This window comes from Bos taurus, chromosome 4, assembly GCF_002263795.3.
Source record: "Bos taurus isolate L1 Dominette 01449 registration number 42190680 breed Hereford chromosome 4, ARS-UCD2.0, whole genome shotgun sequence".
Taxonomy (NCBI): Eukaryota; Metazoa; Chordata; class Mammalia; order Artiodactyla; family Bovidae; genus Bos; species Bos taurus.
Window position 1 is genome coordinate 117,145,500 of NC_037331.1, and position 70,553 is coordinate 117,216,052.

Here is a 70,553-nt window from a genome sequence, read left to right on the forward strand (position 1 = left end):
GATCTACTGGGGCCTGGATATGTGCCGGCCACTGTTAGCACTTGGTCTGCATCATCTCGTTTAACCCTCACAATAACCTGATGCTTTTGAACTGTGGCATTGGAGAAGACTCTAGAGAGAAACTTGGACTGCAAGGAGATCCAACCAGTCCATCCTAAAGGAAATCAGTCCTGTATATACATTGGAAGGACTGATGCTGAGGCTGAAACTCCAATCCTTCGGCCACCGGATGCAAAGAGCCGACTCATTAGAAAAAACCCTGATGCTGGGAAAGATTGAGGGCAGGAGGAGAAGGGGACCACAGAGGATGAGATGGTGGGATGGCATCACCAACTCACTGGATATGAGTTTGAGCAAGCTCTGGGAGATGGTGAAGGACAGGGAAGCCTGGCGTGCTGCAGTCCACGGGGTCACAAAGAATCGGACATGCCTGAGTGACTGAACAGCACACCTGATAAAGTGGAGCCTGGTCACATTTCAAGATTAGGAAACAGGGCACAGGGCAGACAGGTAACTTGCCTAAGGAAGCACAGCGAAGGGCAGAGCCAGGGTTAGAATCCCGGCAGTCTAAGTGGTGACCACAGGTCCAAAGGAGAGCAGTTCAGAATCAACAGATTCTGAGCGTCGATGAAAACCTGGGAGCCAACAGCGGACAGAACGAACAACACAGCGAGCGCCTGGACTACAAGCTTGAAAGGATTGACGCGTGGCCCGGTGTCATGGAAACGCCTCTACAGATCGCATCTGCTCAGTCATATTAACTTTAAAACAGTCTTCAGAGCCCAGGCCAACCTACGTCAAGGAGTCCTTAAGCCCCAGAGCTCAGGGACCAGTAATCAAGATGAACGCCTGGCCAACTTAAGCACTTACATTAAGGGAGAAAAAGTGTGAGACTCAGGAACACGCGCTGTCAGTGGTGCCCTCTGGCCGTCCAGGGCGGGGGCTGGTATTTCCAGCCACTTGGCTACAGTCAGTGACTAAAGTCAACCCCGTAATCCTTGGTTCATTCAGAATTATACCCAGGCGTGGTTTGGGATTTTTTGCTTTGTTTGTTTTTAAGGTACTGGGGTTGGCCAAACGCTCATTTGGGTTCTTCCGTAAGGCGACTCCAGCAGCCCTTGGTTGTCTTTAACTTCGTCCGAAACAATTTTGTTAGATTGTATTGTGACAGCTGTCATATCAGCATTTAAAAAACCTATCAGAAGTGGTGAATTTTTGTGTGGCCATTTTAATTTAAAGACAGAAGGAAAAAAGCAACATTTTCAGCATATTATGCTTTATTATTTCACTAAAGGTAAAAACGCAACTGAAATGCAGAAAAAGCAGCTCTGTGCAGTGTATGGAGAAGGCACTGTGACTGGTGGAACACGTCAAAAGCGGTTTGCAAAGCTTCGTGCTGGAGACGTCTCGCTGGACAATGCTCCAGGAGCGGGTAAACCAGCTGAAGTTGATAGCAACCAAATCAAGATATTGATTGAGAACAATCAACGTTATGCCATGCGGGAGATAGCCGACATACTCAGGAATATCCAGATCAAGCGCTGAAAATCACTCGTGCCAGCCTGGTCATTAATCGCTCTGATGTTTGGCCTCCGCATAAGTTAAATGAAAAAAGTCACCTTGATCGTATTTCTGCATGCAATTTTCATTACGGTTTTCCAACAAACTGTGACAGAGGCAGACCAGGAAGCCAGTTCTGTGTCCTTCCGAGTGGACCGTGCTTTATGGGGTACCCTCTGGAGAGAGCCCCAGCCTCCCCAGTGCAGGGGAGGAGGGGCCAAGCATGTTGGGAGGGCAGAGGACCGCTCTCTCCTGTAGCAGCGGAGATGTGTCGGTTCCAACGGGCTTCAGGCCGAGAAAGGGGGGCTTCTTCCAAAGGGGGAGCAAGACCCTTCCTCTGCCCGCTGACCCAGGGGGCCGTCTCCAGCCCCCACTGCCGCTGGCCGGGCTCCATCCCACAGAGCAGGGCCAACAGTGGGGCTGGCCAGCCTGGGTGATCAGCACTCAGACCTCTGGGGACAGGCTGCCCCAGCTCAAGAGAGCCCCACCCACTGTTCAGGACCTATAGCTGAGAACCCACACAACCAGGCTCCCAACACTGCCCTACAGCTCACGCGCAGACCCCTCAGTCCTGGTCACTGCACCAGCAGTTCAGTTCAGTTCAGTCGCTCAGTCGTGTCTGAACTCTGCAACCCCATGGACTGCAGCACACCAGGCCTCCCTGTCCATCACTGGCTCCTGGAGCTTGCTCAAACTCATGTCCATGAAGTCGGTGATGCCATCCAGCCATCTCATCCTCTGTCGTCCCCTTCTCCTCCTGCCCTCAATCTTTCCCAGCATTCAGGGTCTTTTCAAATGAGTCAGTTCTTTGCATCAGGTGGCCAAAGGATTGGAATTTCAGCTTCAGTATCAGTCCTTCCAATGAATATTCAGGACTGATTTCTTTTAGGATGGACTGGTTGGATCTCCTTGCAGTCCAAGGGACTCTCAAGAGTCTTTTCCAACACCACAGTTCAAAAGCATCAATTTTTCTGTGCTCAGCTTTCTTTATAGTCCAACTCTCACATCCACACATGACTACTGGAAAAACTATAGCTTTGACTAGACAGACCTTTGTTGGTAAAGTAACGTCTCTGCTTTTTAACATGCTGTTTAGATTGGTCATAGCTTTTCTTCCAAGGAGCAAGTGTCTTTTAATTTCATGGCTGCAGTCCCATCTGCAGTGATTTTGGAGCCCAAAATAATAGTCTGTCACTGTTTCCACTGTTTTCCCATCTGCTTGCCATGAAGTCTCACTGGATGCCATGATCTTAGTTTTCTGAATTTTTAGTTTCAAGCCAACTTTTTCACTCTCCTCTTTCACTTTCATCAAGAGGCTCTTTAGTTCTTCTTCGCTTTAGGCCCAATGACTTCAACCAGTTCAGGGGCCACATGGTGGGCCGGAGGGGGGCTGTCCCAAAGATGTGGAGTCTGCTGGGAGTGCTCGTCCCCAGACAGGGAATAGCCTGTAGCCCTTTCCGCTGCAGGGGAGGGCAAGACAGGGCTTACTGAGAGGGTGTGCAGTGGAGTGACAGAGCAAGGCGAGGGGAGAGACAGGCACAGTGACCACGAGGTTCTGACCCCTGTTTCCAGGCCGTGGGGACAGAGGCTCAGCCAGACCCTGTCTCAAACCCACTTCTTAGGCTCCAACTTGGAACCCTGCTCACTTCCCAGAGAGTGCTGAGGCAGAGACACCCGTCCAGGGTGCCCCGGGCCAGCTCCCCCAGCCGGGTGGCCACACAGAGGGGCCTGCGGCTGATCCATTTGACCAGCTTTGTCCCAGGTCCTGCATGAGGGCCCGGGATCACAGACCCAGAGGGTCTCCGAGATGGAGGGACCTTCCCTCCGGAGGTCTGCATCCAACAGCCCAATTGTGTAGAATGCCTCATTTCCTGACAAGGACCCAGTAGGCACTCCTCTCGCCCAGCCTGGCACAGAGCAGGTGCCCATAGGTACCTGAGGGGCGAAGGCAGGGAGGGGTCCAGGTTGTGCTGCTGCTGCTGCTGCTAAGTCACTTCAGTTGTGTCCGACTCTGTGCCATCCCATAGACGGCAGCCCACCAGGCTCCCCTATCCCTGGGATTCTCCAGGCAAGAACCCTGGAGTGGGTTGCCATTTCCTTCCCCAGTGCATGAAGGTGAAAAGTGAAAGTGAAGTCGCTCAGTCGTGTCCGACTCTTAGCGACCCCATGGACTGCAGCCTACCAGGCTCCTCTGTCCATGGGATTTTTCCAGGCAAGAGTACTGGAGTGGGGTGCTGTTGCCTTAAAGGGGCAAATCCAGTGCCCAGAGCCCAAGAGTGAGGGCGCTGTGCCCCCTGCCCAGACGAGGGGTGTCTGGAACGCAGCCCCAGTGCCCGCCCAGCCCTGGGGACCCAACGTCAGGACATCCCCCCTGGATCGGGGCTCCCCAGCCTCAGCACTGGACACGGGGCCCAGGGACCCGTTAGCCGTGGGCCGCCCTGGGCCCTGCAGGGTACTGGCAAGCATCTCAGGCCTCTGCCTAGCTCCTCCTTTCCAATGAAGAATGTCCCCAGATGTGCCCAGTGTCCCCAGGGGTACAGCCTCAGGGACGGAAGCACAGATCCGCCACCTGTGTGCCCAGCAGCGCCGACCCCACACCGTGCCCGAACCCTAGGACTCCCCTGCCTGCCCCCCAGCACACACCTGGGGAAGAGAAGGGGACCCTGCTTCCTCAGACCCCATGTTCCAGAAAGATCCGCCCTTCCTCCCTGTCTCCTACCAAGCCAATGTAGATTTCTGATGTCCCAAGACCCACCTCCCAGGAAATTACTTCCCACTGCTATAGACCCGTCTGGGCAGGGCCCGCCTCTGCTTCTCAGACCTGCCCGTGGCTGACCCCAGCAGTGACCCTGTTTTGTCCGTGGTCAGCGAGCTCCGTGGAGCGTGGGCTTTCCCGGACCCCTGGGGGGCTGCATTTGAGGAGAAAGGGGTTCCTGTCCAAGACCGCCTCCATCACTTCACACCCCTGCACCCCGCCTGGAACCTGATCACCTCCACAGACACATCCCCCAGGATCCCTGCTGACCCCCGGTCGCTGGCTGCAAGGCCCCGGGTGGACGCGCAGGGCTCATTCCGGATAACGTGGAGATTCCCGCTGAGCGGCGCCAGGGCCCCCTAGTGGCCAGTGCGGCACCTGCGTCCTCCTCCGCATCCCCCGCACCCCCGACCCAGCCCACTCCTCATCAAAGACCAACTGGAGGCTTAGGTACTTTTTTAAAGGCAAATCTCAACGGGAATTTGATGCTGAAAAAAAAAAAAAAGTATGTATCCCATTCTGTGTCTTAATCTGCACACAAACTGGATGGAGCTCTTGGCAATTTATTCACTGAGGTTACAGGGGCTGGGGCTGGGGCTTGGCTTGCCAGATTGTTGAAAATGAGAGTTTGAGAAAGGGATGACACTTCAGTGGCCAAAACATAAACCAGCAGAAAGTCAAGTTCTCTATGCAGTGGAAAGAAACACCAGATCCACCCAGACTGCAATCGGGCCACCTCACAGCCTGCCTGGTTTCAACCAGCTGCCGCACCAGGCTGCAAACTGACTCCCTTCAGTGGGTTACCAGGGTCTGCAGGAGCGCCCGGGCACCCACGAGTCCCAGAAGGAAAGTGGGTTCTCCCCTAAGCCCGCATTGAGGACTCAGTCGGGAGGAATCAGTGCAGTGGACATCGTCAGGATTCAGTAACGAAGGGAAGGGGTACCAGGGCCCCCGCCAGGCGTGCACACCTGCCTTCAGGTGTCTTGGGCTGCCAAATCCGGCTGTTTGACCTGGCGGGGGAAGGGGGCCTCCGTTAATTCCCAGCAGCTCCTGCCTGCTGTCGACACCCGGGGAGGAGAGAGTAGACGCTTGTGCACGACCCTCTGAAGCCGGCAAGGTAAGAACCTTTGCCCGTGGGGCCCAGGTAAAAACGGTAACAGATGCTGCAGCCTCTGCCAGAATGAATCCTAAAGGAGTCGCTCTGGAAGCAGGCACATTAATGAAGGAAAATGAACTTGTTTTTCCTTCATGGAGGCAAACAGCTGGAGATCATATTAGTAAGGGGAAAACACAGAGCAAAGGCTGGGAATTCTTCCCGCACACCAACGGCTGGGGAGGGGCTCCTGCAGTGCCGGAGGGGAGGGGCTCATGATGCCTGCCCGGTCCCCCCACACTCCAGCTTGGCTTTCTGCTCACGTCACTGCCGTGTCACTGCACAGCTTTGCCCTTTGCAGCCAAGCACAGACCCGGAGCAGGGGGATGACGGAACCTGGCCAAGCCTGACGGGTAACGGTGGCTCTCAGCCACGAGGGTCCATGGAAGCCCCTGAGAACACAGAGAGAGCTCTCTGGGAAAGGCACAGGGTCCGCAAATGCTGTCTACAGGCCCCAGGAACCTGTCCTGGGTGCCTCTCCTCCTGCCGGCAAAGGGTCAGTTGCCCATGGGCAGGGACAAGCTCCCTTCAGCCCTTTCCGATGGGACCCTGGTCCGAGGGAAGCTCAGCGAAGCCTGGTGTTGGGGTGTGACTGAGCAGGGGGGGACGTCCCCTCAGGAGTGGCTGTTGGACAGTAGCGGCTCCTCAGGGGCTGTGGCAGAGATCACGCCCTGCCCCCAGAGGCCTTTCCTCCTCTTAGAATCTTCTAGAACATGGGCTGCACCTGGGGCACACTGCAGACAGCCTCACTCTCCAGATCGCCTGCCATGGAGTGGACGCTGAGAGCTCTCCAGGGCTCGCAGGTGGACACCAAGCTTCTGGGCCAGTATTTCCAGGAGGCGGCTCCTCTGCTGTTCTCTGCAGGGACTCAGATGCCCCACCAGACCCAAGGAGCGCCCTGACCCTGGGGATGGGGGAACCGTCTACACCGGGCCCACATCGCAAAGGCTGGGGAAGGAGAGGGGTTTTCTCTCTAACCTGAACAACTGTGATGAGCGCTTCCAACACAGCAGAAAGGCGAAGCCATTCATTGTTTTCTCATTAAGAGTCTAAATTGCAGATCGGAGCAGGTGCGATATTATCATTTAATTTGTCTCTATTCCATTTTTCAGGCTGCAAGGGCTCTCCTGGGCCCTGGGAGGTACCAGTCAGTTCAAATGCTTTTCACAATTTCAAAGCAGCAAAATAGCAGAGTCTCCCACCACCAAGACATCAGCGAGGTGCAGCCGCTGGACAAGACACTACAGGATGTTAGTTAAAAGAGCGCTTCATGTAAACGCAGGTCCCGTCTCAAAGGAAGCGACAAAAACGATTTTCCCCGGCGCACGGGCAGTCTTGCCTACACACGCTAGGTGTCCAGGTGCGGGTCTGAGTGCTGACCTTCGGGAAGGGCCCTGGGCGTCCAAGGCGCCTGTGCATTGGGTCCAGGCAGTAGACCGCAGGTGGGCCCCAGAGACCACCACCCAAACCGCCTGGTGGCCTGATGCGCCAGCCACTCACAGAGCAGAGGGGACCGGGCAAACGGGACCCCGTCCTGGGGCCCAGTACAGACCTCCCAAGTGAAGGGGCGCGCCAGGAGTCCTGACTCAAGGGATGGACCTGGGGGGTGGGCCGCATCGAGGAGAGGAGCACAGGGAGGCCCACGTGGGAGCCCCACTCCCGCCTCGGGTGACGCAGTGCCTGTCGTATGTGGAAGGGGACCCCCACCTTTTGTTGGATTTTAATCAAGAATGATCCTCTTAAATATTTCAGATTGCCTGCTGAGGATATATTTAAAGGACTACGTGATGAAGAGAAGAACACGGGAAGCATAAATTTTTAAAATTCATTCCCTCCATATAATAATCCACAGGGCGTTCGCGGCCGCTCCGCACAGGGAGAGCCAATGACTAGCGTCTTTCATGTGACCAATTACTCCCATCCCTGCGGCCCGGTCCACCCGCCCACCCAGCTCTGCCAACATCCGCAAACCAACCCAGACTTTGTAAGAGAGCCTCTTTGCAGCCCCGCCGAATCCACGGCTTCTCTTGGGGGAACTAAAGCTTCTCTCTGCTGATGCAGGAAGGCCCAGCCAGAACACATGCACGTGTACACACACACACGTGTGCCCACATGAACACACACGGGCCTGTACACACAGCCTCCCTCATAAGCTTCGTCCTGCAGCTTCTTCACCAGCAGAGCCCATTATCAACGCCTGAGAGATAAATATAGAATCTGGGTAATAAAAAGAAATCTGTTTTTTTACATATATGTGTGTTTATATATAAACACAATTTTCTTCCTGGTGTTTCCTGTGATTCCACTTGCTCACAGCGGGCCGCATGCAGAGACCTCGCCCCCCACCCCACCCTTCAGATCAGAGTCTCTGCTAAGAAAAGGCTGCGTCGGGCACCTCACTCAGGGCCGTGTGCACGATTCAAGATGGCGGCGGCAGAGGGCCGTGTGCAGAGGCGCTGGGTGCGGCAATACCATCTGGAGCAGGAGCCCCGCCCCCGAGAGCCCCGCCCCCTGCCCCTGAAAGTGAAAGTGTTAGTCGCTCAGCTTTGCGACCCCACGGACTGTAGCCCACCAGGGTCCTCTGTCCACGGGATTCTCCAGGCAAGAATGCTGGAGTGGGTTGCCACTCCCTTTTCCATGGCATCTTCCCGACCCAGGGATTGAACCCAGGTCTGCTGCATTACAAGCAGATACTTTACCGTCTGAGCCCCCAGGGGAGCCCTGAGCAGACCCGATAAGGCCGCTTGTCCGCTCCCTGGTGGGAGAGCGAGTGCCCTGGAGCCGGACTGGCACCTCCGGCCCTTCCATCAGAGGACGGAGCTCTCTTCCACTGCTGATTGAGCTCCCTCTCGTTCTACTGGCTCTAATGACACCGGGCAGGAGACCCTGGGCTGGGGACCAGCTCAGGAGGGTCGGTAATGAGAGCAGAACAGAAGGGCAGGAACCACAGAGGGTCACTTGCTCCTGTCTGGGTGCCCAGGCTGGAACCCAGGGCCCCCCCACCCCAACCCTCCAGCTTCCTCTCCTACTGAGAAGGCAGGCCTCCGACACCCCCTTTATCCACCATCCTCGGCCACAGAGGCACAGACGCAAAGACACGCCACCCGAATTTAGGGACACCTGCGGTAGGCACCGCTCCTGCCCCCATCTTTCGTGCACCATCACCCTCCCCCTGCAAACACCACTGTTTACACTTCATTTTGCCCCCAGCTGGCAACCCTAAGCCCCCCACCAAGGTGTGACAGACACCCAGGACAGATAACCAGGATGTCAGCCATGCTGATTCAGGGGAGCATTCCCTGGATGCTCTCCTGAGGGTTTAGCTGGAGACTGTTTGTCTCCCAAGTGTGGTGGTGGGAGGCGGGGTGAGGGGCTGGTGGTTCTGCCCCTCGAGGTGCCCACAGCAGGTACCGCCCTGCTACATCCTAGGGTCACCGCCACCCCCAGTGCACAAGGCACACACCAGCCACAGGAGGGTGGGAAGAGGGTAGGGCGCACCTACTGCCCACCTGCCACACGGCCTCCTGCCCTCGCCCACCTGAGGGGGGACCAGAGCCGGGCCCCTGTGAGCGGCTGAGCCCCCGACAAACAGGAGAGTGAGTCCACCGTCCAAGGCAGAGAGCCTGTGTCCAGGGAGACAGTCCCTGTCTCCGCTACACCGAGTAAGAACGTGCACGGGCTGCTGGGTGATTGCCACACCGCGGGAAACAGCTGAGGAAAGAAAGACGAAGGCCCACCTGCACTTGAACTTGTGACTCAGGAAGGAAAGGCCTTCCTGCTCCCAAACTCCAGACGGTGGGCTCGGGAAGCTGCCTTGGAGACCCCAAGGGCAGCTGGGGAGAGGGAGGGAAGCTTGTAGGTGGACACACTAGAGCCCCACCCCCTCACCCCTCCTCCAGCGGCTGTGGCCTGTGGCTGAGACCCAGGTTGTACTGCTGGGTTGGGTCGGACAATCTTTGGTGGCCCCAAGGCACAGGGGGGCAGGGAAGGGGAAAACAGGAGATGGTCCTCTGTTTCGAGGCAAACAGCCCGGGGCCTGTGGGTGGTGTGCACAAAGCCGCCTGACCACACCAAAGTTAAGCACTCTCAGTGGGCTAGTCATTTACACGTTAGTATAAACAAGCTTTCCATTCTGGTCATGAAAGGGGATTTTAGAGAGCGGAAAGATGGGCAGAATCACAACACAGGGGATATGAGCAGGTCGGGGAGTGCGGACACTGACAGGGAAGAAGTGGACAAAGAGTGAAGCCCACAGGCAGTGGAGACAAACCAACTCTGCTCCATCATTTCCCCTGGGATCGGCCCAGACGACAGCCCTCCAAACCTCCCGGTGGGCACAGCTGCTCAGTTACAAGGTCACGAAACAGAGATGATATGCCCGTCTGATTTGCTCAGACCATTTCCCATCCACGTTGCGAAACAGGATTCTCCCAGACAGTTGCAGACGCAGAGGTTTCAGTATTGCTCCCTGGGGAAGGATACTGGGGAAGATGCCTGTCTGTTTACATAAAACCACACGGGCATGTTCACCTCCAGCCTTCTCAGAGCCTTTACTCTGCGTACAGGAGGAGACCCTGACTGCTTCTTCCTCAGAAACCTCCCCCTTCCCTTCTTCAGGACAAACAGCATCAACACCTGGAGAAACTGGTGTTCCGAGGGACGCTGTTTGGGAAACACTGACACAGATGTCCGTTCTCTGCAGGAAGTTCCCAGGGACCCGAGGAGGCACCTCACTGCGAGGGTAATTGGGCACAGGGAAGCCTAAGTGAACATCGGCTCCGAGTGACAGTTTCAATCATTTTGATGGAGACGCTGCAGGCCTGGAGCCACACGGCAGACAAAGACGTACATGCTTCGGGGGGAAAAAGGAAGCAGACAGCCAGTCGTGACACGGGGGAGGAAGGAAGGAAGGAGGCTGAGGGGCGTGGCCGGAGCGGTGGGCCATCCTGAACATATCCTGGGCTTGTACACAGGCCCACCCTTCCCCTGGCCCTCATGTCCTGACCCCCGCAGCGCAGCAGTGGGGTACCGGGCCCTCTTTTCTGCCTAGACATTACGTGGTCTCGTCCACACGTTTCCTAACAGACATGCGGCCAGATCCCACCTGCCCCCCCGAAGGGCGCCTGGCATGTCACAAAGTTGTGTCCCCCTTTCAAGGTCACATGGCCCCAGCTCCTGCCTGCTCTAAGCAAAAGCCCATGGAACGCTGTGGGGCTGGTGGGCAGTGGGCAGCAATGTCACGTCTCCTGCGGGCTCTGCCACACCACAACATAGCCAGGGACACCAAGGCAGGCCGGGCGGGAGCTTCAGGTGGGGCCTGGGGGCGGCCGGAAGGAAAAGGCAGAGGGCTTTCAGGGTGCTCAGATCACACCCTGGAGCCCCGAGGGCCTGGCTCACCCGTCACGGGCGCACAGGGCATCAATGGGTACCAGACCACAGTGCCGTCACAGCCAGTGAGAGGGACCCTGAGCCCCTGGCCTCACGGCCGCCCGCCAGCCACCTGCCTCGTCCTCTTCTGCAGGGCGTTTCAGCCTCACACGGGGTTTCCTGTAGCAAAGCCCCACAGGCCGGGCGCCTGAAACAGCAATAACGTGCTCTCCACGGCTGCAGGCTAGAAGTGCAGGGTCAAGGTGTGGGAGGGCCATGTGCCCTGAAACCTGCAGGCCTTCTCCAGCTCCTGGGGGTGCCATGTCGTCGGCTTCCTCAGCTTGGATGAGCCGCCCCAGTCTCTGCCCGCACGGTGTCCTCTGGGGGTCTCCCTGCATCCTCTCTTCTTCTTGTAAGGGCACCAGTTGGTGTATTTAGGGCGCACCTACCTAGTGGCATCTACAAAGGCTCTCCTTCCAAGTGAGGTCACCTCTGAGGTTCGGGGCAGGACGTGACTGGGGGGGACATACCACTCACCCCAGGAAGAGCATGTTCAGGTCAAGCCCCCCACCCCACCAGGAGTCCTCGCCGGCTCCTGCCTGGGAGGCATGGTGAGAAGCCACAGAGTGGGGCAGAGCAGGACCGCTCTCCCCTTGGGCTTCCGGAAAAGGGAAAGCTGCAGAGAGAGAGAACCTCTCCACTCCCCCAGGCCCCAGGTTCCCACGGCACCACCGAGGGGAGGCAGGCGGCCGGGTCTCGGAAACTGCCAGCCTGCCCCGGCTCACAAGGTTGGCTGTGCCAGGGCATAGGCAAAACCCACGCCTGGCCCTGGGCCAGTGCAGGCTCATGGTGTGGGCCACCTTCCCTCCTGGCACCCCAAGCCTATCCCAGCACCCCAAGCCTGTCCCAGCACCCAGGGCCCATCCCAACACCCCCGAGCCTGTCCCCAGCACCCTGAGCCCGTCTCAGCACCCTGAGCCCGTCCCAGCACCCCCGAGCCTGTCCCCAGCACCCCGAGCCTGTCCCAGCACCCAGGCCCCATCCCCAGCAGCCCGAGCCCGTGACCAGCACCCCGAGCCCGTCCCCAGCACCCCGAGCTTGTCCCAGCACCCCGAGCCTGTCACCAGCACCCCAGAGCCCGTGCCCAGCACCCCCAAGCCCATCTCCAGCACCCCGAGCCCGTCCCAAGCACCCCCAAGCCTGTCCCAGCACCCCCGAGCCTGTCCCAGAACCCCTGAGCCCGCCCCAGCACCCCGAGCCCATCCCCAGCACCCCGAGCCCGTCCCAAGCACCCCCAAGCCTGTCCCAGCACCCCGAGCCCGTCCCAGCACCCCAAGCTGGTCCCCTCCCAGTGCTCATCCCTCCTCTGTGATCCTCCACCTCGGATGCATTTCTAGTTTCTGGGTGTGGCCAGCAGTTCAGCTCCAGCCGGTGGGTGTTTGCAGAATGAAGACACAGCAGGAGGGGAGTGAGCCAGCCACTGCAGGGAGGCTGGTGGGCCTCCCCCGGCACCTCCCAACCTCCAGGGGCCAGGGCCCCACTGGATCACAACTGTCCTCGGACACTGTGGCAAAGCTGCCTGGCGTCCACTCACTGGACTCCCGACAGGACGGAATTACCCCACAGCCAGCAGCGCCCATAGCAGCATTGCAGGAGAAAGAGGCCACCAGCTTCTGGAACCAGGGAGGCCAGCAGATGACCCGTTTCTCCCCCGCCTGTCTCTCTTCTGGTCTTTTCGGTTCACCCTCATGGTCTGTTTTCTCCGAGCGCCTTGGAACGGATTCAGCACCTACGTCAGCAAGACGTGGATATTCACCGTCAAGGTCTCCAGTAGGCGAGAAGAGTCCTGCAGATGCACCCCCACAGCCCTTCAGAAGCTCCAGATGCTGAAACAAGAGAAGGCGTGAGAGTTTCCAGCTAAGACTGCATCTACCGGAGCTGTCGCCACCGGTTACAAACAAGCACTCCATGTGCGGACGGCACAGGGGCTGACAGGTCACCTGTGCTTCTCCAGGGACGTGGGAGCTTCATGCCTTGTCGGCCCATGGTTGGACAAGACTGAGGGGGGCCCGGCCCTCAGGAAGCACAATTTCCCAGGCGTTGTGGGAAGTGTGGCGGCTGCGTGTGGGAACCTCCCAGGGGCACCTCTGAGACCTCAAGAGACACTCTGCGTGAATAGACTGTGTTTGGGTTTCAACAGCCTCGTGGGATGCTGAAGCAGTGCGGGGCTCCTGCTGCGGGGACTTCCCTGGGGGAGAGGGCAGAGGGGCGGGGCACTTCGGGGCTCAGGCTGTGTTCGTGGGGCAGGGGCAACACTGCCCCTGGGAAGCAGTCCTCCTGCCCCTGATGGCCAGACGTCAGTGTCTGCCCAGCTTCTCACGCTGGGCACCCTCTCGAGGGATTTGATTTTGTCTGAATGACAATCCATTTGTCCACTGCAAGGTGCACAAGTGCTCAGCCCCCAACTTCAAAGGCTCCGCCTCTACCCCGTCCCAACCCCCAGCCCCGCACAGCCTCCTCTGCACAGCGAGAGCCGGGCCCCTTTTAATTTAACTGTAATTTCCCATCTGGGTGCAGTTGCTGTCGTCAGGTTGTTTTTTTTTTTTTTCCAGCAAAGGTCGTGGGAGGCTTGGTGAGCGTGACCGAGGGTTTTCATTTCTTTTACACGAAAGAGAAGACAGAGGCTCCAGAGGCCGGAGCAGAGCCGTGGGAGCTGTTCCTTGGGCCCGCCCCCGCGCCCGGCCCGGGCTGCGCCCCACATGCTGTGCTGCTCACCAGCGCCTCCTCCTGGGCTTCCAGAAAAAGGCCACGAAGGGGAAATCTGAGCCGGCCAGATTCCCCTCCAATCAGAGGTCCGGATTCTGGCCGGGCGGTTTCAGACACAGGAGGGCTCTTCCACCTTCGTGGACCGGGCTGAAGGAGAACTCAATAGCAATAGGTCCTCTTCCCGAGACTCACCAAGGTTCTTTCCATCTCCGGCAGCCTCTGACTTTGAAACCTGGAATCTGAATAGAAGTGCGGTTTTGTTTTCCAGGCAAATGGGATGCAGCTGTCCCGCCAGCAGGTAAAGGGGCCCATTGTGCGTCCTCCGCCCGCCCCCGCTCCGCCCAGGCCCACCTCTCCCTCCAGCCTCTCCTCCCCTGCCTGCACCAGGCCCTGGCATCCGGGCCTGCTGGATCACAAGGACTGGCAGAGGGCTTCCCTGATGGTCCAGTAGCCGAGGCGCGGGGGCGGGCCCAAGGAACAGCTCCCACGGCTCTCCTTGTCCCGGATTCGATCCCCCGTCAGGGAACTAGAGCCCACATGCCTCCACTAAGACCTTATATTCGGTGCAGCCGAATATAAGTAAAAACAATTTTTTTTTAAAGAGTGGCCAAGAGGAAAGCGGTGATGACAGGCATCAAGCCCCAAGCCTTTCACAGCAACCCCTGATCATTGCTTCTGCCCCACTTAACTGCCGAGATGAGACTCAAGAGGGTGAGAGACTCAGGCAAGGCCACACAGCTAGTAAGTAGCAGGGCAGGTCTCTAAACCACATCTGCCGGGCCCCAGAGCTATGCAGGGAGCCACTGTCCTGGAAGCCTCCTAAGTCTTCACTGGTATTTTCAACTTTGGGGTTGAAAGCCTTGAAATGAACTAGAACAAAACGCTTTGTTTTCTCGGGGACCTAAGTTTTCTAGAGTGAGTGAGTGAGTGAAGTTGCTCAGTAGCCTGCCAGGTCCCTCCGTCCACGGGATTTGCCAGGCAAGGATACTGGAGTGGGTTGCCATTTCCTTCTCCAAGAGTCTCATAAAAAAGCACCTAACTTTTAATATTATTTTACTCACTTCAGAGGAAATCATCCAATCTGTTATTAAACACACTGCCTGGCTCCTCTCTGCTGTGTATTAAATATGCTTGACTTTTTCTTGACAGTTTAAGGGACATTTACTTGGGGAGGCGGGATCTGGGCCACCCTGTGGGAAGGGTGGGAAGGTGGGAGGTTTGGGGAACGAGAGTTGCCAGTGGGAACAGGTGTTCGGGCCAGAGAATCCCAAAGAGGCCAGCGCTGCTGCCTGGAGAGTGGACGGAAACAGATGGACAGAGGCCAGGTCAGCAGCGGGGATTAAGACTCATCAGATCAAAGCCGAGGAAGAGAGGGAGCGGGAGCCGGGTCAGCGTATGGAACCCCTCCCGGCAGGGGTGACCGGGCTTTGCGGCCAGCTGTGTCCCTTTGTCTGGGAAGACTCGAGGCATCCGCCCTCCTGGACAGCGTTGGGAGGCTCTGAGGGTGACAGGCTGGCTCCAGGTGGCCAAGGGCGCGTGCCCCTAACTTCTCCTGCCCCCTTCTGCTGCCCCTGCTCACCGATGGAGGTGGGGCTCCTCCAGGGGACAGGGGTCACTTGACAAGAGGTGACACTGCACAGGGCCAAGCTGGGCACAAACCTAGGCTCCACCACTTACCAGGCGGGGGGGCTCTGGGGCAAGTCAACAGACCTGGTGGTGCCTCAGTTTCCTTGCCTGTAAAATGGAAAGAATGAGCACAGGCCCTCTCTCCCGGGCTCGCTGAGGGGCTGCACCCATAAGTGCAAGGAGGATGAGGTGCATAAGGGAGCCATCCGGCCACCAGTCAGCATTACAGTGGGGCTCTGCTCCTCCAGGTCCTCACTGGCCTCCTAAGAGTCGCTCGCTTCCTCTTTCCAGGACCCCGTCTCTCCATTTGTAAGATGGAGATGGGTGGACCCTTGCTTCTGCCCAAGGCAAAGCCCTGGCAGCGCTGGGCCTCCACCTCCGCTCCACTGCCCGATTTTCCACAGCTACCTCCGGTGTTCTCCATCCGCAGAGGGCGCACCTGTGTACCTGGAGCGGTGGGAGTGGGGACACGCTTGTCTCCCAGGCCCGACACAGGCTCTGCAGGTCCAGGGATGCAGTCCCCAAGGGTCAGGACTTCTCTGCGGAGTGGGTGGGGGAGGGGAGGTAAATCTGCCCTGGGGCCCTCTCCCTAGAGAGGCAGGACTCACTCCCTGGAGAGACTGCTCCTGGTGGCGCTAAGCTCAGACCCCTTGGGGATGGACCGGGTCTGTGTTCCCCGGGAAGGCGGCAGAGTGATTGCTCTGTGCACACGGCTTGCTCATCTCCCAGAAACACCGGCCCCTCACTAGTCCCTCACTCACAGGTACTCGCAGGAAACACTGCAGCCCGACAGCTGCCGCTTCCCCGGACCAGACACGAAGGTGAGAAGAAGCCGCAGATGCGAGACGCAGGCAGGCCTGTTAGGCGGTTCTGGACGGACGGTGGGGGCCGTTCACGTCCAGTTGTGACTAGGAGGCTCGTGGGGTGGGGGGAACACAGAGGCTGGAACAAGCACAGGGGCTTCCCCCATCACCCTGCACCCGCCTCCGCAGTGTGCCAAGTGTAATACTGGACCCGTGGCCGGAACTTCATAAAACCTATTGATCGTGGACACCAGAAACCCGGGGGTCCAGATGGCTTCGCCCACAAGACCCCTGCTCACCCTCCCTCTAACCACCCCAGCTCTGAGACTCCCCAACGGAGATTCTCTGACGATGTCAATAATTGAAAGCTATCAAGGTGCAAAGTGCTGTCTTGGGGAGGGCCCCCCACTGCTCCGAGGGGGAAGGTCAGGACCACTGCACTCACCCACATCCTGTCTGACCCACCCCTGGCGAACCTCATAGGCTAGGACGGTTCTGCTTCTGCAGAGTCTGGGCTTCACTCCACGATGAAGTCAGCAGGGTGGACAGGTCATGTCCCAGGCCGGCATGTGAGGGGTCCCTGAGGGCGTCAGCAGAGGAGCAATTCTGGAGGCCAAGTCTTGCTCAAGTTCAGCCCCTAGCTGCATGGCCTGAGTTCCTTAGAGGTGCAGGAGAGACAGTCAAGTACCAGTCAGTGAGTGTCTGGAAAACTTTAATAAAATAAATCGGCTCCCCTTTCCCCACAGTCCCGGAAGAATGCGCACACGCCCAAGCACCGAGGATGGCCCTGTTTTGGGCGGGCTAGGTACTTTTTGCCAGGGTTCTGCAAGGGCTCTGGCAGGCTCAAGGGAACAGTTTGGGGCCCCAAACGAACTAGGTCGGGATCCGCGGAGGTGTCCCTAACCCAGCAGCCCCTAAACCTGCAGAGGGGTGCGGGGAGTCCACTCGTCCTGGACGCTCTTGGCAGGCGGGCGTCCAGGTCTTTGTCAGACGAACAAAGGCTTCTCCGCTCCTGTGCACCCGGGAACGCAGAGTTGCGAGGAGTAAATGAGTCGTAACCCGAACGGCGGTTGTTGGCGGAGAGTTGAACAAACTCCCCTTGGCGTCTTCTGGCTGCGTGATCGTGGATGATAGAGCGAGACGGCAGAACAGGAAAACCACCCCCCTCCTCCCCTCGCCGCTTATTCGCGGAAGGCGCTGCACGAGTGCGGGCTGCGCGCGGGGTCCGCGCCCCTGACCCACCGAGGCCTGCGGCGGGGGTGGCGGGTGTCTCAGCGGGGGACCTGGGGTGCGACACTCCCCACGTGCGGGGAGCGCCACCTGGGCACCCAGCCTGCCCTTTGCGGGGAGCCATCAAAGGCGCCAAGGCCTCGTCAAAGGCTCCGTGGTTCCCCCCTCTAGATTCTGGAAAATCTGCGCCCCTGCGTTCAGGCCTCCGCAAGCTGGAGGCGCCCTCTCTGGGGGGCCTGCCCAACTTTTGAGCAGGTTCAGGACAGGAAAGGTCAGGCTGGGTGGGACAGCGGCGCCAGGCCACGCAGGAGCCCATGGGTGCCCAGAGTGCCCTGCCTCCCATCCTCCTCCAACCTGCCTTCTTCCGGCTTTACCGTGGAGGCCCAGGCTCGGGGGAATCCGGCTAGCTGTTCGGTTCGGATTTATTCCTAAACATTCTATAGAGGCCGCAGATCCTCCTCTAGATTTGGCCTGAGAGTTTATGTAAGGAGTGGCGGTAGGGATGTGTGAGTGCCACAGAATGTGTGTCTAGAAAGATCCACGGTGCGTGTCTTGGTGGGGCCCTAGACCTAGCACATTTTCTTGCCATCCTGGGACAGCAGGGCAAGGGAGCCGGGCTGCCCTGCGTGCAGCACCAGCTCGGTGTCAACTCCCAGGTCCTGCCCACTACTCCAGCCAGCCCACCTTCCCCACTGGGGTGAGCACTCCCTCTCCCAAATCTACGGGATGTGGCCCACCGGACAGGTGCCCACGCGGCTGGCAGAAGCACCCCCACCCCCAGACCAGGCCAACCTGTGGGAGAGAAGCTGGAGGCTCCCTACCCCAAGGGTGGCCAGTGGGGCTGGAGGCTGATCGAACACAGTGGGGGCATCGCCACCTGCCCTGGGGAGGCCTGATTCCAGCTGCAGAGAGGAGGAAAGTGCATCTGTTACCAAAGACTATTTAGTTTTGGAACAAAATCTCCTGAACTAAGAAAAACAAAAAACCAACCAGGTGGGAGTGAAGCACAGTCAGCGTTTCCCGTTACGTTCCCGTTACGTGTTGATGGGCCACGGGGGAAACGTTTGGCCAGGGGGGAACAGAACTCCTGCCCAGCCCGCCTCCCCCAGCAAAGCTGGAATCCTCTTGTGCTGGCCCACCCCACCCATCGCATCCCCCATAAATCAGGCCTCCCACTCAGTCTACCGCTCAGACAAGACTTTAGGACTCAGGGCATCTGTGAAGTGTGAAACTTCAATAAATTGGAAAGCAGAAGCTGGGTTTCAAAGGCCACCTCGCCTCCAAACATCGGCCACACCAAAGGCCTGCTCCCTAAAAAGGGCTGGGCTGCTCAAGCAAACCGACTGGAATGCGTAACTTGGCTAGGACCCGTCCACAGCCCAAGGCAGCAAAGATTTCACCATGGTGTCACTCCTTACACTCTAGGCAGCAAAGGAGAATCGCTGCCACCACTCGGAGTTTTGCAAATCATGTTTGCTGCATTCCCTGGTGTTTCTTCTGGAGAGCCTGTCCCCTAGACCTCTCCTCTGTGCCCACGTCCCCCGCCCCCCAGGCCCTTTCCAGGGAATACTCTGCTTGGAATGCTTGCACTCAGGGGCCTCCTTCCGGGTCCTAAGTCCCCTGGAAGACTCCTGGGGCGCACATGGCCTCTCTCTGGTCTTGGAGGACGCTGAAAATCTCTCCGCCGCCGGCCTCCCGGCGCGGAGAACTGACTCGAGGCCCGAGTCCAGATGCTCAGGCTTCCTTGCAGCCCTTTCAACCCTCCGAACACAGATTCATTTATTTATGTTTTTCTAATGTAGTAAATGGACAGCTAAATGAATTGCAATTTGTAATTTTTATGGTTAATTTGAAATCTCGCTCATGTTGGCTAATCCTGTTAGTTGGTGGCAAAACAAGGGGAAAGTCGTGTAGCAGCAGCAGTAATTCTGATAGGCATTTTATGTTAAATTACGGCCACCGGCCAGAACAAAAGGCGCGGCCGGACTTTCGGGCGGAGCAACCTCGGCGGGTCCGCGCGGCCTGCGGCAGACAGAGCGGAGCGCTCTGAGCGCGGAGCTCGAGCGCTCCCAGCCACATCGGTCCTCCCCGACTTCGAAACGAAGAAGCCAAATTCGGCACCCGATTGTGTTTGTGAATAGCCTACGCGTCCCAGATCCGCAACCCCGCGATCTCAGAGCCTCCCCAGCCCCCCGAAGCGCGGGGCATTTGGGGCGCGGAGGCCCAAGGGCGGGACGCACCCCAAGGCCCTTCTCCCCTCCCTCGTCGCCACTCTCTCTCTCCTTTCTCTCTGCGTCTTGGTCTGTTCTTCCCGCGGGTTCCCACAGGAAGCGAACTGGGAGCGCGGCTATTGGGGGGCGACGTCTCCCCCCCCCCCCCGCCTCCCCGGCACCCCAGCCCGGGACTCGCCAAGCGCAAGCGCCCGCCGGGTTCGCTACGGAGACTGAAGCGAAGGGCGCGGGAGCGGGGGCCGGGACGCAGGGGGCGACCCCGCGGACCCCAGCTCCTTCGGCGATCGGCGCGGGCCGGGTGGGGTCGCGGCGAGCGGAGCGCGCGTGGTCGAGGGCGCCGGAGCGCGCGGCTCGGCATGTTCGCGCATTGTAGCCCCGCGCCGTGTTTCTTGTCCCTGGCGCCTGCTCGGTGCCATCCCAGTGAGTTTGATTGAAACGCGGCTGCGGGAAGGTTCGTCGAGCGGGGAACGCGGATTGACGGGCGGGAGGGGCGGGCGAGGGGGCCCGGAGCGGCTCCGGAGGGCGGCGGCCGGTCACCGCCGCGCGGCGCTGCTCGGGGACTGCTATTTTGAAACCGGGCTGCTGTCCCCTCCAGGGCGCAGGATGCAAGGGTCAAGTGTCACTTCCTCTGGCAGTCAATCTCCAATATTCCTTGTAATGTTTCTAAATGGACGAATTCATTACGCGAGGACGGGTGAATGGGGGAGAGGCCGCCAGCGCGCTCGGTCAATAGCGTCCGCTAATGGTTCATTTTGCACAGCGGAGCGCGGCCCCGTGGAACCCAAGGAAGAACCTGATCAATATTGTTTACTTCCTCGCCGCCACGGGCGTAAAGGTCACTTAGAGAAGGCGGGAGGGTGCAGGCACCCCGACAGGTCCTAATTGTCTCTCTTCTTTCCCCTGGACCCGCTGCCCCTTCGACCTCTTGCACCCTCGTACGCCGTTCAAACGCAGCCCGCGGCTGCTGCGCCTGGAGGAGCCGGTCTGAACCGCGGACGCCTCGCACGGTGCCCGTGCACACGCCTCCCCGTGCACACGCGTCCCCGTGCACGCACAACGCGCCCACGCCCGGACCCACGTGCTGGCAGCCAATGCAGCTTGATTCAGCCAAATCTCACAGCCGCGTTTCAAGCAGTGTAGGGAACAGGGTCGCTTTTTACAGTACAGGGGCAGCTCTTAGCTGAGGCGAAGGCAGCGGGGATGGAGCGCTAATAGGGGAGCTCTCTGTCTACCCCCGCCCTGCTGTGTTTAACAGGCAGCATCCAGCAGAAGTGAGATAGCCCCTTGTCCCTTCCTTTGCCACCCCTTTCCATCACCAGCCCCACCAGGACAGGAGCGAGCCAGGAGTGGGCGCGCACAGGACTTGATGAGTCTCCCGTAAGATCCCGGGAAGGGGAAGTCTGCCTTCTTCGCTGTGTGCCAGCAAGGGCTCCCCCAAGGCGGTCCTAGATCTCAGGGAGAGGGAAGCTTCTCTTGGTACATTTAAAATGGTGTTGGCTACAGAGTACGTTCTTGAACGAATTACCTGATGACCTGCTAAATCCCTGAGTTTAGTGAAAAGAAACGACCCCTAGAAGCCCTGCCATCCCTGTACACCTCGGAAACCTGAAAACCGTGTCTCCCTTTCCTTTCCGCTCTGGGGTGGAGGGGGCTTCGTGGACTCAAGCTGCCAGGAGACCACAGACCGGCTAGAACCTACATAGCTCTGGTTATACACGGCCACCTTCTTCACCTGTGTGTCATGCAGGGGACACGTGGATGCCGTAAAGGGCAGACTCCGTGTGAACCCTGCTTGGCCGAAAAGCAAGGTAGGCAGTTCAGGTCACTCTAGGAGGTGCAGGGGGCATTAATCAGGAAAGTTAACACCTGGTCTAGGGCAAGAGAGGGCCCTTAGTGTGTGTTCCACAAGAAAGGAAAACGAGCTTCCCCTCACAGAGGTGGGCAGGCGGCATCTTTGTTTCCTTAAGAATTGGAGGATAAAGCAGAGACCAAGTAAATAGCTCGCCGATCAAGGCTGTTACTACGTGACTGGTGTGTGCCTAACACTCATCTCCCTAAGCATTAGATGCATGTTTCCCAAAAGGGCCCTTTAAAAAAAGTCAGATATGAAGATGTGGGAACACTGATTCTTTATGATGGGTCCTGCCTTGGTTTACGGTCAGACGGCACCTCTTCCATCAGACACGGATGTTAGTTTGAGCAGGATTTTTAAACTGTTTGCAATTTGATTAGCCTGGAAACACCCCTCCGCAGAGAAGACAGTTCTCTGTGGTTCCATTCCCAACGATGTCCAGGTCAGGTGTGAGGTTATTTCCAAACCTATTCATATTCTCTATCAGTTAGTTACACTCAGTGAAGAGCGATTTGCTAATTCAAGAAAGTGACATGTATAAATAGGTAAATTAAAAAAATGCAACACAGCTAAAATATTTGGCAAATTAAACCCTGAAATTCTTTACAAAATTCCAAATTTACTTATCCAATCTTCTATTATAATATTGAAAAGGACAACTGTTAACAGGACTTGGGTGCCAATATTTTCTGGGAAGTAAGCCCTTTTACAATTTCCCACAAAATACATTCTTTTACTAAAATTGCTCTATAATCAAGCTACTCAAATAATAACAGGAATGCTCTGTCCTCTGCGTCCTGCTTCCTGGACCAAAGTACTCTGAGGTCAAGCACTTGCTCTTTATTTGTACATATTAAAATTTCTTCTAAGAATGGAGTTTTCAAGCACAATGCGTCAGGGCAGGAAGCAAATGCTGTTTTAAGGGAGGGTTCTAATAACAAGTCCATTTATGCATGCATATTAGAGCAGAAAGAATCATTTCTGTTAGTTAACATGTTTGAGCCAAAAAATTAAAAACAAATATTTAACTTCTCGATTTGGAATTTGGGCTGGCATTTGACTTCGAAACTTTTACAGTGCATACCCGATGAGTTAAAGTCTTTACAAGCCGAATAAAACTGCCTTCAAAAATAAGTTTGAATAAACTGTAGGGTAAATAAGATGCATGGAGATGCCCAGGGAGAGAGCTGATGTGTGTGAACTTGGCCAAGAGACAGCTTTTGGACTCTGCTCAATTCAGGGGGTGAAGACACCCAATGAAGCTATATTTAGACAAGACTAATATGAAGTAAGTATATATACTTACACACATTAATAGTTTTTGCTTTGTTCTCTTCAAACCTACTGTACAGCAGTCCAGTAGAAATGAATTTGCCTTCCCCATCTCTCATCACTGGAGTGGCAGGTTTCCAAAGCTCCCCATCTCTCCCTTTCAGATTGGGGTTCCCCACCTGATACAGGGGTCTGTGGTTATGCAAGGACTTGTTTCCTCTAAGCGGGCCTGCAGCGAGAAGCCCATCCTCCAGGCTTGCAAAGGAAGGGGCTTCCTAATGTGGGGGTCCACCCCAAAGTGTCAACCCTGCAGACCCAACGTGGCCTCCCTCTAGCACCCACAAACCTGACCAGGGCTTCCTAAAACCTGGCTTCGCTGACCTCCTTGGCGCTGGGGCTGGATTCTTGCCAGCATTCTCTTCGTATTTCCCCTAGGCTTTGCAAGCATGTCACGTCTCCAAAACCCCTCTCCGAACAAAAACAAAACCCCTCGGAGCTCAGGCTCAGGCTTGAACCGTGGCTTGGGCAGCCATGCTCCTCGAGGGCCTTTGCCAAGGAGAGCCGCTACAGCACTGAAAACCCGCAGCCCTGCAGTCAGCAAGCCCCCAGAGCCCGGAAGCAGAGTGAGCTGGAGGTTGCCAGTCCCAAGGCCAACAAGGGCACAAAGGCCAAGGGCCTGCCCACCTCTCCGGCGGTGGTGCTGGTGGGGTTATTATCTGCAGTATCTGTGGGCTGCAGATGGAGGGGCAGGGGGTGCAGCCGAGGTCCTGAAGGGAGTCTGGACTGTCCTCTTTCTCCCTGGAGGATGCTGCATCTTTACTTTTAATTTCCAGGTAAAGCAACAATGCTGCTAGTAGAAGGAGGACAATATCCCCCTAATAAATACATCCGCTGGTTACAAACCAGCTCGGAGACACCGAGAAACAGCAGAGGGATCTGAATCCCAAGCTCAAAGACGGGTGTGCGAGCGAGTGTGCATGCTGATGCTTCCTGTGTATCCGTCAGCACACAACAGCTCTAGAACTCTCCTTCTGTCCTTCTCTTCTACGGAGACATTTGTGCAACATGTTCCAGTCTGGGAACCACAAGCTCAAGGCTCCAGCACCACGAGGCAGAAGAGGAGGGGCGGGGGAGGGGGGTGGACCACACCTCCTCCCGCAGCATCTGGGCTGGGTACTGGAGCTGACAGCTGGGAAAACGGAAACCTCCCTTACAGGTATGGGCTCTGGGAAAGGAAAGCCCTTGAAAGATGCTACAGCATAAAGATAACGAGAGAGAGGAGGAGGCAAAAAGGTCCAGACTCTCCAGGCCTTTAGAACCGTCTGGTGTCGAATGGAAATAAATAACTTTAAAAGTGTAGGTACTGGGTAACCAGAGCAGAGTTTGGACTCCAAAGGTGGTGAGTCTTATTCCCACCTAAGAGAGAATTATAGGTCCTGGACCTCGGCGGCCTCCGCAATGAGCTAGATTATCGATCAGTTGTAAAAGAGCCATTCGTCCGTGAATCTGCAGACCGCGCCATTAAAACAAGGAATCAGCAAGATCTGGCTTTGCAAAAGTTCATTCCTTCTCATACACACACATATCTGCATTCAAACCCCAAAAGAGGCAGAAATTTTTTAAAACAAACCCAGACTCACTTTTCACTAATCAAAACGGAATTATAGACTTCTTGGGTTTACTAAATGCATCACCTAGAGAACACTATAGAAACACACCATCAGGAATTCTCTCTGCGGGAAGCCCGCAGGTAACAAGGCAGGTCAGAGCCAGCGCTCAGACAGAACAAACTTCTCTATCGCTTCTGCAGAGCTGATGGGAGCCCAGAGTTCCAGCCCTGCCTAGTTCTCTTGGGGACCCTGCTCTGTCTCTGGAGATTCACGTTTCCAAACCATGCCCTACCGCCTACAACGTCTGAAATGGAGACAGAAATCCTGTGACTGTCCCGGCCTCCTCCAAAGGGGGAAACGCTCACCAAGCAGAACTTTCTTTTCCTTTGGCCTTGAGCTTTCTCAAACACGTTTCCCTCTCAGCCAGAACTCTGAAAGCCTTTGGGGTGTACTCTTTCCCCTCTTGCTCTCTGTCTGCAGTTCGTCTTGGAAAGGACCTTCAGAAATGCCCCAGACAGTGGCAGAGGCAGCAACTTCCTTGGGGGGACTTCCCAGGGAACCACAGCCCCCTGCCAAGTTTATTGCTAAACGATCTGCAAACTGAAACAATGATTAATGCCCCCTTGCCTTGCCCCAAAGAATTGCATTAATTTAGGACAGACGGAGGAGCCTGATTAACAAATGAAGACTAAATCTGCACGTGACAAAGTGCAGGGCCATCTCCGTCTTTCCAGTAGTACAGACAACCGGTCTTTGCCATCAAACTCTCTGCTCCCCTGGCTTTGCGATCGCCAGTGCCTGTTTATAAGTGTTTAAACACCAACCTGGGGTATTCAAAAAGCGGCAGGGCCAGCAGGCATCTCCCCGGTTGCCTGCAGGGATGGAGCCGGCAGGCAGACGCTCTGCTGCGGCACGAGGGGGGTGTCCTTCCATCAAAGCGACGCCAGGGGGCAAAAGGCGTTAACAAAGAGCCGGCATCGGCACTCTGCCTTTATCTGCTGAGCGGGTCACACTCTACAGGGCGAAATGTCATTTTGCAAGGTTATATGTTTCCAATTCCACACAGAGCCTTATCGCTCGTCTACCTCTTGGGCACAAACAAACAGCCTCTTTAAATAAAACCAGGGAAGGGAAACGTATACCTTTGTAGAATTAAAAACTGTACAGGAACGCCAAAATGTATTGAACCTTGCTGTTAATCCGACTTACCTTGCTGATACTTTTGCCTAATCCTATTTTCTCCTCGCGTTAGCATCATTCTGGAAGGCCTGTTTTGTTCTTCCAGAGGACAGCTTCCCCGGACAGAGGGCGGAGGGCCGCGCGGAGGCCCAGCTGGCTGGACGTAGGAAAGCGGAGCCTGCTCAGCGAGACAGAAAGCAAACGAAATCACTCAAGGGAAACTTGGCTGGAGACAAAACACATTCAATTTCCTGACTCCTCCGCTTTCTCTCCCGAATTATTTGCTTTCGCAGAGGCACATTAAACAAATTAAACACTAAAAATGGAAGCTCCTTTGCTCCCTGGCTCAGAAAAGTGTGTGTGTTTTTAAAAGGATATAGTAATAATAATAATAAAAATGAGAGGAAAACAATAGCACTCTAGCTCTTTAAAATAAACTCATTTTGTCACCTAAAGTAACAAATGTCACGTAGACCTTGACAAAAATCTCTTCTTGCCGGGCGGTGCAGACAATGGGAGCTTGTGCTAATGGCTTCGGGCTTTGCTAATAGTCCTGGAAGCTTCCACAGTGCTTATTAGAGCATCTTTTCACACCTTCACCTTGCAGCCCCTGGCGACGCTGACTCCATCAGCCCGGCTCCCAGTGCAGATGTGTCTTGAGAAAGGGACTTGGTCTGAAGGGCTCTGAAGGGGGCCTCCGAGGAAGACCGGGGGCCAAGGAGTCAAATTTTGTTATCTCCTTTTAGGATTTTGTCTCTCCTGCCCACCCGGCCCTCCCCCTTCCTACCCCCGACTCCCAGTATCGTTTCTCTTTGAAATGTCATGAACTTGGCGCTTTCAGACCAAACCGCTGGGCTCAGGCCCCAAACAATGGGATTGTCAGAGGGCCAGCGCTGAGCTTTTTCTGCGTGTTCACCGAGCGTTAAGCCTTTATCCCACAAAACGGCTGTCTGACCAGGTCAGACAAAAGCCAGCTTCCATCTTCCGCCTCCAGGGGATCTGGGCAAAGCCGGGCGGACAGGACTGCGCTGCCCGCGGCAAGGCAGGGAGGGGGCGTCGGCGCGCGGGCTCCAGCGCCCCCACCCCCGCCCCGCGCTCGCGGGCGGAGGCCAGCCTCGGTCAGTCCTAAGACCCCTCGTCTCCGCGGGCACCGGCTTTTCTCGTCCCCTGCCGAGGCTCCGGGGTCCCAACTCAGGTCCCTGGCTTCTGCCCGCTCGCGGGATTGGAGGTGGACCGGCAGAGCTCTCTGCCGCCGCGGCCCCTCCCTTCCCGGGGCCCTGCCCGGGGAGGCCTCTGGATCCTTCCTCCGCACCCCAAGGGCCGGTGCCTGCGGTCCCCGCCCCGGACCCGGCCTCTGAGAGCCAGTGCGATGTGCGGGGCGCGTGTGCAAGTGGGCCTGTGTGTCTGCGCGCGTGTGTGTGCACGTGTGCGTGTGTGCAAGGGGCGGGAGGCGAGCCCGGGGAAGGCTGACTCGGACACCGGCTCTCAGAGGGGAAGGAAGCCCCCCGGTTCCAGAAGGAGCGCGTGCGGTGAGTGTGGGGCGACCCTCCTTTTCCGGCCCTGGCCCGCGGCCGCGCCTGCTAGCGGATCCCGGCGGACGGTGGGTGGGGGCCGACACCCTGCTCCAGCCCAGAGCGCGCCCGGGGACCACCCGCCGGACACTGCTTGGTCCCGGCTCGCGGTCGGATGTCCAAGGCCGCCGAGGCGAGTGTATGGGACCGACCCGGGCCGGGGTCACGACAGGGATGCGCCCCGGAGCCCGCAGCCCACCACGCCTCGGAGCGCGGGTGAGCGGGCAGGAACCGGGAACCGCAGGCGGGAGGTTCAGGGCAGCAAGGAGGCAGGGCCTGGCCGTCTTCCCCCTTCCTTCACCAGGGCCTTGAGTTTTTTGTGATGAGCCGGGGTCTGGATGCAGCGAGCTAGAGGCGGGAGCTAAGACCACCCGCCCCCACTTGCAACCCTACTTGGATTCAGGCTCTCATCCCAAAGCCTCTTCAGTAGGTCTGGCAAAGAGAAGCCTGCTGGCTTCCTGGAGGTGGCAGCGGAGGCACAGCTGCGCTGGGGGGTGGAGGGCCCCAGGCCGGAGGTGGGGGTGGGTGGGAGGATGGGCTGGGGACCTGGTGGGAGGGGGCAGGGGTGGCCATGAAGGAGCTGGAGAAAGAAAGGGGCAGATGAGCAGGCAGGAGGGACCCGTTCCTGGGGGCGCCCGGCTGTCACCAACCACCTGAGAGTGACCCTGAGTGTGACCCTGTGACTCTTGGTGTGACCTTGAGCAGGTCTCATCTGGGAAAACCCTGAGTGCTGGCCACTTCGCAAGTTGCTTCTGGCGGGAGTATTTTGTTTTCTGTGCAAAGTCAACCCGCCAGGAAAGACTAGTGCAAACATTTTGCTTAAACCCCATTGCCGGGTTGGTGGAGCCCCGGAAAGTCCCCAGAGGCCTTAGATATCCGCATGGGGGATGGACCACCCAGCATGACCTGGGGTGGAGGAGGCACTCGTATGTATAAGAGATGACGGGAGTGTAGCTAAATCAAAACAGAAGTATTTCTCCAAGTGAAACAAATCAGGGGAGTGGGCGCAGGCTGGAGGGGAGGCGAGAGGGCCAGTGTGGGGCCCTGGGGCCATCCCCTCGGTGGAGTGGTCCTGGCTGGGCCGGACTGGGCAGGCGAGTTGTAGAGCCGCATGAAAATAAAGATATACTTTGTCCCAAACTCCTCCCGTCCCCACCCCGGAGGCTGAGGCCCTCTCACTGTCTGGCTGAGCAGCTGATTTCATTTCGGGAGGGAGTACCCCGGCACTGTTCTCAAACCTCTCATGCTTCAGTGTTTCCAGGCTGGGATGTGAAGGGGGCTGGGGGTCACATGGGTGGCGGCCAGTCCAGGGGCAACAAACGGCCATCGGCTTGTTCTGAGCCTCTTCTGTGTCCTAGACACCCACTGGAGGCTAGGGAGGCCAAGAGGGCAAGGGTCATCTTCTGGGGGCTCACACCCACCCTGCTTCCCAGGAAGGACCCACAGGTGGGGGCTCTGGCCTCAGCCCTATCTACCCTGGTGCCCTTGCTGGGCTGTGCCTGGCTGTCACATGGGGTTATGGACTTGGGCACCTCTGAAAGGTCCCCCGTCGCCACCCATCTCCCTGCACAGCCTCCTTGCAGGTGTTGGTTGCTGGAGCTGGCCTGCACAGTCTTCCCTGGCCTCCCCACAGTTCTGTCCAGCAGCACTTTACCCATCTCTGATAGCTTCCTGGGGCGACCATGACAAAGCCTCGTGAACCGGATGACTTGAGACCACAGACAAGAAGTTCTGGAGCTGGGTGTCTGAGAGCCTCTTCCAGGGCCTGGTGGTGGCCGCTGGCCCCAGTGCTGCTTGGCCTGCGGGTACAGCACCCCCAAACTGGCTGCCTTCTCCCACAGAGCCTCCGAGAATCATTTCTCCTCTGTGCTCTGCTCCTCTCGAGCCTGAGGGTGGCCCCGGGGGCCCCGAGAGAGGACCGTGAGTCCGAGAAGGCCATGAGGCCCTGGCAGCACAGAGTGGGGGTCCTGGCAGGCCCCCTCGCAGCTCCCGGGGAGCAGGCCGGCCTCCTCCTCGGCCAACTGTCCTCCAGGAGACCCAGGATGCTCCAGCCACCTTTGTCCCTGGAGCCATCGCCCCAGCCCCTCGTCCCTTGAGAGCTGGCATCCAGGGGGCGCCGGCACTACGCATGGCAGCCCAGGCTTGCAGCCCCCACGAGGCATCTGTGATGAAACAGCTCATCCTGGGGAGACGTGGAGCCCTGTGGCCCCCTTGAAAGCAAGGGGTCCTTGGGAACTCACAGCTGTGCCCTCAACAGCGGCCCCACTGAGTCCGGAGACTCACAGCCAGGACCTCCGGCCAACGGGGGGCAGGCACTGGGCTCGTGGACTCTACTCCACGCCTCTCGTCACATCTGTGATGTTTGACAGCCCCCTTGGCCCCCGCGGATCGGCCTCCTCCCAGAAACGGAAAAGCCATCCTCTGTCCCACGCACCCAGCAGGCTACGCACACCAAACAAGACGCCGGAGTGAGCAGCAAGGCCTTCCTGTGGAGCACAGGGAACTTTATTCAATATCCTGTGATAACCACGGTGGGAAAGAATGTAAAGCGAATGAATATGTATATTCCGTAACTGAATCCTGGCTGTACGGCAGAAATTAACACAACATAGTAAATCAACTAGACTTCAATTTTAAAAAAATGTTAAAACCTAAAATAAACCTGGACACAGGATATCCGGTTTTGTGCACTGAGCTCAGGCCTCTGGATTCCAGCACCTTCTGGCTGCGTGTGGAGCCTCCAGGGAGCATGTTAAAGCCCTTCCGGTGATTCTAAGCAGTGCCAAGGTGGAGACCCTCTGACTTACCTTTGGAGTCTCTTCCCCCTAAGCCTGCCCCTGCTAGCTAGTCCCTGGCAGGAGGACCCGGGTAGCCACCGTCGCTCAAAGCCCTGGGAGCGGGAGTGCGCCTGGTGGGGCCAGGCTGGGGGGCCCAGGCCGGGCGAGCCGCCTGTGAGCCACAGCTCTCACTTCCAGAGAGACTGTCTTTGTTTTCTTTAACTGTCAAAACGTCCTGAGCACAGAGGTCTCTTTCAGTTCAGATTCTCGGAATCTGTATCATAAACTATCAAAGCTAGTCGCCTCCCCGAGAAGGCCTCCTCCGGGTACTGTTCCCCAACCGGCTCCCCATCCAGGCTGGGAAGGGCCCTGCCCCGGGCCTCCATAGCACCAGGACCACGGTCTGTCGTGGCATGCACCCCAGGGTGCCGTGGCACTGTTTCCCTGCGGGTCCTGACACCGAACCTCGCTCCTCCTGTATCCCCAGGTTGACAGAGCCTTTCACAGGCATGCATGCGTAGCTGTCTAATTAATGCAAGTACAAGCATCTCTGGGCTTCCCAGGTGGCTCAGCTGGTAAAGAATCTGCCTGCAATGTGGGAGACCTGGGTACGATCCCTGGGTTGGGAAGATCCCCTGGAGAAGGGAAAGGCTACCAGTATTCTGGCCTGGAGAATTCCACAGACTGTATAGTCAGTCCATGGGTCGCAAAGAGTCGGACACAAATGAGCGACTTTCACTTTCAGAAGCATCTCTACCACCTCTTTCTCCATGGGAATAGAAGGGACATTTTACTAATTTAAGCCCCTTTGCCTGGAAATTGTGTCCCAAGAAGACAGGACTTATGGTAGCATAAATTCAAACATTTCTTTTTCTACCCTAAGCTCTGGTATATAGGGGAATAAAAGTCTTGTTGCCATACGGAAGGAGATGAAGTGGATTAAAACCTGGACAAGCGGTCCCCAACCCAGAAAATTCAGGGTTCCAGCCTGCGTGTGCTGGAGTTCATATCCTGCCTAAGCAGGGTGGTGTCACAGAGGGCAATCAGGTAGACCAGATGGCTGTGGTGGCTCTGTAGCCAGGACTTTTGCACCCTTGGTAAATGACACATGAGGTCAGTGGCTGGGGTGAACGTGAGACTTGGCCCCCAACTATGGGTTGATACCTCAGGCCAAGGAAGTGTTCTGATCTCAGACGGAGCACCTTCACCTCCCAAAGAGCCTGCTGCTTCCTCCAGCCTGCGGAGGAAGCAGATGCTCTTCCCTGCCAGCCCATCGTTTCCCTGACCTTGCGCACAGGTGGAATTGTAGGGACAGTGAGGGTTGTCCCCACACAGCAGAATTCTGAGTGAGTGCTTGTCCGGAGCTGAGACGCTGCCACCATCACTCAGATGCTCAGGCAGCAGGTACCGGGGACCAGCGCTGTCCCACACACACTCCGTGGATCCGCTCACATGGTCCTCGTGGCAAGTCTGTGACAGTGGCATTTTCATCACTCCCCACTTTGTAGAGCGGGAGGCAGGTGTGTGTGGGTTAAACGGCACCAGGCCCATGCCTACAGGAGCATGAGCTCTGCTGTTGGGAGTGGAGGGTTATCACAAGCCACTGCCCAGGCTTTGATATCTGGACGGACCTCTCAGCTTGACTCAGTGGCCACCCCGGCCCCCTCCTCCCGTCTCTGAGACCAGACACTGGAGTTCCTCTGGTGGAGTGTCTGCACAGAGTGTGTGGGTCAAGGCGGATCCACCTGGTCAGCACAGGGCGTTTTGCAGAGCTCGGGGAGTGTGCCAGAAGGGGCCAGGGCTGGGCTGCTTTGCCTGAGTCCAGGTTTTGAAGGGGTATTTCCTCTCTTCATGCGGTCTCTCAGGCAGGCTGTTCTGTCATCGCAAAACGAGGCTACAAAAGCCAGCTCCGTGGGTTGTGAGGTGCCTCAACGGGAAAATGGAAGGGACTTTGAAGAGTGTTAAGCGGTGTCCAAAGGCAGCCGTTTGCCATCGTCACGGCGTGTCATCTTGGAGGCGTCCTCAGCAAAGAGCGGACGACCTGGGGCAGGGGTTCTGGTTTCTTGGATCAGAGCGCTCAGCCTTCCATCCCGGCGCGGGGAAGACAGAGCTGGTCTGTGGGTCACACCGCTGGGTTTCAGCCTGTCGAAGCCATTTGAGTTTTCTGGCCTGTCCAAGGGCGTTTTGAGTTAGCTTACTTTAAGGGCTCTTTTGGGCTTCCCAGGGGCGCCAGTGGTAAAGAACCCACCTGGCAATGCAAGAGACATAAGAGACTTGGGTTTGCTCCCTGGATTGGGAAGATCCCCTGGAGGAGGGCATGGCAATCCACTCCACTATTCTTGCCTGGAGAATCCCCATGGACAGAGGAGCCTGGCAGGCTATAGTCCATGGGATCACAAAGAGTTGGACGCAACTGAAGCAATTTAGCCCACAGCACAAGGTCTCTTGTAGGAAAAACTGTTTGCCATTTTTAATCTGGAGATGGGGTTGTGGATATACCCTCATGAGAGCATGAGTGCCATGGGGCTGTTGTGCTAAAGGTGGTCAGTTAAACTCCATTTCATCTGCTCTCTTTCCTTCAGTTCCCCTGTGTCTAAAAAGCAATGCATTTTTTTCTTTTCTTTTTTTGCGGCAAGGCATGGGGGAATCTGAGTTCCCTGACTGGGAATCGAACCCTTGCCCTCGCATTGGAAGCGTGGGGTCTTAACCACTGGCCACCAGGGAAGTCCCAGTGGTGCATTCTTACTGGGGATGCAGTCGTGGTCATGGAAAAGCCTTTGGCCTAAGATTCCTGGGGCCACGGGACCATTGGATAAAGAAGTGTTGGGAGGAGGCAATCTGAACTGTGAGTCAGAACAAGATAAAAAGGACGATTAGCTCCAGGAGGGTAAATTCAGACTGGAGGGGAACATGAGGTCCAGCCCCAGGGGCTGCCCCTTCTGATGAAAGGTCAGACACTCCTCCAAAGCCACAGTTTCTCAAAGAAGAAACCGAGGTTCTGAGTGGTCCCATGATACCTCAGACTGCCCAGGTCGTGGGGCCGGTGCAGGGGCCTCAAACCAGGCCGCCTCTTCCCTGGGTCAGGTGAGAGCGGGGTGGTGGTCGTCCTTACAACCCTCCAAGGCAATGCGAGGAATCCCAGGCCTGAAGGTCAGGTCCTGGTCGAGGTGCCCAGCCAGCAAGGCGTGGAGGCAGAATTTCAGCCCAATGTCTTGAGGCCAAAGCCTGTCAATGCTCCGTGATTCTGCCAAGTCGACCTTCAGTCCACATGCAGCCCCTGGCAAAGGAGGCTCCTGGTGACGCCCTTCTCCTGAGTAGAAGGAGCCAGCCCCCATACGCAGGAGGGTCCAGAAGCCAGTCAGCGCTGTCCCCCCGCCCAGCAGGGGGACCTTGAGCTGTCTGTGCTGGGGGGCTGGGAAGGAGGCTGCTTCCAGGAATGTGAACGTGACGCTTGCCTTAGTGCTTGGTCTGAGATCAGGGGAGGATTCTGGCAGGAAAGGACAAGAGAACCAGGTGTCAGGTCATTAAAGGTGCTACCAGGGTGACCAGGCAGATACGGGCCAGTTTGGGCCAAGGAGCAGCCTCAGGGAGGCCGAGAGGAAGTGGCATGGCCTGCGGGTGCTCCTGGGGGAGGTGCACCCTGGCTGAACTCAGCGTGGACCAGTGGCTTGGGAGGCGCCCATGGAGAGCCATGGAGGGCCTGTGAAAGGGGGTGGGTGCCAAGTCGCTGAGTCGTGCCTGACTCTTTGCGATCCCATGGACTGTAGCCCGCCAAGCTCCTCTGTCCATGGGATTCTCCAGGCAAGAAGAGTGGAATGGGTTGCCACGCCCTCCTCCGGGGGATCTTCCCGACCCAGGGATCGAACTCGCATCTCTTATATGTCCTGCATTGGCAGGCAGGTTCTTGACCATTAGCGCCACCTGGGAAGCTGTGAAAGGGTGGGCTTCACCCCAAAGATAACACGTCTGTGAAAGACTTTGAGTTAATCATCAGATGACAGGAAGTGCCAGCCCCTTCCTAAGCGGGAAACAGAGAAGAGTGTTGAGTCGTGGGTTCAGTGTGGGGAGCCCAGGTGACAGTATAGACGGTGTGCCGGGGGCCGTCACCACCAGCAGCCCGAACCTCGAGGGCGGGGCGGGGAACAGGCGGTGGCCCTCGGGGACCCTGCAGACACCTCTCACTCTCCTCCACCTCTGGCTTCCGGCCCTCTCTCTGCCCAAGCCCACCTGGACCCCAGGGCGAGGAGCTCACTGGCTGTCCAGAATGTCCGTCCCGGGCTGAGAGCAGGTGGAGGAGGGCGAGGGTGCAGGGCAGGGTGAGCCTCGGTGCTCAGCCCCCCGACCCCTGCCCCCGTGATGGGGAAGACTTTGCACACCTCAGCCCCCATCGTGGAAAGGGAGGAAGGTCCTGGGTCACTTTCTGGCTGTGGGAGTGACCGCTCTGAAAACCCAGCCCTTCAGTGACTCATGCGAAGATAACAGTCTGGAGCCGGGCCCCCTGTGGCGGGGGGCCTCGTCCCCCGCGTTCCCCCTCCCTTTCCCTGTGCGTGGTACTGTCCTCTTCCCCCCGGTCACCCCCAGTGCTGATGGAGAGGCAGGCTGGCAGGCCCCTGCCCGGCACCTGCCACCAGCGCTGGGGAAGCTCCGAGGTGGGCTCTGTGTGTTGCTCTGCGCTCGGGGTGGGGGGAGCACGCGTGTCTGAGGGTCGTCACGCTGAAGTCACCACTCCCCACCCCCCGCCATCAGCCTCCAAGGGGACCCGATGCTCTGAGCAGAGCCAGGGAGAGCCGGATTCCAATCCCGCCTGGGAAGCTCCTTCCGAGTGTTTCTCCTGCGGAACGAGAAGGGGACTCTTACGGACATGCTTGGCTTACGCTTGGGAATCTGGTCCTGGAGCCCATGGTGCTCGGTGGTCACCGTCTCTGTGATGTGGACAGAGAGGCCGAGGACGGGTGGATGGACGGATGGATGGACACCAGGCTGCCTCACTCGGGTTGGGAGTCCACTCTGGGACCCGGCACCGAGGCGGTGGGGCCGGGGGTCCCTCTCCACAGGAGTGAACTCCAAAGCAAAACACACCCAACGTTATTTCTTGCGAACAGGGAGAGTCTCTTCCCGAATTGTGCCTGTGTGAGTGGGGAAACGCATTACCCATACAGACTCACAGGATGGTGGTTCTCGGAAAATATGGCAGAATTGAAAAGAGGAAAGCAGGTATTTTGCAGTTTTATTTTAAAAAAGAAATGGCTGTAACAGCCCCTGTGTGCGAGGGCAGAGGGCCGACCTTCAGGCTGGCAGGGCGTGCGAGCTCCCCGTCCCCACCAGGGAGGACCTTCGGATGCCAGAGCCTTTAGGATGTCAGAGAACCACTCTCAGTATGCAGGGCCTGAGACGGATGCTGCGGGATTAATACTGCACGCTCCTCACAGGCACAGGTCCCAAAGCTGCCCGCAGTGTCCAGAGAAAAGCAGCTGGCGAGGCCCGAGGAAGCGGCCTGCCTGCACCCTGGGGTCGGCGTTTACAGGCCAGACGGGACGGGCATCTGTGAGCCACCCAGGCACCCAGGTGTCTGCGTGCCTGCGCCTCCATCTCCGCATCTTCGGGGCAGATGGCTGTGGGACTGAAACGTCTGGGACGTCTGGGAGCCCACAGGGCCCATCTCCAAACCCTTCCCCGGATCATGGCTGAGTTGGTCCCACTGGGACCCCATCCCTGGGGAAGGGGGTGCTTTCTCCACGTGGTCGTTGGCGTGCCCCCGGATGGTGAGGATGAAGACACGGGACAGAGGCCAGGGGACCTCCAGGGGATGGAGGGGACAGGGGTCCTGAGGGTGAAGAGACCCTCAGAGCAGGATGCTGCTGCATCGCGGGCTGCGGAAACACGAAATGGGAGCGCTGCGGAATTCGTTGAGGTTTTGGGCATTTTCATCCTAAATGATGGAAAGAAGTTGTAAAAATATGCAAAAAAAAATCAACAAATGTTTAAAAAAAAATAGCAGTCCACCACTGAGGGTAGATGCGTTTGCTTTCTGTGGAAAGAATGAAAACAAAAACACAGTTTTGGGTTTTTTGGTTTTGTTTGGTTTGGCTTCAGGAACTGGGCTTCAGGAATTAGGCTGGACTTTGGCTGGAAGAAAAATGAAAATCCGATTTTAAATGAGTGATGCTGTCTCTAGAATCTCCATTCTGAGCCCATCGCCCTAGCTGCGCGAGAGCGCGTTTTCCTTCCGTGTTAAGGTAAGCGCTTTGTTCAGAAAGCCAGGCACCGCCCTCGGAGAGTTCCAGGCCGCCTTCTCCACGTGTTACCAGCGGCCTCCGGGGCAGCCAGCCTGGGAGGAGGAGGGAAGCGCGGTTTTGTACAGGCTGGGTTTGACACGCCTGCTCCAGGCTGGCTTTTGGAAAGGCCAGGCTTCACCTTCAGAGGATCTCGGGCTGAGCCGAGACTGCGGCCCCGAAGGAGCCCCCGGTGGCTCTTCCCACGCTGGACGCCCCGGCAGGACTGGAGGGGGCGGCCTGGCTCTCCCCGCCCTGGTGATGGAGCCTGGCTACGACCACCGAGGCCCAGGGCGTCCGGACCAGCGGGGCCTGCTTCTGCCCGCAGCCTGGAAGCCCACCCTCGCGGTCCCCACACTGCGGCCCCTTCTCAAGTCGTCTTCCGGTCACAGCAGCGGACTGGGATGGGGGTCTGGGGAGACGGGCGGGTTCTGGAGCGGGCGTTGCCCCCAACAACGTCCTTTCCTATTGCGAGTGTTTTGCTCTGGTGAATCGGAGCATGAGGGCTTGATGCTCCCCACCCCGAGCGCCAGCCCCGAGGAGCGCTTGTCCACGGGTGTGGACCACGAGGACTGACCCACAGCCCCGCCGAGGACGTAGCTGCTCACCCGGTCTCTCCTTTCTCCCCAGACACTGCACGGCCGCCTCTCTGAACGTTTTGCTCCCCTGACTGCTGTTTCAAACGTACGATATTTGATTTTAGCTCGACGAGAGGAATGACCCCTGCTTGAGGAGTGGCTCATGATGGGAGTAATTGAGCAGCAAGGGACCCAGGGTGACTGCAGCCAGGCGGAAGGCCTGGGGCAGCCGCTCAGGGTCCCCGCGGTCCTGGGGGGCCCACGCGCTTGATGAAAACCCTCCTGGAAGGGAGTCCCGCTCGGCTGTGCTTTTAATATCCGCCGTAACACGGTTATGCTTTTAATATATGTCTTAACACGGAAAAGAGCGCTGGGGTTGCACTCCGAAGGCTTCCTCGGCTTCATCCCCAGCTGCAGGCCATCCAGCTGCCAAAGGGCCCGGGGTTGGGGGGTGGTTATCTCCACACCCCTCCCCAAGCGACGTCCTCACTGAGCCTCTTAGCAACACTACCCCGTGCAGGAGCAGGGGAGGAATGGACCCCTTAGGCTGCCCTTCCCACACCACGCGCCTACCACTGTCCTCACCATGATGCATCCAGTCAGTCTTGCTACTGTGGACAGGGACATCGGCTGTGATGAGGGCTCTTATATGCTTCATGCTTCGGCTTTCTCTGAGCCGGGGAGGCTGCTCTGCGGCGGGACCCAGCACTGTCTAGGAGAGCCACGGGCAAGGAGAAACCAGCCCAGGACAGATGAATATGCATGGGCTTCGCGTCAGACAGACTGCGTCTGGGTCCTCTGCTTACTGGCTGTGACAGAGGCAACTTAAATCTTTCTGAGCTCCCCGTCCTTATCTGTGACATCAGGCTAGACCCAAGGGTCGGTGGTAGCGATTAGATGAAATGCTGGCTCTCCCTCAAGTTCACGGTCATGCTCAGCACATGTGGTTTTACCGCTGCCCGCTCTGATCATTCCTGGAGCAAGTTTCAGCTTCTTTCTGCATCTTTGCTGAGCACCTGCGAGGTGCTGGCGGCCGTGTGCAGAGAACTCCTCCCCAGAGGAGCTCACGGATCCGGGAGGGACGTCAGGACAGGCAGGTGACAAGGCGGGGTGACCAGCGCTGGTTGAGCCAGTGATGCCGAGGGGGAGGTGAGGCGGGAGGGAGCGCTGGAGAGGAGCTAACCTTCCAGCCATGTGTTTAGGGGTGAGCCGAGCTTGGAGGCGTGGACGCAGTGAGGAGGGGCGCTTGGTCAGAGGAGTAGCTGGGAGGTCAGAGGGTGCGCAGGGCTTGGGTGGGTGGGTGGGATGGGGGCCATGGCCAGATCTCTGTGAGGAGCTGGGCAGCAGACAGGCTTCCCATCAGGGAAGTGATGCAGTCGGCATTTTGTTTGAGGACGGTGTGATTCCTGTCATTCCACCAGGAATGTCTGCATGGCCGGAGGTGGAGGCCAAATCACCCAGAGGGTGGGAAGGACCGGGAGGAGGGGCAGGCCTGGGCAGGGGGGAGCGGGGAGGATGCCGGCCCGGCTGCGGGGGCTCCGGGGGCCAAGGCGGTGCTTCTACTTCTGTTAGGGTCAGGGGTGTCCCAAGGACTGCGCCTTGGGACACATCTCAGCAGCCCTGTGGCATCGGCTGGGTGTTGGTGTTCTATACCCATTTTACAGATGCGACTGCTGAGGCTTGAACAAATGTAGCCCTCTGTCCAGGAGTCCGTCATGAAGATGAAGGGCCGAAAGCAGAAGCCAGCTTCCTGTTCCCAGCCCAGTGCTGTGTGGAATCCTCCAGGTTTGCTTCCAAGGATTTGAAAACAAATGGCGTAGGGGATGTGTCTCAACCCACTCCCTCTGGGACCCGTTCTCTCTGTCCCTGGAGACATGGCAGGGCCTCCGTCAGGACTGGCCGTGGGTCCGGCTCCACCCTGTGCATGCAGGGCCCCTCTGCCAGCGCTCCCCGCCCAGGGCTCCCACAGGCCCGCCTGGCCCACAAGCAGCCAGCATCCTGGCTGTGGGCAACAGTGACGTCCACTCTCGAGAGGGACGCGGGTCATCCCAGGGCTGCTCAGAGGCTCTCGAGGGAGCTGGGAGAAGTCGTTTCTACTTATTGGACGCAGTCTGTCGTGGGAGCCACAGTTGCAGCAATGGAAACCGCCGGGGAGGTGTTTTAAAGGGGGTGGGGTGGTGAGAGGATTGGGGCTCTCGGCCGTGGCTCCAGAGCTGGACCAGCACCCCCTTCTCGGCTCTTCTCACTTGACTCTTCGTGACCACCTGCCCCACCTGCCGGGGGCTGGTCCCCTGAGCAGGACGGAGCTCTGGATGCTGTCTTTTCTGTCCCCACAGCCCCGGGCCCTGTGTCTCAGAGCTGTGGCCCAAGCAGGGGTCTCACCTGAGGAGGGAGAAGGGAGCTGCGTCAGAATCGCCTGGGCGGTTCTTTCCACCCACACCTGCAGCCTCCGGGGGACGCCCAAGACCGGGAGGGGCTGGACACAGACGCCGCGGCGCCCTCTGCTGCGGGGCCAGGAACCAGGCGGGCACAGGCGGGGGGAGGTACCCCGCAGGTGATGCGCTCTTCTCTGTATCTCTCTGTCACTCCTTGTTCGGTCTTCTGTCTTTTTTAACTTATTTATTTTTATTTAAAAAGTTTTAGTTCATCCTGGAGCGCAGTTGGTTTACAGTGTTGTGTTTCAGGTGGGCAGCAAGTGACTCAGTTTACACATGTATAAATACAGGCACATCTGGGCTTCCCCAGGGGCTCGGCAATAAAGAGTCCGCCTGCCGGTGCAGGAGACCCAGGTTCCATCCCTGGGTTGCGAACATTCCTGGAGGAGGAAATGGCAACCTGTTCCAGTGTTTTTGCCTGGAGAATCCCGTGGACAGAGGAGCCTGGCGGGCTACAGTCCATGGGGTCGCCAAGAGTCGGACACGACTGAAGTGACTTAGCACGCACCGATAGGTAGCGTTCGTTTAGCACTAGCACGGGCCCTGTGCCAGAGGACTGCGCGCCCACCGACCGTTCCATCCTCTTCACACCCTGTGAGGCCCATGATATTTTTCTCAGCTTAGATTTGAGGAAACTGAGTCTTACGAGTCGAGTTGTGTCTCCGAAAGATACACTGCAGCCCCAACCACCAGCACCCAAGAATGTGACCTTGTTTGGAAACAGTCGTTGTGGGAGAGATTAAGAGCAGGTCATCCTGCCGGTGGTGGACTCTTAATCCAAAATGACGGGTGTGCTTTTCAAAAGAGGGAAACCTGGGCCCGGACGCACAGGGAGAAGGCCGCGTGATGATGAAGGCAGAGACTGGATCGGTGCGTCTACGAGCCGAGGAAGCCAGGCACCGCCAGCCCGGAGAAGCCTGCCAGGTGCCAGCTGTCTCTCCTCCCCACCCCCCACCCTGCAGGCCCAGCACCCCTGGGCACTCCGCCCCCCTGCAGGTGGGTCTGAAGGCTCTAGGGTTCTCCAAGGAGAAATAAACAGGATGCTTTCTCCATGCTGTGACCGCCTTCCTCCCCACAGCTCTTTCCAGTCTATTCTAGGTCCACCGGATTTCAACTGCCTGCTGACATCCGACACTTTCCCTTTGACCCGGGAAAGCCCAGGCGGCCACCAGAGAAGGCTCAGGTGGGACAGACCGAGGGCTGAGACACACCCTAAGGTGGAAGTCCCAGAGGGGCACCCGCACCCCCGAAGGCTGGCACCCGCACCCCCGAAGGCTGGCGAGCACCTTCCTCTCCCTCAGAGATTCCCAGCCCACCCCCACCCTGGGCATGTTCCCCCGGGTCTGACACTGGCCACACCCAGCGGCTGGGCTGCCTGGAGGGGGAGCTGCAGTCAGTTCAGTCGCTCAGTCGTGTCCAGCTCTTTGCAGCCCCATGGACTGCAGCACACCAGGCCTCCCTGTCCTTCACCTTCTCCCAGAGCCTGCTGAGCCTCCCATGTCCACTGAGTTGGTGATGCCATCCAGCCATCTCATCCTCTGTCATCCCCTTCTCCTCCTGCCCTCAGTCTTTCCCAGCACCAGGGTCTTTTCCAGTGAGTCAGCTCTTCGCATCAGGTGGCCAAAGTATTGGAGTTTCAGCTTCAGCATCAGTCCTTCCAATGAATATTCAGGACTGATTTTCTTCAGAATGGACTGGTTGGATCTTCTTGCAGTCCAAGGGACTCACAACAGTCTTCTACAACACCACAGTTCTTAAGCATCAATTCTTCTGCGCTCAGCTTTCTTTATAGTCCAACTCTCACATCCATACATGACCACAGGAAAAACCATAGCCTTGACTAGATGGACTTTTGTTAGCAAAGTAATGTGTCTGCTTTTTAACATGCTGTCTAGGTTGGTCATAGCTTTTCACCCCACAAGGAGCCTGAGTCCACATGGAAGCTTTGTGAAGATCAGCCTCGTGCTCGGGGCTCCCGGCTGTTGCCTCGTGTCTAGGAGGCGGCGATAGTGCTGGCCTCAAACAGCTGCTGTGACGGGGAGAGGGTTAATGCTTGCAAAGGTCCTAGAAGGTCAAAAGCACAGAGCACTGTGCACTCAGGGGGCAGGGAAACGCAGGACAAGTGGGCTCCCTGAGGACGTGGGCTCCCTGAGGACGTAGGCTCGTCCAGGCCTGGGCACCCCGGCGGGGCCCGCCCACTCCCACCCCCAGCCGCCCCCACCCAGGGAAGGGGCCCTCGGGAGCAGCAGCTGTGCCCACCCTGCGGGCTGAGCGGGGTCCAGGCCCCGTCTGCCCTGTGGCTCCAAGTGCCACGTGCGGGCACACGTCCTCCAGGTGGGGGGACGGGGACAGGGGGGTCCTGGCTGAGGTGCCGCCTCTGTGAGGACGAGCTGCGGAGGTGATGGCGTCTGCCCCTCCCGCGGCCCGGTGCCCCCTCCCCGGCCTCCTGCCCGCGGCCTCTCTCTGGTCGGCTGTCCAGCAGACGCTCCGCGGCCCGGTGCCCCCTCCCCGGCCTCCTGCCCGCGGCCTCTCTCTGGTCGGCTGTCCAGCAGACGCTCGCTGGCAAGCTTCTGATACCGAAAGGACGAGACTGGGTGCTGGAGCACGGTCCGTGGACTTGGCCCCGGTGTCAGCGTGGGAAAGTCATCATGTGGAAAGCAAGCAAGCTTCGGGTTGGGGGCAACGCAGGATGAGGGGAGTGGGAGGGTGGGGTTCCGTGTGCCCTCCACCATGAAAGAAAGAAAATAAAGGAAAGTCGCTCAATTGTGTCCGACTCTTTGCGACCCCATGGACTGCAGCCCACCAGGCCCCTCTGTCCGTGGGATTCTCCAGGCAAGAACACTGGAGTGGGTTGCCATTTCCTTCTCGAGGGGATCTTCCTGACCCAGGGATTGAAGCCGGTCTCCGGCAGTGTAGGCAGACGCTTTACCGTCTGAGCCACCAGTCAAGCCTCCACCCAGAGGACTACCCATTTCCCATTTAGATTCATCTCATCAGCGGATGCATGGCCTTTACGTCTGGCTCATAGGCGCCAGGGAGGCTCAGCGCCTCCCATTTTCCCAGTGAGTCTCGCAGCAGAGTGCTGTGTCTGTTCACAGTCACATAATTTGCATCCCTCAGAGTCAGGGTTTGAACCCAGGCCCCGAGCCAGCCCCCCTGGTTCCCGCCTCCCTCCACTCTGCTTTGTCCGTAAGAATCAACATAACCACGACTCACCGATTTACAGAAAACCAGCCTGATTCGACTGGACTTGAGCTGAGACCTTTAGAAGGAGCAGCGGTGCACACTTCACACCTCCCTGGAAATGCACATCGCCCCGGTCCGCTCTCATCCTCGGAGCCGGCTTCCACAGCAGCCCTGCTCAGAAATGCAAGTCACAGGGGAGGGCCGCTGAAATGCTGAAGGGGCTGCTGAGCCGCTGCAAGAAATCAAAGTTCCCCGACGTTGCCAGCTCAGTTACGCTGCCAGGTGCCAGCTTGTGGCATTTCTGTCAGAAACCCAGCTGGCATGAAAGTGGGTTTTTAATCCAGCCTGGAGTAGCCTCCTGCACTCAGAAATTTTTTGCCTGACTCCAGAAGTCTAAACCCGGCCTCGCTTTCCCCGGAGGGAGAGGAGGCGGGGATGACAAAAGCCAGCCCCACTCTGGGAGCCAGATTAAGGTACCCCAAGACGGGGTGGGGGGTGTGGGGGGGAGTTCTGCCGTCTTCCCTAGGACCCCAGCCCCTCCTGGACGAAAATGACAGCTTTGCGGGGCGGGAGGATTATTTAACTTGGCATTTAAGCACAGTATTAAAACCAGAGAGGGAAACTCTTTGGAGAAATGGAATGCAACTGAATTTAAGAGAAATAAAATCTGCGGCCAGTGTTTCTGCCTCTGTTTGCTTCCTGCCCCGGCCTCCTTAGCCCCCCACCCCCCATATCCTGTCCAGCCTTCAGGCCTGCAGAGTGGTTCCCCCGCAATCTCGTGATACAGCCTCCTGCTCAGAAGAGTTCAGCTCTTCCCCTTTGCAGGCAGAATCAGGTTCAGACACCTCGGCTTGATCCGTCCTTCTTTTCTTCCTCAAATACAGAACATTTTTAAAGCTGACAACGATGGCTACGGCAATCCCAGCCTGCTCCTGTGCCATTTCCACCTCCCGGCCAGCCACTGGGACCTCAGCTGGGGCCCATCCACGGGCAGGGACACCAGCCTGCAGCCCAGGCTTGGCCAGAGTCCTTGAAGGACAATTTATCACTGGGGCCTCCCTGGTGGCTCAGCTGGTAAAGAATCTGCTGGCAAGGCAGGAGACTCGGGTTCAATCCCTGGATCGGAAGATTTCCCCCAGAGAAGGAATGGCAACCCAACTCCAATATTGTTGCCTGGAGAATTCCACGAACCAAGGAGCCTGGCAGGCTACAGTCCATAGGGTCGCAAACTGACACTTTCACTTTCACATTCTCTAAGGCTTCCCACGTGGCGCTAGTGGTAAAGAACCAGTCTGCCAGTGCAGGAGACATAAGAGATGCGGGTTTGATCCCTGGATGGGGAAGATCCCCTGGAGGAGGGCATGGCAACTCACTCCAGTATTCTTGTCTGGAGAATCCCACGGACAGAGGAGCCTGATGGGCTACAGTCCATGGGGTCAAAAAGAGTTGGACACAACTGAAGCGACTTAGCACGCATGTTCTCTAAGAGACCCAGACCTGCAATTGAGGCCCCAACATGGCAAGTGGCTAAATCCTGAGTTTCTCTGTGTGGGCCTCCATGGCCTAAAAATACAGTTCTGCTCTGGCACCCAGAGTCCTCTAAAATCCTCACCCCCACCCAGCTCTCCTTGCCCTCAGCTCCCTGCCCTCAACCTGAAGGTATTCAGACCTTGCGCCCTCACACGAGCGATGCCCTTTAGCCACATCCTCCCCCACCCCCGTCGTGCCCCCACCTGCTCCCTTCAGGGTCCAGAACCAGTGCCCCTGCTTCCGAGAAGCCCTCTTGCTCCCACAGCCACAAACCCCAGCTTGCTGCTCCCTTCCCCCAGGCATAGCCCAAGCGGCACTGCTGTTACCTCTCCTGGGGCTTCCTGTCCGTGTTCTGGCAGACATTATTGTCTAATAGATCGCAAGTCCCTGAAAGAGAAAGATCACGCATTGGTCACCTCTGCGTCTCCTCCTGACCTGTGCCGTGGACGTGACCCAGTCATCTTTACAGGTGGGTTGTTTACTTGCTCAGTCGTGTCCAACTCTTTGCAACCCCATGGACTGCAGCCCACCAGGCTCCTCTGTCCGTGGGATTCTCCAGGCAAGAATACTGGAGTGGGCTGCCATTTCCTCCTCCAGAGAATCTTCCTAAGCCAAGGATCAAACCCGTATCTCCTGCATGGGCAGGTGAATTCTTTACTTCTGAGTCACCTGAGAAGCCCTTTACAGGTGGTACAAAGCACTTAAGACAGATGTGTTAGGGGTTGAACTGTGTCCCCCAGTTCCTATGTTAAACCCGCGGTCCCAGCGCCTCAGGCTGTGCTTGTGTGTGGAGTGAACCTTTAAAGAGGTGATTAAGGTAACCTGAGGTCATTAAGGTCAGCCTGGATCCAATGTGACTGGTGTCTTTATAAGAAAAGGAGGTAAGGACAGACACACAGAGGGACGGTCACGTGAGGACATGGGGAGGAGACAGGCCTCAGGAGGAACCGGCCCTGCCCACACCTGGACCTTGACGTCTGTCCCCGCGGGTCTTCCCTCCTCACTCAGAAGACAAGCAGACTGCAGGAGGCCGTCCTCATCCTCCTCTGGACTAGTAGGGACTCGGGAGAGAGCCCTGACCGCGGACACACCCTGATGCCTGCCCAGAGTGACGGGCCTGGCCCTCTCTAGCCACGCAGGTCCCTAAGAGCCCCGAGCATCGCTCGTGCCCACAGGCGCCCCTGTCCTGAGGCCAAGTCTCTGGCCCCCAGCAAGGCAGGGGCCTGGGGAAGAGCAGCTCTGAGGAGGGGCGGGGGGCTGTCTCCACCTTCGGAGGCCCCCGAACCTCCCTGCCCCATACAGCCCATCCTGGCTCCTCACTCACGCACACCCGGCCCTGATGCCCTGGCCACACCCCTGCAGGAGAGCTGCCACCACCAGCTAAGGGAACAGTGAGCCGGAAGCCCGCTCCGGTTTGAAGATGTCAGCATCCCAGCGGATCAAAAGGTGAGCCCGGAGGCTGCTGTCAGCTCCTCAAGCACATAACTTCATACAGTTCCCGAGACGGCAGCGTGGGGCCCACGGAGGAGGAGGACGGGGAGGCGGGGTGGCCTGGAGGGAGGGGAGGAGGGAGGGGAGGACGGAAGGGAGGAGAGTGAGCAGAGGGGAGGAGGGAGGGGGAGAGCGGGGAGGAGGGAGGGGAGGAGAGAGGGGAGGAGGGAGGGGAAAGCAGGGAGGAGGGAGAGGAGGAGGAAGAGGAGGAGAGCAGGGAGGAGGGAGGGGAGGAGAGTGAGCAGAGGGGAGAAGGGAGGGGAGGGCGGAAGGGAGGAGAATGAGCAGAGGGGAGGAGGGAGGGGAGGACAGAGGGGAGGACAGAGGGGAGGAGAGTGAGCAGAGGGGAGGAGGGAGTGGAGGAAGGTGAGCAGAGGGGAGGAGGGTGAGCAGAGGGGAGGAGGGAGGGGAGGAGGGAGGGAGGACAGAGGGGAGGAGAGTAGAGCAGAGGGGAGGAGGGAGGGGGAGAGCAGGGAGGAGGGAAGGGGAGGAGGGAGGGGAGGATGGAGGGGAGGAGAGTGAGCAGAGGGGAGGAGGGAGGGGGAGAGCAGGGAGGAGGGAAGGGAGGAGGGAGGGGAGGGGAGAGGGGAGGAGAGTGGAGCAGACGGGAAGAGGGAGGGGAGGGGGAGGGCTGGGGGCGCTGGGCCCCGTGGGACGGCAGGCCTGACAGCCGGGGGCTCACCCGGCACGTCCGTCCCCCGGGCGCCCAGCGTCGGCTCAGACACTGCAGCACCATCACCTGTCGGTGTGCCCCGCTCCTCCGGGGTCCCCCCAGCACCAGCGAGAAGGCAGCTGAGAAGACAGGCCCAGAACTCCCCCGGGGAGGGGCCGGACCCGGAGCGTGGCTGTGCTCTGCCCATCCTGGGAGCGGGGCCAGGGGCCGCCTGTCAGGGTAAACCCAGGACTGAGGGCGGGGAGGCTGGGCCAGGTGTGTGTGTCCCCTAGCACCAGGACAGCCCGTGTCCTGCCAGGGCCCTGCTGTGCGATTCGCGGGTGAGATTCACCGGTGTTCACACCGCCTGCCAGCGCACACCCCCTGGTCTACCTCTGTCCCCTCCACTCCCCAGCTTTGTCTTCCGCAGGTGCTGGGCTTGGACTGGCGTTCCCACCCCCTCTCACTTGCAGGACCGGAAACAAAGATCAGGGCGGGATGCATCAGGTTGAGTATGTCCAGATACTGGCGTTCACTTATCTTGTTCAACAAATATGTATGTAGTATTTACCATGTGCCAGGCGCAATGCTGAGTGATTTACAAAGACATTCTAGGAATCAGCAAACTAAAATGGACTGGAATGGGTGAATTTAACTCAGATGACCATTATACCTACTACTGTGGGCAGGAATCCCTCAGAAGACATGGAGTAGCCATCATGGTCAACAAAAGAGTTCGAAATGCAGTACTTGGATGCAATCTCAAAAACGACAGAATGACTTCTGTTTGTTTCCAAGGCAAACCATTCAATATGGCAGTAATCCAAGTCTATGCCCCAACCAGTAATGCTGAAGAAGTTGAAGTTGAACGGTTCTATGAAGACCTACAAGACCTTTTAGAACTAACACCCAAAAAAGATGTCCTTTTCATTATAGGGGACTGGAATGCAAAAGTAGGAAGTCAAGAAACACCTGGGTTACTAGGCAAATTTGGCCTTGGAATACGGAATGAAGCAGGGCAAAGACTAATAGAGTTTTGTCAAGAAAATGCACTGGTCATAGCAAACACCCTCTTCCAACAACACAAGAGAAGACTCTATACATGGACATCACCAGATGGTCAACACCGAAAGCAGATTGATTACATTCTTTGCAGTCAAAGGTGGAGAAGCTCTATACAGTCAACAAAAACAAGCCCAGGAGCTGACTGTGGTTCAGATCATGAACTCCTTATTGCCAAATTCAGACTTAAATTGAAGAAAGTAGGGAAAACCACTAGACCATTCAGCTATGATCTAAATCAAATCCCTTATCATTATACAGTGGAAGTGAGAAATAGATTTAAGGGACTAGATCTGATAGATAGAGTGCCTGATGAACTACGGACTGAGGTTCGTGACATTGTACAGGAGACAGGGATCAAGACCATCTCCATGGAAAAGAAATGCGAAAAAGCAAAATGACTGTCTGGGGAGGCCTTACAAATAGCTGTGAAAAGAAGAGAAGAGAAAAGCAAAGGAGAAAAGGAAAGATATAAGCATCTGAATGCAGAGTTCCAAAGAATAGCAAGGAGAGATAAGAAAGCCCTCTTCAGCGATCAATGCAAAGAAATAGAGGAAAACAACAGAATGGGAAAGACTAGAGATCTCTTCAAGAAAATTAGAGATACCAAGGGAACATTTCATGCAAAGATGGGCTCGATAAAGGACAGAAATGGTATGGACCTAACAGAAGCAGAAGATATTAAGAAGAGGTGGCAAGAATACACAGAAGAACTATACAAAAAAGATCTTCACGACCTAGATAATCACAATGGTGTGATCACTCACCTAGAGCCAGACATCCTGGAATGTGAAGTCAAGTGGGCCTTAGAAAGCATCACTACGAACAAAGCTAGTGGAGGTGATGGAATTCCAGTTGAGCTCTTTCAAATCCTGAAAGATGGTGCCGTGAAAGTACTGCACTCAATATGCCCACAAATTTGGAAAACTCAGCAGTGGCCACAGGACTGGAAAAGCTCAGTTTTTATTCCAATCCCAAAGAAAGGCAATGCCAAAGAATGCTCAAACTACCGCACAATTGCACTCATCTCACATGCTAGTAAAGTAATGCCCAAATTCTCCAAGCCAGGCTTCAGCAATACGTGAACTGTGAACTTCCAGTTGTTCAAGCTGTTTTAGAAAAGGCAGAGGAACCAGAGACCAAATTGCCAACATCCGCTGGATCATCGAAAAAGCAAGAGAGTTCCAGAAAAACACTATTTCTGCTTTATTGACTATGCCAAAGCCTTTGACTGTGTCGATCACAATAAACTGGAAAATTCTGAAAGAGATGGGAATACCAGACCACCTGACCTGCCCCTTGAGAAATTTGTATGCAGGTCAGGAAGCAACAGTTAGAACTGGACATGGAACAACAGACTGGTTCCAAATAGGAAAAGGAGTACGTCAAGGCCATATTTTGTCACCCTGCTTATTTAACTTATATGCAGAGTACATCATGAGAAATGCTGGGCTGGAAGAAGCACAAGCTGGAATCAAGATTGCCAGGAGAAATATCAATAACCTCAGATATGCAGATGACACCACCCTTATGGCAGAAAGTGAAGAGGAACTAAAAAACCTCTTGATGAAGGTGAAAGAGGACAGTGAAAAAGTTGGCTTAAAACTCAACATTCAGAAAATGAAGATCATGGCATCTGGTCCCATCACTTCATGGGAAATAGATGGGGAAACAGTGGAAACAGTGTCAGACTTTATTTTGGGGGGCTCCAAAATCACTGCAGATGGTGGCTGCAGCCATGAAATTAAAAGACGCTTACTCCTTGGAAGAAAAGTTATGACCAACCTAGATAGCATATTCAAAAGCAGAGACATTACTTTGCCAACAAAGGTCCGTCTAGTCAAGGCTATGGTTTTTCCTGTGGTCATGTATGGATGTGAGAGTTAGACTGTGAAGAAAGCTGAATGCCAAAGAATTGATGCTTTTGAACTGTGGTGTTGGAGAAGATTCTTGAGAGTCCCTTGGACTGCAAGGAGATCCAACCAGTCCATTCTGAAGGAGATCAGCCTTGGGATTTCTTTGGAAGGAATGATGCTAAAGCTAAAACTCCAGTACTTTGGCCACCTCATGCAAAGAGTTGACTGATTGGAAAAGACTCTGATGATGGGAGGGATTGGGGGCAGGAGGAGAAGGGGACGACAGAGGATGAGATGGCTGGATGGCATCACTGACTCGATGGACGTGAGTCTGAGTGAACTCCAGAAGTTGGTGATGGACAGGGAGGCCTGGCGTGCTGCGATTCATGGGGTCGCGAAGAGACACGACTGAGCAACTAAACTGACTGGACTGAACTGAACTCATTTTATTGACTCCTCCCAATAACCCCTAGAGTCATGTACTATTACCATCCCCGTTTGAAAGTGAGGCACAGGGAGGTGATGACTCTTGAGGTCACAGAGCTGAAAGCCGGTGGAGATGGATTAAAATCCAAGCAGTCTGGATCCAGAATCTCTCATTTTAACCTAATGTTCTTTGTTACAGAAATAATTCTTCATTTTTAAAAACATATCTAACTGTGCTTCCCTGGTGGCTCAGAGGGTAAAGAATCTGCCCACAATGCAGGAGGCCTGGGCTTGATCCCTGAGTTGGGAAGATCCCCTGGAGAAGGAAATGACAATCCACTCCAGTATTCTTGCCTGGAGAATTCTATGGACAGAGGAGCCTAGAGGGTTACAGTCCATGGGGTCACACGGAGTAGATACGACTGAGCGACTAACCTGTAAATACCTGTACAGGAACGGGTTACCACAATGCCTGTGTTTTGCTTTTGAGCAGAGATCTCACTAGCCTGAGGTGAACGACTCAGGGTCCACTCCATGAGGGTGGGGGTGGTGGGTCTGGAGCTGGACTGTTGACTTTGGGCTTCCCAGTCTCCTCTCAGACCCCTCGCCTTCCCCCAGCCTCGACCTAGCTCTCCTCAAGATCCCAAAGCCCTCAGCCCTCAGCAGAGGTGCTGTGGACCAGCTGCAGCTCCTGGGAGCAGAGGAAAGCCCGTCCCAAAGGAGTGAGCCTCCAGCTGCCAAACTCCAGGCCCTGGAGCACCAGGAGAGGACATGGCACAGGAGAAGGGCTTTCCCACCTCCTCACCCTCAGAGCCCGGGGCGGGCTGCTCCTGGCTGCGACTGAGGACAGCCAAGCCCCAGATGGCCTGGGTGCATTGGGTCAGCATAACTGGGAAGGCCGCAGGGCCCGTGTCCTGCTGGAGAACACCTCTTCTTGGCCATGGTGTCTGAATGCATTCATGTGCAAAGTCCTTGATGCGAAGCGCTGACTCATCGGAAAAGCCCCTGATGCTGGGAAAGACTCAGGGCAGGAGGAGAAGGGCGCGACAGAGGATGAGATGGTTGGATGGCCTCACCCGCTAAATGGGCATGAGTTTGAGCAAACTCGGGGAGATAGGGAAGGACAGGGAAGCCTGGTGCACTGCAGTCCATGGGGTCGCAGAGACAAACACGACGACCAAACAGCAACAAACGCAGAGTCCCTGCGGTTGTGCACGTGGGTTTCTGCGGGCTGTTGCATCCCGTCTCTCCTCCCCCACCAGCCTCGCCCTGGACTCTGCCCCAGGTGGGTGTGCTCACACCTGACCCAGGGTCCAAGGAGCCTTGGGGAAATCAGAGTCCTAAAGATGCAGGTACTGGATTTGAAAAGATTAAGAAAGAAACCCAGGCCAGCTCTGCCGTTTGAACACAGCTCTTGAGTGTGGGTCCCGGCAGCCTGGCAGTTCTAGATGGCTTCAGGACGCATGGGAGCATTCGTGAGCTTGTCTGCCTTTGGGTGAGTCCTTGCCTTGCAGACCAGCCTCCTCTAACAAGGACTTCCTGTCCCCTAGGCGAACTCAAGGGAGAAGGAGATGGCACCCCACTCCAGTACTCTTGCCTGGAAAATCCCATGAACGGAGGAGCCTGGTAGGCTGCAGTCCATGGGGTCGCTAAGAGTCGGACATCCATGGGGTCGCTAAGAGTCGGACACGACTGAGCAACTTCACTTTCACTTTTCACTTTCATGCATTGGAGAAGGAAATGGCAACCCGCTCCAGTGTTCTTGCCTGGAGAATCCCAGGGACAGGGGAGGCTGGTGGGCTGCCGTCTCTGGGGTCACACAGAGTCGGACATGACTGACGCGACTTAGCAGCAGTAGCAGCAGCAGGCGAATCTCATAAGCCTGATGGACTGAGGAGCTGGTCTTTCTGAGAAACTGGCCACTGAGATTTGCTCTGCTCAGCTGGACTCCAGGACCCCGGATCTCTCTAAATCTCAGCCTGGATGAGGCCCGTTTGATTTGCCGTGCTTTCAGGCATCCCTCACCTGCATCCGTTCAGCCTTGACTGCACACGGGTGCCCTTGGAGACGAGAGGCTCCGATGTCCGAGCTCCATCCCACATGCCCAGTGGCGCTCCGGGGCCCAGCAGCTGCCCTCAGCCACAATGGGGCCTCCTTACAGCCACGTGAACTCGGGATGCTGCTTCTCATTCTGGGGGCCCAGGGAGAACTGCTGGAAGGCCCCGAGCACCAACCCTCCCCTGCCCTGTCACCTGCCCAAGGAGTCCCAGCAGGGCACGTGCAGAGAAGATTGCTCAGCCAGCATCTCCCCTCGAACCTGTACCTGGAACCGAGGTTGGAGCCACTGGCCTGGGCAGCCCACCCACCAGTGCCCACGTTCCGGAGAGGGGCTCGTCACTTGCTAAGCTGCATCGCCTGGGGAGAGGTGAAATTTCTCACCTGATCTGCATCCTCTCGCGACCGCCCTCAGCAGTGACGCAGCCCCTCCTCCTCCAGGCCTCAGCCACCAGCAGGAAGGAAGGAGGCGATTCTGGGCTTTATGCGCCGTTCCGCGTTGCATTCGTTCCTGCTCTAACAAATGACTTATCACAGACGTCGTGGTGTGAAGCAACAGATTTCTCATCTTATAGTTCTGCAGGTCACTTTCAACACGGGTCTCACTGGGCTGGTGGTCAGTGGGGCCCACCTTGTTCCTCCTGAAGGCTCTGGGGAGAAGCCAAGTCCTGCCTCTTCCAACACTGATGTTAAAGCTCCATTACTCTGGCCACTTGATGCGAAGAGCCAAGTCACTGGAAATGACCCTGATGCTGGGAAAGATTGAAGGCGGGAGGAGAAGGGGTCGACAGATAATGAGATGGTTGGATTGCATCACCGACTCAACGGACATGAGTTCGATCAAGTTCCGGGACAGAGTGAAGAACAAGGAAGCCTGGCGTGCTGCAGTCCATGAGGTCACAGAGTCGGACATGACCGAGCGACTGAACACCAACCACAGGGCCCCATGCCCTGCAGCGCCATGACCCTGCCTCTGTCTTCAAAGCCAGCAGCGCTGCCTTGCTGTGACCTTCCCCCAAGGTCACATCTCCCTCTGTCTGTAGCGGGCGAGGCTCTGCCCTCGCAGGGACCTGGGGCCTAGATGGGTCTGGATGGGGCTTGACCAAGTTACTTGTCCCTCTGGGCACTCTGCATCCTCCAAGCAGGCGTGATCTGGGCACCTCGAACCTCTGTCTTTCTCAGGACGCAGGGGACGTCCCCCGGAGTTAGGAGCTGGCTGAGCTCAGGGATCGTGGCTTCGACTTAAGAGGTTCATTCATTCCACAGATGCTCCGGGGGCGCTCGCCTGTGCCAGTGCCAAGGTGGGTGCCAGGGTGCAGCCTGCCCTCGCAGGCGGAACCAGTGAGCGACAGGCATCCACCCTTGGTGAGAGCTGAGTCCTGTGGGCGCACTTGGCACGCGTCCTCCATTCACTTATCTGCATGGCAGGTGTCCCTTGGGGCCTCCTCTGTCCTGGGCACGGTGAACGTAGCAGCAAGCGAGACACAAGTCCAGTGGAGCTCAGCTCCTCTGATGACGATGGGTGATGACGACCGGCCTTCTCCTAGCGTTGCCTGTCCACCCCAGCCACGGATTCATCGGTGCCTGGGCGGGACATGAAAAACCCAGGACCAACCTAACTGCCTGACTAGTTCTGAAGGGTACAACCAATCACAGGTGAGGCTGAGTCGAAACCTAGGAATGAACACTTAGAAATAAATAAAAATGTAGCCTCTCTCCCCCTCCTTTCCCTGCTTCCACCTAAAACCTTTGTGTTTCTGAAGACATGGAAACATTTCGGATTTCACCAATTCAAATTTTAATTAACTTCAGTGTTTAATGCGTGGTGGTTCTACATTGTGGAAGGACCTTTTAAAAATGTATTTATGTATTTATTTTCGGCTTTGCTGGGAGCGGGCTTTGTTTCTTTACCGCAGGCGGGGGCTGCCCTGCAGTTGTGAAGCGTGGACTCTCACTGCGGTGGCCTCTCTCGGGGACCAGGGCTCCAGGGCACGGGGGTTTCGGTAGCTGCGGCTCGTGGGCTCCGGAGCACAGGCTCAGTAGCTGTAGTGCACAGGCCCACTCGCTCCGCCGCATGTGGGATCTTCCTGACTCAGGGATCGAACCCATGTCTCCTGCATTGGCAGGCAGATTTTCTACCACTGAGCCCACCAGCTAAGCCCTGCGTCTGGGCCTTTAACCGCCCTAAAATGATCTCCAAAGTTATGCTCTTTGTAATGAAGAGTCCGGGTGCTGTTAGAGTGTGTGTGCAAAGAAGCAGGGGCAGGCGTCCAGACGGCCGGCGTGTCTGCCCTGGGCACTGCGGCTCCTCCACGTGGGGGAGGGGCCAGCCCCGCGCTGCCTGGGGGCCGCCTCTGGACAGGCTGGACGGACGGTTGGGGTCACTCCAGTGGGAGAGGAAGCCAGACGTCCACGGGGCGTCAAGGCCAAGGGGATGAGAACTGTCCCAGGGTTTGGGGCGAGAACGGCCTTCCTCTCAAGCCTGCGACCTTGAGATTCTCTGAGGATCTGCCGGGAAGTGTCCTTCTTTACTGAAATGCAAAATATGGTAATTTTATGGCCACCTTATAAATAACACAGTGTCACCATCCTAGCGCAACGAACACAGATTTACTCGGTCTGAAGGAAGCATCAACAAAAGAAATGGGACGTCTGACCTTTTTCTCCAAATTTCTACTTCCCATACCCAACTAAACTGGCTTTTTTAAAATGCAGTTTTATGCAGAATTTCTGGAAATTCACAATCTCAATTGAATCCAGTCTCCTGATACATGTTTCAGAACCTTTTTCCTCTGTGGCTCTCTCTCTCTCTCTTTTTCTTAATTCCCTGACAACACAACTGTTATTTTTTCAATGGCAAAGGTTAGGTTGGTATGAGGAAATGCAGAAAATGCAAAAGCGAGCTGACTTTGCCTGACCCCCACCCACCCAGGACACGAGGGGCCTCTCGGCTGGCACACGCTCTCCACCAGCACGACATGTACAGGGGCTCCTGCTGCTGTTTACTTTTATAAAACCGGGGTTAGTGGATCAGTTTGCTAGGGCTGGCAAGGCACTGGGCCGTCCCCCAGGCTCGGGAGCTGGAAGCCAAGATCTCGGTGTGAGCAGGGCTGCGTGCTCCTGAGGCCTCTGTGCTCCACCCGGGGCGTGGTCCTCCCCACCCCTCACACCTCTGTCCCTCAGCGCCTTCTGCGCCCTCGTCTCTCGGCGTAAAGACACCAGTCGTCGTGGGTGCGGGCCCGTCCTAGAGACCTCACTGTAACTGCATTACGCCGTTAAAGGCCTTCCTTCCAAGTACAGTCACGTTCTGAGGTTCTGGGGCTCAGATGTCTGGCTGGGGCCACAGCAGCTGGCTCTCTGACCGGACCCCAGCCCATACCTGCCACAAGCTCACCCATGTCCGCCCCGGTATGGGCCTCCAGACGCAGCACCGAGCCCAGCTCCCTGGGGTTGAGCCAGCAGGCACTGGCCCCTGTTTAAGCAGAAGTGACCTGCTACAGTCCATGGGGTCTCGAAGAGCCGGACACAACTGAGCGACTTCACTTTCACTTTTCACTTTCATGCATTGGAGAAGGAAATGGCAACCCACTCCAGTGTTCTTGCCTGGAGAATCCCAGGGACGGGGAGCCTGGTGGGCTGCTGTCTCTGGGGTCACACAGAGTCGGACACGACTGAAGTGACTTAGCAGCTTAGCAGCCTCCAGGGTACGCGTGTTTTCAAGTCTTTTGTTAAAGGTGCCAGATAGCTTACCCCAAACGTCAAGTCACCTGCCCTAAACTGTCCGAGAGAACCTGGTCCCCACATTCTCATCAGACATGCTTGAGGTTCTGCCCCATCCTTTTAAAATTCTCATTAAGGAAAATCTCAAACACACAGCAAAGTCCAGAGAATAGAACAATGAATCAAAATACGCTCACCCCCCACCCCAGCTTTAACGACCCCCTCATGGAGCGCTGCTTTGTCATGTCAAAGGGGCTTGCGTAACTCAATGAAGCTATGAGCCATGCCATCGGAGGATGAGACGGTTGGATGGCTTCGCCGATTCAATGGACATGAACTTGGGCAAACTCTGGGAGATGGTGAAGGACAGGGAGCCTGGCGTGCTGCAGTCATGGGGTCACAGAGTCAGATATGACTCGACAACTGAAAAACAACAAGACTTGAACAACCCTCCAGTCTCCACTGGTTGTATTCTGTCCGTCTCCCCTGCCATGTTTGTGGTTGGAATACGTTTAGAACAAATTTCAGTCATCAAGGCTTCACACCCAGATGCAGCCATACGCATCTAATGGGCAAAGACATCTCAGCAACATCACTATCCCGTTATCACGCCTAGCAAGCTAAGGCGAGTTCCTTCCTACCAGCGAGTGTAGAACGGCTCTTCTCAGCTGATGCCAGTCAGTCTGCTGGGCCAAAAGCCGCGTATCATCACTTTTCTCAGTCAGAAAGTCTTCTCGGCAGGCTGACGGGCGCCCAGCAGTGGGTCCCCTCTCTGCTGCCTGGGGGTCAGGGTTAGAATTTGCTCCCACTGCCTCTGGGAAGCATTTAAGTGTTGTCACTCAGTCGTGTCTGACTCTTTGTGACCACAAAAGCCTGTAGCCCACCAGGCTCCTCTGTCCGTGGGATTCTCCAGGCAAGAATACTAGAGTGTAGCCATCCCTTTCTCCAGGGGATCTTCCCCACCCAGGGATCGAACTCAGGTCTCCTGCATTGCAGGCAGGTTCTTGACCATCTGAGCCACCAGGGAGCCTCCCTTAACCCCCAGCCCAGCCCCTGCTTGTCACTGTTCTGCTTAGAAATCAGCGCCTCGGTCTGCCCAGGGCCCGCAGTCCTGACTTGCCCCCCAAAACCCCGCTGCTCCCGAGAACCGCCCCTTCCCCCCACCCCTGGGCGTGTTCCCCTCCGCCTTTGCATTCAGCCCCCAGTCCTCGCCCCTATCGTTCTGACCTCGTCCTTACAGCCCTGGCCCCAGCCCCTGGCTGTGTGGAGATGAAGCTTACAGTGCCAGACACTTCTTAGCGTCCAGCCTGGGGAAGCGGATGGACAGAGAGGCAGAGCTCGGACACAGCCTGCCCGAGCCTGGCCGTCCCGAGGGGGACTCTGGGGCCTGTGAGAGGTGTGCACGTGGGCTTTGGCGCCACCAGCAGACCCCTGGGGAAGGGCGAGCGGTGAGGCTGACCCTAGAGGAGGTGAGTCAGCGGGCGCCCAAGGGCCCTTTGAGGCCTGCAGGCACCTCCTCCCGCCCCGCCCTGGGAGATGTGTAGTAAGCGCCTCGTCTTCACTAGGATTTGCAAGCTGCTCTGAATCGGGCTTCCCTGGGAGCTCAGACGGTAGAGTGTCTGCCTGCAGTGGGGGAGACCTGGGTTCCATCCCTGGGTCAGGAAGATCCCCTGGAGAAGGAAATGGAAACCCACTCCAGTACTCTTGCCTGGAAAATCCCATGGATGGAGGAGCCTGGTGGGCTACAGTCCATGAGGTCGCAAAGAGTCAGACACGACTGAGTGACTTCACTTTCACTTCTCTGAATTTTAGGTTGAACGAGCTCTGTGTTACAAACCAGTACCTAATGGCTCGAGGCTTTGTTCTCCATGCTCTGCCCGTGAGCCCGTGAGCCCGTGAGCCACGGGGCCAGTCCTCTGACCTGTCGGGATTTGGGGGTCTCCTCCTCTGAACAGGCAGCGTCGGCTCAGTGGTCCTCGAGGGTCACTGCCGTCTGGCCTGTGGTGGAGGAGGACAGGCTTGTCTCCCAAAGCCTGAGTCACCCCCGGGACCAACCCAGATGTCCTGTGCCTGGGAGGGACACGGGTAAGGCCCTGGGGCCATCTGACACGGCCGCCCCTCTACCAGTAGCCCTGGCCCGCCCAGGGGCTCCGCGGGCTTGGGCTCTGGGACGCACAGTCCCTGCTCGGATGCTGCCCGTAGGCCTGTCCTGGTGAAAGGCCAGCCTCGGCTCCGTGAGCGTTGGAGGGGGCAGTTGGTCTGTGCCCTCGGGGTCCCCCAGGAGACACGTCTCCCAATCCCATTGGGGCTGATAGAGCAGCAGGAGCCGATCCTCACCCTCACCATCTCGAGGGGGCTCACGAGGGCCCCTCGCTCTTATGTCCATGGATATGTGCTCACATACATGCACACACATACACACCCACGGGCACACACACGCTCAGATCCTCAAAAGCCAAACAAGCAAAGCAACTCAAGACGAGCGCTTTCCAGAGAGACCAGGGTTCATGCCTGGAGTTGGCAGGGAGTCCAAAAGCCGAGATGGACTGATGGCCTCTGCCGCCTTAGCAGGGTCTCTAGGAGTGCAGCAAACCAAGACAGGGGATGTTTTGCAGCAAATGCTACTGTATTTTTTTAAGGCATTTTTTTTCCCTATAAGGCCTCCAGTTTAATACATATCCAGGGCTTACCTTAAGCGCAGCAGGCTCAGGGCTGAGGGCTTTGTGACGGACTTGCTACTCCTCTGAGAAGGGGCCGAAATCCCGGCTGTGAGAGCTTGATGGATGGATTTATCAGCGCTGGGCTCTGGGGCTCCTGGGGATGGACGGGAGCTCCGAGAAGCCAGGAGAGGCTTGGGAGAATTAGCCACAGGAAGACAGGCCACGGAGGGGTTTAGAAGCAAAGCATCACGGATGGAGGGCGCCTTGTTTCAGCGAAGGCGCAGGAGGCTGGAGGCTTCCCAGGGGAGGGGGAGAATCCCCGGGCCCCTGCGGACCCCTGATCACAGGGACCCCCAGCTGCTAGCGTCCTCACTGAGGTCAAGGACGTCCATGGTCACATAGAGACCCCGCGTGTGCCTCTCTGGCGAGTTCTCAGGGCGCATCTCACATTGAGCACAGCAAGTGGCCCAGGCTCAGCTCAGGTCCCTGACGGGGGGCCTTCATCCCTGGTCCTCTTCTAGGCCCCTGGTCCCCGTCCCCATTCTGCCCAGGACTCCGCCAACCCTAGAAAGCACAGCATTCTCCACACCTCCTCTCTGTGGGTCTCTGAGCCCATTGGCTCTGGTTTGAGATGCTGTGTCCCTAGTACTGACTATGTTCCAAACCAGTACTCTCGCTGGGAAGCCTAACCCCCAGGGTGATGGTGTTAGACCAGGGGCCTCAGGGAGGTGACCAGGGTGGAGCCCAGAGGAACTGAACCTGTTTCTGTAAAAGGGACCCTGATCCTTCACCCCTCCCACCAGGTCAGAGGCCTGGAAGAGAGGCCTCCCCAGATCCCGCCGTGTGGCACCCCACTCTCACGCCTCCAGCCTCCAGAACCGTGAGAGAGAAACTTGTGCTGTGTGGAAGCCACCTGATCCACCGCCCACCATGCGTCCCTAGCATCTCAGGTCACTTCAGGACACAGGGTGGAGTCAGAATGGAAAGTGCAGGATGAAGACTGAGGCAGGTGCGCTTCTCCTGATGCAGGGGAATCTGTGCTACGTTCAGGCTTCAGGGGGTTTTGAGACAGACAGAGGGATGGGAACCCAGAGCTCCAGAGCAAGAAGGACCTGCGTTGACTTCTACTCCCTGGTTCCGTGGTAGCTCAGGTGGTAAGAATCCGCAATTAATGCAGGAGACCTGGATTTGATCCCTGGGTTGGGAAGATCCCCTGGAGGAGGGCATGGCTACCCGCTCCAGTATTCTTGCCCGGAGAATCCCATGGACAGAGGAGCCTGGCGGGCTACAGTCCAGGGAGTTGCACAGAGTCAGACATGACTGAGCGACTAAGCACGACCCTGGTTGTGTAACAGTAGCTGAGTCATTTACATCTCCTTGTCTGTAAATCCAGGACACCAGCAGAGTGGCCCTAAGGCTTAAACATTTTACGTAAGATGGTGCTGTTGTCTAGCACAACTAAATGCTCAGTGAGCGTCATTGGAACAGCCATTATGACCGCTCCATCATTGTGGATCTCAGAGCTGCGGCCCTCAGAGCTGTGAGACAGTGCATTTCTGTTATTCTAAGCTACAGAGTCCGATGATCAAACCAGTCCATCCTAAAGGAAATCAACCCTGAATACGCACTGGAAGGACTGATGCTGAAGCTGAAACTCCAATATACTTTGGCCACCTGATGCAAAGAACTGACTCACTGGAAAAGACCCTGATGCTGGGAAAGATTGAAGGTGGGAAGAGAAGGGGGCGACAGAGGATGAGATGGTTGGATGGCATCACCGACTCAATGGACCTGAGTTTGAGAAAGCTCTGGAAGATAGTAGAGGACAGGGGAGCCTGGTGTGCTACAAGCCACAGGGTCACAGAGAACTGGACACGACTGAGCTACGGAACAGCAGCAGCAAGCTGTGGCCCTTGTTACAGCAGTCTCAGGAGGCTATGAAGAACAGTCAGGGAGCAACTTTGAAACCCAAGGCCCAGCCCAGAAATGCAGCTTTCCTGGCTTCAGGGTGAGGGCAGGACCCTAGGCTTTCACAATTCTTCAGTGGAGTTCCGCTTTGGGGGAAGCACTCTGGCAGGCTGTGTGCTCAGTGAGAGGACCCGCTATGATGGAAGACTCCTGGGGAGGGAGGCAGTGTCCGCGGTGTGAGCTGCAGCCTCACCCTGGTCTCAGTCTACCTGACCCCCGGCCTGGACCCCATCCCTCGGCCCAAGTACTTTTGACCACCTTGAGGCCTCCCTGAATGCTGGGTCTTCCCATGCCTCCCTCTGTCTCCATCCCTACAGTGCCTGCTTGAGCCAGATCTCAGCGAGGCGGAGGGTGCCTCTTGCCTAAGACTGAAAATTAATTAAATTCAAGGCTTCGGGTTATATAAAACAAATTAGGTCTCCACATCGCCAGTGTAAGCCCCCAAAACTTGGCACTAAGTTTACTTAGGATGTGAGTAAAATAACATATACCTTAAAAAAAAAAAAAGAAAGAAAGAAAAGCAAGTGTGTGTAAAAGATTACGTGAATGGATTCGACTTTAGGAACTAGGTCAAAAATGAGGTTTTTGCCCTGTGCGTGGGAGAACGCAGCGGCAGTTGAATTATTCATGCAACGTAAGCCGTGCTGTTTTAAACTAGACAATTGAACGCTGGTTTGGAAGGTCATTAACACCCAGGAAAAATGCAAATGGTTTCTCCATCTTTTTAATTGTCATAGCGAGAAAAGCTCTACCCCATGGAAATGAGATGGGAGCAGGTCTTCTCCCTGGTGGGGAGACGGCAACCCCCCCACCCCGGCTCCAGATCTTCTAGGAGGCAGACCCATTCCCCTGGGCACCTGCTCTCCACAGAGACCCCTGGATGGGTGAGGAAGCAAATTGAGGTGCTATTTAAAGCCACATTCTCATACGTGAATAATCAAGAGCCTTTTTCTTGGAGAGAGTGGAATTGGGGGCAATGCTCAATTAGCCTAGAAACTATCCCTTCCGCCCAGCCACCTGTGGACGGGAGCTGTCTCAGGCGGAACCACGGTGCCAGAGGGACTCTCGCCAAACCTTGTCTCGGGAGCACTAGGGATGTGGGGATTTGCCCAGAGTGCTCGGTCACTGACTGGCGGTCAGAGTGGCAGCCCTTCTAGCACCCAACCAGGCCCTAGTCCCCGGGAAGCACAGAATCCAAGAGCTTACATGCGGAGTATGTACGATTAGGAAGTGCAGCTTGAGAAAAATGACTTCTCCTTTGCACTCTGATCTTCAGGAGGTTCTGAGTATGCACCACGGTCAGTTTTTGTTTTCTAAATCCTTCGGGCGAGTGGGCCATGGGCATTGAGGATGCCCCCTGGCTGATCAACATTGCAGAGGGCACCCAGGGGCTTGGGCTCCTCCACTGGGTACCTGCAGGCTCTGCGGCAGCCGGCAATGCGGAAAGACCCTGCTCTCCTGAAACCCACGGTCCGGTCGGGCAGGCAGACACACACGGGACGTGAGACCAGGGAAATAGGGTGCCCACTGATGCCCCTGAGGTGAACGCAGAGGGGAGGGGAGGACTGGGCATCGCTGCTCCCTGGTTGACAGGTCCACGCCTCATTTGGTCTGGATCCAGAGAGTCAAATCTTAGTGAGTGTGGGAGGAGCCACCCAGCTGGTTGAAAATGCAGCTTCCAGAGTCACAGCCTGGACTGCAGAGAGCTGCTTCTGACTCAGGAGGACGCGATGAGACCAAGGCTCTGCTCAGTGGAGAACCTCCCAGGCGATCTTGCATTGTAGGAACCCCTCCTCCCCGCAGTCCAGAGAGAATCCAGTCTAATACCCAGGGACGCCGGGGTGGCTCCGATACTAACCTGTCACTCTGACGCGTGGTAGGACGTGTGGTTCTCGGAACACCGCTGCTGGACCCCGCAGACTGGCTGTGTTAGACAGCACGGCCCCCTAAGATGTCCACCCCAAATCCCCGGGAGCTGAGAACGTGTTATAGTCACAGACTGAATGTTTGTCCCGCCGACCTCCAGATTCACCTGGAATCTAACCGCCAAGGTGCTGGTGTCAGGAGGTGGGGCCCTCATGCTGGGATCAGCGCCCTCATAAGAGACCCCAGAAACTCCCTGCCGCTTTCCCAAGTGAGGACATGGCGAGAAGTGGCCGTCTGTGAGCCCGAAAGCAGATTCCCACCAGACCCGAAATCTGCTGGGCCCTGGATCTCACATGCCCAGCCTCCAGACTGAAGGATAAACGGTGTTTCAGCCGCTCTGTGTTCAATGTTTTATTACAGCAGCCAGGATGGACTTAGGACAGTTCACTGACCCGGCCTCCTAGGCGGTCAGCCCCTCTGCCCACTTAGGGACGAGCAGCAGGCATCGGGCGGATGGGGACAGAGCTGAGGGACCCTTCCAAGGTCCCCAGGTTCACAAGTCCCGTGCTGCCCCCTCTTCCTAGGACCCTCATGTCTATGAGTCAGTCCTTTGTGTGGAGCTGTTAACTCTTCCCCTGTGAAATCGCGAGGCCCGTGGGGCAGGGGGAGTGGGTAGGCATTGACCAAGTGGAGACCGTCTTAGCCCAGGATGAGAGGGGCAGGGAGGTGTCCACGGGACCCAGAGCCCCGAGGGTGGGGCCGGGGCACTGGAGGGGCAGGCTGTGCACCCCATTGTGAACGCCGACACCCCGTTTCATCTCAGGCGGGCGGGGCCAGCACCCCAGTGGTAGGCTGGGTCACCCCGTCTGGGCCACACAGGGCATGCTTGTTTTCTTCGTCGCACACGCATGGGGTCACCCGGGAAGACTCGCCGGCTGGTTCTCGTTCCGGTTCATCCTCTGCCCACTTCGGGGCCACAGTCCGTGTCACGCACCAGAGGGCCCATGGCTGATGATGTGCTACTGCAAGGGAGAGACCGCCCAGCCCACCCTTCTGGAGCTTCAACCTCGCCAGAGGAGCCAGACCTCGGTGGGCCTCCGTCATCAGGGACCTTAGTTGAAATGAAGGTTTCCAGCCCTTCCTGGTGGCTCAGAGGCAAAGAATCCGCCTCCCAGGGCAGGGGACCATGAGTTGCTGTTCCAGGAAGATCCTACACACCATGGAGCCACTGAGCCCATGCTCCAGAACTACTGAGCCGGTGTTCTAGAGCCTGGGAGCCCCAACTATGAAGCCTGCATGCCCTAGAGCCTGCTGCTGCTAAGTCACTTCAGTCGTGTCCGACTCTGTGTGACCCCAGAGACGGCAGCCCACCAGGCTCCCCTGTCCCTGGGATTCTCCAGGCAAGAACACTGGAGTGGGTTGCCATTTCCTTCTCCAATGCAGGAAAGTGAAAAGTGAAAGTGTAGTTGCTCAGTCGTGTCCGACTCTTAGCGACACCATGGACTGCAGCCTACCAGGCTCCTCCGTCCATGGGATTTGACAGGCAAGAGTACTGGAGTGGGTTGCCATTGCCTTCTCTGGCCCTAGAGCCTGGGAGCCCCCCAATGAGAGAAGCTGCTGCAAGAAGCCTGCACACCGCAGCTAGAGAGTAGTCCCTGCTCTCCACCACTAGAGAAAAATCCCTCGCAGCAATGGAAACCCAACACAACCAAAAGTAAATAAATAACTTTGTTGTTGTTGTTGTTAAAGAAGGTTTCCAGGTCTCTTGCCCAGAAAGTCGGGCTCAGGCTGGGGTCCAGGAGCCTGCGTTTTAATTCCCTTCCTGCAGATCTGATCACACCACCCTGAGCCTGAATGCTGGGTTTTGGGGGTCACTTCGTGAGGCTCCAGGACCTGGTCTGAAAACACCATCCCCCTCGGGGGGGCATGGTGGGGAGTGTTGTAGAGGTGATCACCACCTACAATCAGGTGACGTTAAGTGAAGGAGATGACCCTCCATAATGCAGATGGGCCTCACCTGGCCAGCTCAAGGCCTCAAGAGCAAAGGTGGAGGTCTCCTGGAGGAGAAGGAACCTTGCTGGAGACCACGGCCTCTGCTCCCACCCGAGCGTCCAGCCTGCAGCAGCCCCCAGGATCCTGGATGTGGCAGCCTCAGTCTGCAAACCAGCGTCTTAGTGCGTTCTCTTTGGAGAGCGCTGATGGGTACAGAAGCCCAGGGGCTACTGGGCATTTCAACAGATCGTTCCACAGAAGGTTCTAGAACAGTCCCAAGGACCCAGCAATTGCTCCACAGCCATGACCTGTCCCCACTGCCATGTGCTGGGGACAAGCTGTCATGGCCTGTCTCCTTGGGGACGTCTCCCTGAGATGGCCCACACCCCTGCCACCATACCGGGGTCTGTGGGCCCAACGCAGACACCAAGCAGGTGTCTCTGAAGGTGAGTGACCATAAGCATGGTTGAGGACTCGGAGGTCCCGGGGGGCTGGAGCACAGGGCAAAGAGACCCCAAGGACAGGGTGGGGAGAGCCCCCAGCCCCCTAACTGGCTCCCACCCCTCACCATCCCCATCGTCACCTTGACCTCCCCGTCCACCGCCGAGGACCTAGAGGAACTTGGATTCTCGTGGGTGAGGCTGCAAGACAAGTCTGCAAGCTGGAAAGTGTCTGGAGTGTTCAGAGTGCCCTGAGCGGCTGCAGGGCAGCATAAGCAGGACACACGCAGCCTGAGCGGGCGGGAGAGGCCCAGGGCCAGGCAGAGAGGGGCTTGAGTGCCCCCGGCCTGGATGCCCGTGATCTGAGCCCTGCGTGGGGGCCGCACCTCCATCCGAGAACCACTCCTCCGTCCCCAGGGGACCCCAGGCCAGCCTCTGTGCGCCGGCTGCCCCGCGATGAGTGGAGAGAGTGACAGAGGTCGCCAACTCCAAAACCAGAACCAAAAGTCACTTGTGCAACTTATTTGATGGCAAAACGCGATCTGAACGGATGTGCGGTTTCTCACGGCTGCTCTCCCACGGCCATGACTCCTGCGATGCTCTCACTGTGGAGACAGTCGTGTGTCTGAGTATGGGAGTCGTCAGCACCCACGGGGCTAGGTCACACATACTGCACACGCCCTGTCACCTTCCGAAGTCAAAGGAGCTCTGGATCAAGACTGTATATCCACCTCTGGAAGCCTCAGTCGAAAGCACTCATTCACAAAACCCCCCTGGGCACACAGCAGTTCTCAGAGTGTTGTCTGCAGATCCCCAAGACCCCTAACCCACGTTACAGTTGTGCTGAGCTATCGTTTTTCTTCGTCACCCCCCAGACACTGGCGCGAGGTGCACAAGCACCGGCGCCTCCGAGGCTGAGTCCCCCCGCCCCCGCCGCAGGCCACGGCCCCAGCAGCCACGCACGCAGAGTGGGCTTAAAGAGGGCGGTTTCACTGAACAATGTCCCTGAAGAAGCATGGACGGTATGAGCTTTGCTAAGGCTTGGCCCCTGAGTACCCATCCTTTGAATGTTCCGGGGGAAGGAACCGGGGGCTTGTGTCCACAGCGCTGCACCCGCAAGGGTGGGAGCTAAGGGAAGCCCCTGTGGGTGAGCTCTGAGCAACTGGCCCTCTGCCGTGGGATTCTGTCCTGTGCAAAACACACCTGGCAGACACGCCGTAGCTGTTCAGACGTTTTCTCGAAAGTAAATGAAGGGAGCCTGTCACACCTACAAGGAAACAAGTGGCTGCGGCCGGGGATAAAGTTTGAGTTTTCAAGTGAAAAGGAAAACATGTGTCTGCTACTGTAAGCCAGACAACCTCCGGGTATTTAAAGACCTTTCTGATGAGCTCAGAGGTGATATTAACAAATGCGATTTTGTGATATTGTTTAAGAAAATCTGTCAACCCTTGGGAGAACGGCATAACCCCAAGAAGCACTATTTTCCAAATGACCAATGAATGATGTGGATAAAAGATCCATTCAACGCGTAAGACAGCTCCACGGATTTTAATGTAACAGAGTATGAAGCAATGGTTGATACGGTTTCAGATTCCGTATTGCAACTAACCCTCCAGAAATGTCTACCTGTTGAATTTTGTCTAATATTTAGGAAGAAAATCCACAGTCATATGACAAGGGTAATAATAAAACATTTCTCCATTCCCAGCTACATGTCTCTGAGAAGCATTTCCTTCATACATTGAACCAAAATACTGGACTGCACGGCAGAAATGAGGGTCCAGCCACCTTTAACCTTCAAGCCAGAGATTAAAGAAGTACGTAAAAATGTGAAACACGACTCTTCTGATTAATTTTGCTTTGTTTGACGAAATATCGCTCAGTTGTGTCTGACTCTTTGGAACTCCATGGACTGTAGCCCACCAGGCTCCTCTGTCCACGGGATTCTCCACGCAAGAATACTGGAGTGGGTTGCCATGCCCTCCTCCAGAGAATCTTCCCAACCCAGGGATCAAACCCTGTCTCCTGCATTGCAGGCAGATTCTTTACCGTCTGAGCTATCGGGGAGTCATTGAGGAAATATAGTAAGCAGTCATTAAAATATATGATTTGAGTATACATAAAGTGGGTTTTATTGTCATTATACATGAGTCAGTCACCAACAGGCACATCCCAAATACATACAGCTCCTAAGGTCTCACGACTGGAAGTAGCCATGTGTGCTGTGGAAAATATACCTGGGGGAGGAGCTACTGTAGAGACGTGGTTTCATGCTAAGGACATCTGTATCCAAGGGTCTGGGAAGGAATTCCACAGACGGGAGAGCAAGGACGGGGGTGGGGGGGGCAGGACCCCCCGAGGCAGGAAGGGCTTGGCGGCAGGCAGAGTCAGGGTGCCTGAGCTTGCTGAGTGAGGCCAGCCTTATCACCTCAGGGATAGAGGTGGCCAGGGCAGGTCACACAGGGCCCTGAGGTGTGTTTCAGGATCGAGTCTAATTCTCAGCATTCTTGGCAACCACTGGTGTGGATGAAGTGTGAAGAGAGAAGAGACTGAGGGGCCAACCAGACCAACCAGCTCTCCAACAGGGGTAGAAGGGGCCACGGAGGGAGAGAGAGACGTGGAGGTGGGTAACTGTGGGGTGGACGCGGGAGGCAGAGCCCGAAGCCCAGCTGAAGACCAGGGTGTGGCCTGTGAGGGACCAGGAGCCCAGACCATCCTCCAGGGTCTTGGCCAGAGCGATGGGGGGTGGGGGGGCGTGGGGATGGGAGCTGAGGACTAGAGGGGAAGGTTAAGTCAGAAATGCCAATTAGACCTGGGGTGGAGGCGGCCAGAGGGCAATCAGGTGTCAGGGTCTCTTGCTCAGAGCTGGAGAGGAATGATGCTACCTTAAGCAGGGAAGGAAATATCCCTTTACACTTGGCTCTGGTAGCTTTGGGAAGTTCCCAAACGTCAAGGTCCTCTGGTGGCTGGGGGCAGTTCACCCCAGGGCGAATTTATTCTGGGGAATCTGGGGAGGCGGGTGGAAGCAGAGGGGGGCCTTCTGGAGGTCCTCCTGAGCAGGTAACCAAAAGGGGCCAGGCGGGGGCAGGCCTGATAGAGGAGCGTGCATTCCCCGGGTGGAAGCGGAGAGGGCCGACATGGTGCAGAGAGAACGTGCCCTCTGCCCCTACGCAGAGGGCCTTGTCACGGTTGGGGGGCGGGGGCGGTGCACAGTCATGAGAGTGAGCCCTCCCCTCTTGTCTCCTGGTTCTCTTCCTGCGGCTGTGCATCCCGACATCCCGGCTCCCCTGCGCGTTTCCTTTTCGGACCTTTCGGTCTTCATTGTGACCACGCCCTCCTCCCCGATCCCGTTTTCTTAGATGTCTGGATCCCCTGCTTCCGCCAGTCCCTCTCTGGGCGCCGAGGGTGAGCGGGACCACCAGGCTTAATCCCTCCTAACCTCTGACCTTTCCCTCCCTTTAAGCAAACTTCCCTGGCACCCCTACCCTATGCCCCAGCCTCCCCTCCCCCTTCACTGCTCTCCAGAAAAAAAGAGCGCGCGTATTTGGGACCCTCGAGGCTGGCAGCGCACGCGGAGATGGAGCGTCCTTAAGGCGCGCGCACCTGGAGCAGCGGGGCCCGCCAGCTTGGAAAGGGTGCGGGGGGCGGGCGGCTTTACTCTCCGCTTCCTCTCCGGGAGGCTTTCCCCCGGCGCCTCCACCCGCGAGCGGAGAGACCCGGCTCCTCTGCAGGGCACTGGCGCGCGCGCGGGTGCCCCCAGCCCCCAACAGCGGGAACCGGAGGGAGGCATCTGAAGACTTTGGATGGGAGAAGGCAGTGAGGAAACCTTTCGAACCACACAGCCGCTTAGGGAAGCGGGTGTGGCCAAACCTGCGAGGCCGTTTGGGGACGAGACAACGCCCAGGGGCTCCGGGGGACGCGAAGGGCGCGCGCGGGGGGGGGGGCTGGAGACGGCCGGAAGCTCGGGTCACCCGGGTCAGGGCTGCCTGTGAGCGTCTCGCGGGTGGGAGGGCTGGGGGAAACGCAATTTCAGACCCTGCCACCCTGGAGCGCCACCCTTTCACTGAGTCCGGACGAGCGGCTTTGAAGTCGCTGCCTGGCTCGCCCCTCCAGCGTCCCCGCCGAGCGCAGCGCGGGACTGCCGAGTCCCGGCCGTGCCGGCTTTGTCGCTAAGCACTATTGCAGCGGCTCACTGGACCACGTCGGTGGGGTGACCGCAGCCCTCTGATCTGTGAGCTGCGAAGCGCTCTGCGGTTCATTCACAAATCCGCGCCAGGCCGGCCCTCGGGGTGCCCCAACCCGGGGCCCGGAACTGCGGGAGAGCTGGGCGCCGCGGAGGGGGCCGCGCTCCAGCCGCGCGCCCTTCGCCTCCTTGCGGGCGCTGGGTCTCGCAAGGCTCGAAATTGAGAGTCTGGAGGTACAGGCTGTCACCTCGGTGGAAAGTTCGTGGCCTAGAAATCTTCCTCGTGGGCCCGGGCTCGGACTCCTGGGACCGGAGCCCAGACTGTCGACTGGCCCGGGGTCCCCTCCTGGCCAGAAGGTTGGAGCCTGGCTCAGGGACATCCATCCAGGGGCCCGCTCGAGCCCGAGAGCGCGCGTGTAGACCGTCCCAGGTCCCCGGGCAGGCCTGGCGCCGGAGCCACAGCGCCCCCTCCCTCCCTCTCGGGGCGAAGCGGGGCACCCGGCCGGTCTCTAGGAATCACTCCTAATCACTCCTAAACCTAAGCGGGTTCGCAGCTTACTCAGATGTACAGGGGGAGGGAAACCCTCTGAGAAAACCGCCCTCGGGCCCCCCCGGGGGCTCTTGCACTCCAAACTCCAGCGAGGAATCCCCTCACGCAACCCGAAGGCGCAGTGAGACAGGGAAGCGAGTTGGAGACGAGTGGAACCGCGGCCCCAGCAGAGGCTGCCAGTTCTGGAAGCCGGAGACCGGGTCACACCCGAGCGAGCAAAGGTCACACCCGCCCCCCGATCCGCACAGCCGACTACCGCCCCCGAAGGGAAAAGTTCGGCGCGCTTGCAAGGGAAACCACGGCCCGCTGGCGGAGAAGCTGGGTGCTGGCCGAGACCCGTCTACGCGATACAGGGTGGGGCGGGGAGCGCGGAGCCCCTCCCCCTGGCCCGCTCTGGGGAGCAGCGAGGACCGCAACGGGTGCTGGGGGCGCTCCTGCCCCGCCACCCGGGGGTCCAGCAAGGTGGCCCTGATGAGCGCGGCGCCTGGGTTCCCGGGGAGGGGGCTCTGCTCGCGCCCGAGCTGTGACGGGCGTGCGACTTTCTCTTGGCTCCACTTCGTGCTTTCTAAGAGTTGGTTTGCCCCGAGGATAGGAGATTTCCGCCGTAGCGGAAAGGCTGGGGCCGGCCTTCGGCCTAGTCTCACGGAGCCTGGCAGCTGCTCACCTCTGGGTTGCTTCTCCATCCGAAATCCATTCTGGCCTCCGACTTCGGAGAATGTCCCCGAATCGAGGCTTCCTGGCGGTCGAGTCTTGCTTTCACATTCTACCTTCAAGGCTGAGCTTTGCCTGGCTGCTTTGCACGAGCTGCAGCTGAACTTGCATCTGCAAAATAAAAAAGAAAAGCGTCGCCCTGAAGGTGTCGTTTGTTCCGGGCGGCCCGCGCTTTACCCGCCGGCCCCTCAGATCCTCGCCCCAGGGGCCCCAACATCTGAAATCCAGAGGCTGCCCCTGCCCGCCACAGTTAGCCCTGGCCCTGCGAAGGGAGAGCTGAGCCCGGTAGTTAATTAGGACAGCTCGCCTCTCTGGCTCCCAGTAGCTCGGGAGGTGAAAATCCCCAGGAATGTAGGGGCATTAGCTACACACATGGGAAATTCGCCTGCACGTCTGCCTCTCCGACCAGCCTGTGTTTATGCTCCAGCTGGGACTGAGTTCCTGAACTTTGCCGCCTTCACAGAGGCTGCTGTGTCTTAGGGGATTAACTGATAGGAGACACACAAAACCCTGACAACTCCGTAACAGAAAATGCAACGAAGAGCTGCCTGCAGAAAACTAGGAGATTTTAAAAGAGGGATTGAGGAGAGAAAAGTTTTGGGAGGGAGGAGAAAGAGCACTTCCTTACTGTGTCTTGACTTTGAAATATCGTTTTGGTGGGCTTTGGCTTGAGTGGGTGAGGTGGGCTGCAATGAGGCACAGAAGCAGGAACAAAGGCTGAGGGTCCCGTGGAGGGCAGTTCCCTGGCCCTGGGTCCTGACAGAAACAGTTGGAGCTGCCGGGAGGGAGCCAGCGAGCACTTACCAGGTGGTGGCCACGCCCTGGTGCTCCTCAAAGGCCACCAACCCCCCAAGAGTGTTCTCCTGTCCTGGAATGTACGGGGGACACACCCTCCATGCTCTAGCACTTTCTGCTGAAGTGAAAGTCTTCACTTCATGACTGAGGCCCCCAATTGCAGAGCCTTGCGAGACCCAGGCCCCGTGAGGAGAAACGACCAGCTTTGCTCAACTCAGTGGAATTGATCAGTAATTGAATCCAATGTAGGGAATGTTTTCAGTTCATTCACACTTTAGTTTCAGTCTTTTACATCAAGCTATAAATTTTAATATTTCTATTTGATAAAGGAAAAAAATAATTTCATGACTAACTTGAACATAGGTTTAAAAAG